The 70,676-nt window shown below is 51.5% G+C and overlaps 1 protein-coding gene and 2 long non-coding RNA genes across 3 annotated transcripts; 2 read left to right on the forward strand and 1 right to left on the reverse strand.

The window, feature by feature from the left end:
- Nucleotides 1-10,181: 10,181 nt before the first annotated feature.
- Nucleotides 10,182-16,845, forward strand: LOC101787648 (uncharacterized). The gene is made up of 8 exons (XR_010041935.1): nucleotides 10,182-10,296; nucleotides 10,903-10,924; nucleotides 11,584-11,672; nucleotides 13,001-13,072; nucleotides 14,130-14,252; nucleotides 14,352-14,466; nucleotides 15,864-15,927; nucleotides 16,044-16,845. It is a non-coding gene; the product is annotated as an uncharacterized LOC101787648 (long non-coding RNA).
- Nucleotides 16,846-23,447: 6,602 nt separating this feature from the next.
- On the reverse strand, nucleotides 23,448-53,341 carry LOC101787678 (uncharacterized). Its single transcript, XM_063233342.1, is given in 12 exon segments — nucleotides 23,448-23,745; nucleotides 23,831-23,931; nucleotides 24,029-24,096; nucleotides 24,186-24,221; nucleotides 24,340-24,400; nucleotides 25,045-25,191; nucleotides 25,881-25,962; nucleotides 25,965-26,018; nucleotides 26,135-26,225; nucleotides 30,187-30,359; nucleotides 30,519-30,660; nucleotides 53,039-53,341. Coding segments are annotated over 12 exon segments (1,521 nt in total). The 3' UTR covers nucleotides 23,448-23,482.
- A 12,272-nt stretch (nucleotides 53,342-65,613) lies between these two features.
- Nucleotides 65,614-67,483, forward strand: LOC134472097 (uncharacterized). The gene is made up of 3 exons (XR_010041936.1): nucleotides 65,614-66,924; nucleotides 67,040-67,103; nucleotides 67,220-67,483. It is a non-coding gene; the product is annotated as an uncharacterized LOC134472097 (long non-coding RNA).
- The last annotated feature ends 3,193 nt before the right edge of the window (nucleotides 67,484-70,676 follow it).

Raw genomic sequence — 70,676 nt, forward strand, 5'->3', positions numbered from 1 at the left:
GGCCGTGTCCCCGATCGGGTGTGGCAGGCAAGCCGCTCCCTTCCCGGCCCGCGATCCAGGCCGGGTTGTGGCCAGGGTTGCTTACATGAATGCTGTGTTCTGGGTAGGGAGGGAGGCAGGCCAGGTGGGCGCGAATAGAGCAGGTGGAGGGCGCGCGGCCCCGGGAGCCAGCCTGGTCAGGGGGCGGAGGGCGCGGGGCGGGGCGGGCGGTGCCAGCTGCAGCCTGAGTGGAGCACAGGGAGGTGAGCTGCGCTGGGCCGCAGCGCTGCAGCCACCCCGGGGTTGCCAAGCTATTCAGTGCCCTGCACGCCCGCGGGGGGCCGGGAGCGAGGCGCGGGGGGCACTGTGGCAGTGGCCGCGCCTTCCGGTGGCCGAGGGGTGGGGACAGTGGTGGCCCCCTGCCTCTCCCGCGCCCCCTTATCTGGCAGGCGCCAGTGCTCCAGACAGAGGATTCTCCCAAACTTTGAGGGGGTGGGGGTTGGCAGTCACCTCTCTGGAGGACCCTGCATGGGGAGCCCGGCCCTTCCATGCCCCTTCCCCGACCTTTCTGGCCGGATGCCCCGCTCGCGACTGTCCACTCCGTGACACACCCTCCTCCTGGCAGGTCTGCCTTGCACCCTGTCTCAGTCTGGCTTTGGCCACACTACCCTCTCTGGCCCTGTGCCTTCGGCCTGGCTCCCCTCACTCCATGTGCTAGGCCAGGCGGCCTTGCCAGGCGGTGGCACTTTGGGCATGGGGGGTTTCCAGGTGGGGGCCTGGACGGGGAGTTTGGCATGTGCAAACAATTTCAGAGGCAGCGTTTCCTTCCCTGCCTTGGAGTTTAGATCTGTGCCTTCCATTGTGGCTAATGGAGAGAGATCTAAAGGAGCCTACCTGCCAGGTGGTGGGCACCGCCACGCCTCCTGTTTGTTGGCAGCCCTGCCAGCCAGTTGTGGGACTCTGGAGACTCCCCAGGCTCTGGCAGTCCTGCAGTGTAGCTGGGCAGGCGCTGGGTATCTGCAGGCCCTCACTGCTTTCTTCACACCCTCTGTGCAGGAAAGTGTGACTGGGACAGTGTGCATCAACAGGTATTGGAGGTCTTGGGACACTTTCCCAGGGTGTTGTGTAAGCAGAGCCTGAGGAGCCTTGAGACAGAGTAGTTATGTTGGACTCCACAGGTCCTTCTGGGAGCTGCTGTGTTCTCAGCAGGACCCCCGGCTTCCTGGGAGATGTCAAGAGGTACCCAAGAAATCTAAGGCCCCAGGAAGCCTATTCTGCTAGGTGGAAATGACTTTAAGAGCTCAACTTCAGATGCATGAGCCATGGCTTCCCGAGTTGGTGAAGGCCAGGAGCCACAGCAGAGAGAGGAAAAGTCCGTGTTGGGGAAGGCGCACTACTTTTGGAGGAAGGTGTACCTATGGCAGAACTCAGAGTCCCCAGGAGTAGCAGGTAGAAAGGGCCAAGAAAGGAGGATCAGAGGAGCAGTTATGGAGGAGGGAGGATACAGAAGATAATGAAGCTGGCATGTAGCACAGCAGTGGTGCCATACATGCCTGGCATGTGCAAAGCCTGGGTTTGATCCTTGGCCTTGGGACTTGTCATCTTGTGCGAAGCATGGGAAGACAGGTAGGTGGGAAGTCAAACCTCCAGACAGGACACATGAACTGTGATTTGGGCAGGTGCAGACACAGGTGCTGTTGCAGGTCAGAGGAGGGCGCTCTCGGAGACCCTCGTGATGGCGACAGAGTGACCATGAGCATGGCCTTGGCCATCTTGCGTGTTTCCTGAAGATGGAGAGAACAGTGGTTGAGATTGCGCAAGTCCTAGAAAATCAAACTGGGGAATTGCTATTCTGTCTGTGTGTCCTGGCAGACATTAAAAGTATTAGGGTCAGGGAGGACTGCAAGGAAGGGGTGTTTGGAAAGGATTTTGAAAGTAACCTTAGGAGACAGGTCAGCTAGTAAGCTGCTGCACTCCAGGCGTGCCCAGGGTTTGCATTGGATTTAACTGGAAATGAAAAAAGGGTGAGACATTACCTTGACAGGGCCAGGGTGAAGGGAAGAGATGAATGGAAATTAATTCTTTGTGGAAACTGTTTATATGCCAGGGTCTTAGAGCCACTGTAGCTGGCAACTGGAGAAATCAGAATGTGTGTTTTGCGGAGAAGTCATTGACACTCAGGCTGTGTGGAAGTTTCTGTGTTTGCCAGGATATCCAAGTGTAAGTGGGCTGCCAGCAAGTGCTGCACCAGGCTTGTTGGGAAACCCCAGGGATAGAGTGTTAGAGAGAGCAGGCATTGGGTGGTCAGAGAGGTAGCTGAGGATGTCCGGCCTGGGAGGTCTGTTTGTGGGGGTTGGGATCCTGCAGTTCACGCTAGCCTGGAACTCACTGTTTATAGCCCAGGCTGGCCTTGAACTCATGGCAATCCTCCTGCCTCTGCCTTCCAAGTGCTGGGATTACAGGCATGTACCACCTGTCATTTTCACCTCTTTGTGTTGCTGCCATTTACATGACACTGCCTGGTCTTGACCTTGAAGTTGGAGAAACAAGTCTAAAGACTTGGGGCTTTTGGGAAACTGGGCCATTTATTCTTCTAGGCATGAGGGTGCATGCAGTTGGAGGTTGGAGAGAAGCAGCATAGGATTTGCTAAAGGTATATATTGTTGGACTTTGAAGTGTGTTGAACTTTGGACTCCACCAGGATCTTCAGTCTAGTCCCATGTTTCATTCCTGCAGGAGAGAGGGGGTGGGTGGAGATTTGTCACTGGGGGTATTGACTTCTCTAGGGCTTGGCTCTTCCTAGCCCGTGCAGTCACCCATTCCCAGGAGTCTGGGGACCTGCACATAGAAGGGATCGGTGCTTTTTTGCTGAGTACTGAATTCTGCTGTCTTGTTGCAGGGCTGACTTAGGGTGATTTGCTGAACAAATTCCCCAAACCTCGACTTGCAGCATCTGAATTTGGAGGATGGTTGCAGAAGGCTGCAGAATGAGCCGAGAATGTAACTAGTGACTTAGTCTCCTTGTTTCTCTGAGCTGCAGGATCGGTGCACTGGTAGGAGAACAGAACTTAGAGGAGGAGACCTGCAGGGGTGTGGATCAGAATTTTTTATGGAAAATATCTGACTGCATGAAAAATAATTGCATGTGAGTGAGCAGTGGTTGAGCTCACTCATTCTAGAGCAATGTTTTCTGTACTGTTCTGGCTGTGACCTACATTAAGAAATAAAATTTACATTATGACCCTGAACATACAGCATGTATGTTACAATCTAATTTCACTTCATGCATGACTACCTCCCTTTGCGTGGTCCCATCTTCTTTAACATTTTTTGGGGGGGTCTGTCTTATTGTTTTTCTTTAGAAGAGCAGTTGTTAGCTGGGCATGTAATACATGCTTGGGAGGGAGGTTGAGACAGGAGGATTGAAAGTTCAAGGCCATCCTGAGCAACTAAGGGAGACCCTGTCTAAAAATCAAAACAGCTGTTGTTCCTAAGTTCATGGAGTTATTCTCTGATGAAATAGTGGGTCACAATGCATGAACCGTTTGAAAAGCGAGGAATGTTCACATTCAGTAAACATTTATTAAGTCGTGCGTGTGGGAACATACTGTTCACAGTACTGAAGGTAGAAAGATACAAATGAGAGATAGAAACTGTTCAGTCTTTTTGGAGGTTTAAGGCGCGGCTTGGATTAAGGAGCAGGGCGAGATGATTAAATGCCAGCAATGAAAAACAAATGCCTGCAGTGCATGAAAACGGGGTTGTAGTCAGGGATTTAGTTCAGTAGCATAAGCGCCTGCCTGGCAAGTGCGAGGTTGTGAGTTCAATCCCTGGTACCAAAAAAAAAAAAAAAAAAGGAAAAAGGGATCATGATATGTGCAGTGTAGATAGACAAAACTCTTGGGATGATGGAATTCTGGGGTGAACAGTTTGGTGTCTCAGATGTCGCATGGGAGAAACTCTTGTGCAAGTCAGAGGAGTTAGGAGCGACATAGCATGTACTTGTGGGTGTGAAGAACATGGGACTCTTGTGATAGAGCAGGGGCAAATTAGATTGGAGAGGTAGGAAGTATATAGGTCTGTATTAAGGAGGGATTTGTAGAAATTTTCAAGCCTATATGCTGTTACAGTTTGGATAACATAAAGGCTTTTAAACATTAGGAATAATCCAGAAAACCTGTGGGCTTTATGAAAACAGTCAGATCTGACCTTCATTTCCAGCAGAGGGGTGGTCATTGCCTATGGAAAGGGTCAGGCCTGCTGCTCCCAAGCATCATGATTCCAGCGTCCTCTCTTGCCTGCCTGGGTCCAGTTGCTTGGCATTTCTCGCTGTGTCCCATCGGCATTTGGCTTTGTGACCTCAGTTTTCAAGTCTTGGATGCCATGCTGGAGAATGTGTGCTGCTGTCACAGGCCATGGGTGCCCCCCTCCCTGCCCCAAGGATTCTGGCAGGAGCCAGAGACTGTGGAATCCGAGGATTCCAGCGCCATGCTTTGCTTTAGGCCAGTGAGCAGCTCTTGCTGGGGAGCTGCTGGCTGGGCCTTGGAAATATTTTTATGATGAACAGCATGGGATTTACTAGAAAGGGCTTTGCCTTGTCACCTAGAAAGCGAGGCAGACTTCTAGTGATCTGAAGTTCTCTCCTGCCTCTACTTCTGGCTGGCGTGATTAGATCGTGGCTCCTGGCATGTGGCTCTGAAAGAGATGTTGGGGTTATGAGTTGGTGAGTTGTGAGTCACAGCTGTCACTTGCCTTGCGACATTAGATTCTGAGATGCTTTGGTTCTGTGGGCCCATAAAAGAAGACCAAGGAGAAGCGGGAGCCCCAGCGGGGAAGGGTGCATAGTCTAGAGAGGTTCATAGGGGCTGCAGAGTAGGTGGCTCAAGCCCAGGTATTAATGCATATGGCTACAGAAGACTAGGCGTGTTTGGGGCAGCTGGTGTGGGATGTCTTTATGGCTGAGGACACTCTGGCTTGTCCAGGAGGCCGTAACTACCCACCATTCAGAGCTCCTCCCAGGTGAGCTGCAGGTGACAGGGGCTGACCAATCGTTTCCCTGCTTTTTCCAGGTAGGACAAAATTTACCTAAAAGTATTGCCTTTTTTTTTTTTAAACACACAGATACAAGTTAGGAATTTTCTTAACAGCATATGGCCATAGGATGCAAGGGTACCTAGAAGTCAGCTGAATTACATCAAGTTGAATCTATTTCCTGTTTTATGTGATGTTTTGCTTACTAAACCAGAAGGGAATGATGCAGCAGCTTTAGTAAAGTAGTTCACAGTTTCTTAAGATACACTTGTCTGTATTAAATCATAAGTAGTATGATTTAATAGTAGGGGCTGGGTGGTGGTATTGGTTTAATTTAGGGATCCTATGCAAACGCTGTTAGTTACTGGTGCAGAGTCAGCCTGGGAGGAGGTCAGCAAGGGAGCACCACAGGGCTCTGATTTTGGCTTGGGTTGGGTTGAGTATAAGGAAGATGCGTTTATCTGATTTGGAGGCCCAGAGCTGGGAAGGACTGCTTAGTCTGTAGATAAATCAGAGTCATCTAGAATGAAGACCTCAAATTAAAAAGAAAAAGAGACGGTGTGGTGCACATGTGTGATTCCAGCTAATTGGGAGACTGAGGCAGGAGGATTGCAAGTTCCGGCCCTGCTTGGGTAACTGTGAGCGTCTTTCTCTAAATAAATAAACAAATGGGGCTAACTAGGGTTGTAGCTCACAGCCCCTTCCCTCATTTCTGTAAAGAATAAATATAAAGCGTGGTTCAGTTTTACAGATTTGAGCCGAAATCTCAAGATGGCCAAATAGTCTAATAAGATAAGTATTCTTCTGGGGATGTAGCTGAGACAAAACATGAAATATAGATGATATTTTTATGCACCCATCATTCAGATTTTTTAAAAACTCTAGTAAAAATTGGTAACAACCTATATTTCCACTGGTGTGGGCTGGAGATAGTGGATAGGTCAATTCCAGTGGATGTGTCTTTAAAATGGAGGTTTATGAAGTTATGCAAAATAATATTTAGGAGCAAATTAAAAGATAATCAGGGACTATGTTTCTGGTAAAAGTTACAGTGTGCCTACCATCTAACTCCAAAGGTTAAAAAAACATGCCTAGAAAATAACTGGAAGGAAGTGTCCTAATAATACCAAACCTCCTTGTTTCTAGATGGGTAGAGCTAAGTGACTTTCTCTTTTTCATGCTTTTAAATTTATTATTTGCCAGTGGGGGAAAAAACCGCTACTTTAAACACATCTTGTTGTTTGAGGACAGGATGGAGTAGATGATTCATGTGGAGATTATTGTTGAGTACCTACCTTCCCCGTGTCAAGTGTTGGCTTAGATACCACGCTCACAAAATAACACCCAGCACCTGACTCTGGCACAGGCCACTGTGGAAGGCCAGGCTGTCTGGTGGAAAGTCTTGTGTTTTTTTTTTTTTCTCTCTGTCATTTATGAGTTCAGTGTGGAGTCCTCAGTGGGTTGAGGCTTTCCAAATATCAAAGCCAGTGGAGAATCCCAGGATCCAGTCTTAATGACCTTGGTGATATGACCTTTGGACTCCTGGGGTGATTTTAAAGGAACCTGAGCATCAGGACTTGATCCACAAAGGGAGAATAGGGTGATGGAGACTCAGGAGTGACCTGTATGGGCTTGTGGAGGGGGTCTGCAGTAGTGCCTATAAAACGCTTTCATGGTTGTCAGGGGTAGACAGGACCATTAGTGTTCATTTTTTTGTTTTTGGTACCAGGAATTGAACTCATGACCTTGTACTTGCCAGGCAAGTGCTTGAGCCGCTGAGTCAAATCCCTGGTCCTAAGTTTGGCACCATAGGTAAATTCCCAGGGGTGGGGAAGATGACATCACGGTAAATTCCTAGGGGTGGGGGAGATAGGAGCTTCCTGGTTCCTGTTGAGGCTTTTCTGGCTAGAGTCCTGTCTGGGCCAAAACCCTTTCAAATTTAGTTTGACATAATCTCTTTAAATGGTTGGCAGCAGTCATTTAGGGCTCTTGTCATTCCATACAGTGAGGCATCTCTCCCCAGTGCTGTTCAGTTCAGGGCTCTGGCCAGCCACCTCAGCAAGCTTTTGTGCAGTTAGGAGCCATGCAGCCGTGTTCCCGTGGCACAGCTACTTACACATCTTTTCTGAGCCTCACTAGCTTATTTTCCCTGTGTTTTGTTTCTGTAGGCAGGGGCTGAACAAGCGTTGTGTGTTTTCACTTCAGTTACATTTATTGGTACATTTGGGACATACCTAATGATCATCATAGAGGATTTCTACCTCTACATGGTACTGTTTACTTTCCCATTCCCCTACCCTCCCTTCAACGTTCCTCCCCTTATCCATTTACAAACTTTCCTTTCCACGTTTTCTGTTTTGTGTTAAGTAATCAGATTTACAGTCTTTTCCCTTTTTGCTTCTTGATTTTTGAGACATAATCAGGAAAGACCTGTTGAGTACATAGAAAAAAATCACCCAATGCTTTTTTGATATAGTCGTTTGTTTCTGCCATCAGTAGCTGATCCTTTTAATCCACACTGTGAATAACGAGGGGAGGCTCCTTCACCTACAATGCCAGCCACCTGGGACTGGGCCATGGCTCTGAGGTGAGCCGCAGCGCCAGGGGTCTGCACCCTGAACTTTGACGCGTGGCCCCGCCCCACCCGGGTGAAGGTGCCAGCCAGGCCAGCAGCCATGTAGCGGCACTTGCAAGGCCTGGTGCCCAGGTCCAGCGGTGAAGGCGCCTGAGCTTGGTGCCCTAGCAAGGCTACTGGCCAGCCTTGCTCTGCTGCCACGGGACCCCACCCCCGGCCGCCCTCATTGGGCGCTCTGCCCGCCGGCCTCCTTCATTGGACGCTCCCGCCAAGCCCCCGCGCGGTGTCCAGCTTTGGCCCCGCCCTCTCTGTGAAGCCCTGCCCCTTTGTGGTCGTCCTGGAGACCCTCTGTTACCTGTGTTTATGGTTCATAGAGCAGCACGAAGCCGAAGGTGTAGCTGTGCAGTTCCGCCCTCTGCTGCCACTGCCACTGGGAAAGACTTCTTTGCCACTGCCGGGTCCGGCCCGGTCAAGCCAGGTCCTGCCCGGTCCTGCCCGGTCCGGCCGGGTCCGCAGCGAGCGGTCCTTCGCTATGGACAATGTATCAGCCACTGTAGCCGGGGTCTTCGTTTCCCCGGGCACCCCCGAGCTGCTGAAGCCCCTGTCGAAGCTGTACTCTGCCTTTGTCGACCTGCTACTGAAGGTGAGGCGGGGGAACCAGGGTTGGGCCAGGGGCACTGGTCGCCCACGGTGGGACGGTTTCTTCGGAAGGTACCCGACGGGCTGGAGCGTGGTGGGGACTGCAGAGGGCCGGGCTGTCCTGAGGGAGCAGCATGATGTGAAGCCAGCCATCGCCTTGGGAGCCACATTCATGCCCCACCTGTTTCCTTGCAAGGATTGTTTCCTGAGGGTGCACCGAATTGAGATGCAGCCTCCTGGAGGAGTGATGCCTGATTTGTGGCGATCATTGTCATAGTGCTTTTGCTTGCAGACCCACAAACCGATGGCTTCTATCATGTATTTACAATGTGGGGTGTGTGTTTCTGTGTGTTTGTGTGTGTGTGTGTGTGTGTGTGTGTGTGCGTGTGCGTGCACGCGTGTGCAGTAATAGAAAACAGCTCACTTAAGCCTGATCTGGGCCATGCGTGAGACACTGCGATGAAGAATGGCTGTTGGCCAACTGGGAAATAGGCTCAGCTCACTCCCTAAGTTCAGAGACTCCACATATGGGACAAGAACAGGAGCCTGACTGTATCCCCTTTCCGGAAGTTTCTACAGGGCACCTGGAAGTTGGTTTAGACTATGGAGAGTAGATCCAGAGTATCTGTGATGATCCTTCGTGATTGCTCCGCCAGTTCTGTTAACGGGTTTCCGTTATTTGTGCCCTTCCTTTTCAGCTGGTTGCAGTGTTACCTGAGAATCTCCAGCCCGGGCCTGGAGACTTTATGGGCTCCCCTGGGAGCCTTTATTGCTCACTACCTGTGTTCGAATCCTTATGCTTGCGATTTTCTTGTGGAGGAATGTTTTTCCAGTGAGTGAATTAACTTGTTCTTTGACTTCTGAATATATTGAGGATTCTATTATCATTGGCCTTTCAGTTATTAACATAAACAAATCAGTGGTTATAATTCAAGTTAGTTTTCTGAAATAATTTAATCTTGGTACTGTCAAAGACTTAAGAGCAAGCTAAGCATATCCACTTGTTAGTAGAGTTGGTGACTCGTACAGCCATCCTGAAAAGCAGTTTAATAATTCTATATATCATAAGCCTTTAAAATGGGATACAAAACAGGATAAGAAATATAAATTGCTTTTATATGGTATGATAACATCAGTAAGTGATCTTAAAGAAATAAATTACATGTTAAGATTTTATACAAAGGTATTAGATGTAGTATTTAATAGAGTAATAACTTGGTGAAACCTAAATGATCTATGTTAGGGAATATCATGTTTCATCTTATTTATATCCACACAACAGAATATTAGGCTGCTGTATGTATTTCAAAGGCAGGGGGCAAAGAAGGTGTTCACGATTTAATGTGAAGTGGGAAAAGGGGAAACAGACCGTGAGGTACTGATGAACTGTGCTGTAGAAACATACAGGGCAAGAAATACAGTAAGATGGTAGAAACGTCCAGGCAAGATCAGGCAGAGTGGTGTGTGCATTCCTGCAGCCCTGGAGGAGAGGGAGGCTGAGACAGGAGAAGTGCAAGTTTGAGCCCAGCCTGGGCAACTTGGTCACTTACCAAGAGCCTGTCTCAAGAAAAATGGGAAGGCTGTGTGAAAGCCCTGTCCCAGGTACCACCAAAAAACAAACCCAAAACACCACCCTATGAAAGATTCCTGTGAGGACTTCTGGAATCTCACTGAACAGCTTCTTGGATGAAAGCACGCCTGGAAGGGTAAGCAGAGTGTTTGGGGGTGAAAAGGTGCTGTTTCCCCTGCTCCTCTCCTTTGGTTCCCCTGCAGCTGCGACCCAGCAGGGCTCTCAGGCTCACCTGCAGCTTCACACCCTGCCCCTGGGCTCACTTCCTCCCACTCCCTGAGGTCACATGGCTCTGAGGCGCCACTCCTGATCCTGGAGAGGACAGTCCCTCCCCCCCACGCCCCTCAGCTGGCCACTGCGCTCTGCTGTCCTATACTGTTTATAGCACTCGGAAGGAGAAGACAGTCTGCGTTACAGAGAAGTGCAGTGATCGCTGCTGTGGTATTTAATTAGTTACAGTTTAGGATTTAGGACCCCAGAAGGCACCTGGAGGTAGAACTGGGTCTGTGCTCTTCCTGGAAGCCCTTAGCTGTCATTTCTCTGTGTTCTTCTGGTGTCTTCCCTTCTGCTTAGATTTATTACTGTTTTTGTGGTCTGGGGAAATCAGATGATGAGGTGTATTAGATTATTTCTTAATTGAGTCAATAGATCACTTGAAATAGGGTTTCTGAGGTATCTTCCAGTGGGTGAGAGAGGCGTATCTTAGTGTAAAGGTGATACTGGTAATCTCACTCGCCAGTCTTCCATATGGTTACCCATTTCTAGACTGCATGCTTGCTTTTGGGATTGTCAAGTAATTTTGAGTAAGTAAATCAATAATGTGTGTATTATAAAAACAAGCATTTCACTGTTGAAGCCAAATGCTCATCTCAGAAGCCTGGTGTTCACTTGGTCCTGGCGCATAAGCCTGTGTGTAGCTGTGAAGTAAGACACGCTCCTTACTCTTCCTCTGTATCAGAGGCTACTTATAATACATTTTTAATTGTATGGGTTTATTCTGAACTAAAGTTACTAAATTTTCACTTGCTTATGATTCTGACTTGTGTTAGGAACTATGCATTGCTTTAAATCAAATGTTTGACATCAAATTTCTCTCTTTTTCTTCTAGGTAAAGGAGAGAATATACCAAGGTAAATCTCTTCCTGTTGGTGTTTGGAAGGACTTTTAGGCAGGCTAGGAGCGACAGTGACTTTGGTGTCTGATTTGACTCACTAACTGCTCCACATTTTACTATTGCTACTAACCATGGTATAGTGGGGAGGGTGATGGTACCGGCTGAGCTAGGAGATGTGGGGGCAGGGGTGACTGCTTACTTGGAGCAGACAGAGCGTGGCTGGGTCACACAGGTGTGGAGAGAGGACAGTGTGTCTGTGCTAGGGACACCTCGGCCCCTTATAGGTTTATCAGGACAGGAGCTCGAGAGACAGCAGTGTAGATCTGTAGCCTAAACTTTCTTTTTCTCATAGCAAATGACATTCATTTGAAGTGATCCGTTTTCAGAGAACAAGTACCTTTTGTGAAAGGAGCCTCTCCAACTGTGTAACATTTTACTGTATCTCCTGCCTTTGCAGTAATTGATATCTCCTCAAAACAAGTATTACTATAGTTTTCTTAAAGTTTAACAGTGTCCTGTGCACTGCTGCTGTTAGCTTCGGGTCTCTCTGGAAAGGCAGGTAGCTGTGCTAAGCCCTGTCTCTCACAGAGCCTCACAGGTGTCCTTGCTGCTGAGACACTGTGCAGCTCAGTTCCATTTAATGCTCCTAATAACCTGGCTATTTCCTCTTTTTAGTCACCGAACAGCAGATTGCTGAAAAGGTGAAGACTACCACAAAGGACAATGCACAACTAGCAGAAAAATTGTCAAGTTATGAACAGAAGGTAGAACCTCTCACGGGCCTTCCTTTAGCGTGTCTGTGGTGTAGCTCAATTATTACGGTATTTTGAAGGCCTGTGTTCTCGCTTCATCATTTCCTCTGAGCCCTCCAGATCTTATGCTCCATCCTGTGTAAAGGGAACGCTCTGCTTGCTTCTTTGGAACAAGGTTTTACTAGCACAGTGACTTCTGTTACTTAGTTCTGAATGTGTTTCTTACATAGATCAATGCTGTTAACTCCATGAGACTAGGAATAACAGAACTGAACATGCCTGTACCCATTTTGTGGGATTTTTAGTACTGATTCAGTAGAATGTTTTTATAGGCACGGGAAGTGTTTTGATCCTGAATCTTGGATAATTTCATAGTTGTGTCCTCCAGAACACACAGTCACTAAAAAATGGGTCCAGTTGAGTAGTCTGTGTAAACTGGTTTTATTTCACAGTGAACTCTGTGCCTTTCGAATAGTCTGCAAATCCCCTAATCGGAAATGTAGTGAGGAGAGTTCTCATGCTTCCCACCTCCTGTGTGGCCTGGTCCTTTGCTCAGCACACACCTGGTGAATTGCCCATTTTCAGTCCTTTGTGCAGCATGCTGTTTGGCAGGAAGTTATGACATACAAACTGCAGTTAAAAGAACGGTGGGTTAGGGTCACCCCTTGAGCCAGTATTGTCATAAATATTGAGAAATTTGGCACATGAGATTTTTCTATTCCCCCAGAAACACTTTTTTTTCTATTGTTTTATTTTGGTTTTGTCTTTTTGAGACTGGGTTCTGTTATGCAGTTCAGGCTGGCTGTGAACTCACCTTGTAGCCTAGGCTGGCCTTAAACTCTCCTGCCTCAGCTTCCTGAGTGCTGGGATTACAGGCGTCCTCCACCATACCCAGCATTCTTACCATTTTTAATTCAGACAAGAACATGTTTAAAGTGATCTTGGAGCTTTTTTTTTTGGTGCCAGGGATCGAACTCATGACTCAGTGCTTGGCGGGCAGGCATTTAATGCTGCTGAGCTAAATCTCCAGACCTTTTGGGGCTTGTTTTCCTGACACCAGAAAAAGCTGTTCATTTTCCATGGTGTGCTTGGACATTTCTTTGTACTCTATGTAGTAACATAACCCCAAAGCTTGAGGGTGCCATGAAACTCTTGACTTCAGTTTTTCTCTCAGCTCTTTAAGCAGATTTTTTCCCCAGACCACATTTAATCCCGATTTTACCTAAAACATAGTGGATAGTTTGGGGTACCTTGTAGTAATGTTTTTGTTCTTTAGCATATGTATCAGTGTTTCTCCCACAGTCCTAATGCGTTCTGTGTGTTCCTTGCTTCCGTGGCAGGTCCTGGAAAATGAGAAATCTGTGGAGAAGCTAAAGGAGGTTATTTCAATGAATGCCTCAGAATTTTCCAAGGTAAGGCTGCCCACACTCTCTGCCGGTGTCAGTGTCGAGACTCAGCTGCATGGAGCAGTGGTGACCTGATGAGTGCTGAGAGCCATGGAAGGCAGAGGCCGTGCATGATTGAGGGGCAGGGCTGGGGGCCCCTCCCTGGCATGGCTCGTGAACAGTCCTGTTGTGCGTTAGGTTCAGGTCGCCCTGAATGAAGGCAAGTTGAGTGAGGAGAAGGTGAAGTCTGAGTGCCACCAGGTTCAGGAAGAAAACACAAGGCTGAAGAAGAAGAAGAAAGTGCAGATTTTGTAAATGTCTGGTCAGGGTGGGTGCAAAACCCAGCGACTTTAGCTCTGTCATCTTTTCTCATGAGGAGCTGCTTTTGCAGTCCCCTGCAGCAAGCTGGGGAGCATCGAGTCTGTCCTCCCCAGCTTGCACATTACTGAGGGCACAGGCTCCTTTTGTGTTTCTCGTGGATTTTCAATTCTGTAAATTGATGGCAGTTCTTGGCCCTTGTCTTGTTAGATACTAGTCATTCCTTTGGCCTCAGCAAGGCCAGGGGTTGGCTTTTTAAACCTCAGATTGAAGGCTTTGCTAAGCCTCCTCTAACAGTTACTGCCTCACATTGGCCATAGGAAGGTTAGATCAGGGATCTGTGATCAACACACACACACTGAGGCCAGAAATCCCACAGCTAGCTGCCGGCAGTTCCCATGTGAATGGGTTATGTTCCTGCTAGGGGGATACACAGGATAGTCCCATTAGGTGGTAAGGACAGTCCTGCATGCCCTGCAGCGGTTCATGCCTGTGGGAACATGTTAAGCCCCAGCAATACATGCCCACGGGTGCCACCTGGAAGTCAGGCATTTGAGTCAGCAGGCATTTTTCAGAAGGACTTGATGGATGGGGTCAGCTTCGTTGACAGCTCAGGGTGGAAGTCACACTCTGCAGTCCTGAACCAAGTCTTAGCCTCTGCGATGGGACAAGGAGGGACAGGAGTCCTGCTTCCCCATCCCACTTGCATGGTCCTGTGCCTCTGTGGAATCCCCAGTCCGCAGGGACCCTTCCATGTGACTTTCAGCTAGAGCAGGAAGTTGAAGACCAGAAGAAGCTGAACGCTAAACTCAGCCAGCGAATCAGGTCGTTGGAAAAGTCTCAGAGGGATCTGGAAGCCACTCTCCATGATAAGGATGATAGCATTGGTGTAAGTTACCCCAGCCGGCCCAGCCTGATCATGAACACTTGGAAAACAACCCACTGTGAGGATGGAGAGGCTCTTAACTGCTGCTCCCTTCTCTGCTAGGCTCTGAACAACTGCATCATGCAGCTGAACCGGTTGGAGGAGAGGGGATTGGAATCTGAAGGTCCAGGTCCACACAGATGTGAGCCAGGTGAATTAGCCAAAGGAGAAGTGGGAGGTAAGACCGGCCCTAGCCCAAGGGCCCTTTTTTTTTTTTTAACCAGGGATCTAACTCATGACCATGCACTCACCAGGCAGGTGCTTGTGCCACTGAGCTAAATCCCCAGCCCTTCAAGGGCCCTTTTTTGTCTTCTTCTCTTTATTGTTATTTTAGACAAGGTCTCTATGTAGTGGCTGGCCTTGATCTCACTGTGTAGCCCACACTGGCCTCAAACCCACAGCAAAATTTCTACCTCAGTCTCCTAAGCATTTTTGTCTTTAATTCCATACATGGATACTGCTTCTCAGCTGAGTTTCTTCTTGCCCCGACTGACCCATGAAGCTCTTTAGGTTCTTAGTGTGAAGGACCACAAGAGGATGAGAAAATAGACAGACCAATCTGGGGTCAGGTGGAGCCCTTACCCTCCTCATGGGAAGAAAGGAACTGGCCCCTCACTGCAGGGGCGTTTATAAGTTTTAGCAACTTAATGTCATGTGACACACTGTTGTCCTAGCAGCCCACTGTTCAGATTGTCTTGGGGCTTGGTGATCTCTGGGCTGAGGCAGCTTCTTCATATGGCAACCCCAGGGACTCTTTGTTCTTGGGCCAGCCATGCCCTGGCCCTGCACGTGTGGTCGGTTTCCAGCTTCAATGGCTCCCAACATCTGAATAATTCGTACTTATGTCTGGGTCACTGGGGTGCAGTAGCAGCAGGCAAGCAGGGAAAGCTGCTTTTCCACCCCTGAGAACTGGATGTGTACATGTGTACGCTGGAGCCTTTGTCTTTGTGTCGGCCTCTGTGCCAGAGAAGACACTCACTCAGCTTTCTGGAGATGACACATGGGTCCGTACTCACAGCCTCTGCTGTTCTGTGGTTCTCAGGCACTTGGCCAGGGTCACCTAGAGTGTGGGGATGGGGAGCCACAGTCCAGGCTGTGAGGGCAAAGGCTGGAGAGCAGCAGGGTCTGAGATGAGGAAAGTGGTCAGGGTGCCGCCCCAGCTGCAGAGGGTGCTCAGAGTGCGAGTCTGGACCCACGCCGGCCAGCTCCCACTAGACCATGTGGCATGCTGTCTTGGCAGGAGCTCACAAACTCTAAGGGTGCAGTTGTCATGAAAGTCAGTGTGTCAGTTCTGTTGGTGAATTGTTTTTCTTTACAGTGTTTCATGAGCATTAGTTTAGTTTTGTGGAAGTCAAGACCACAGTGTTAGAAAAGGCACAGGAAGACACAGCCACACTTGTTCTCTTTGTGGGTGGGGAAAATAAGAAGGCTCACATGCACCAGCTGATGGATGTCTCCCGGGTGAGTCCCTTCACAGAGACCCCCGGGGCCCTTGAGTCCTGACTGAGCCTTACTTTCAAGCCTGTGCCCCTCCCTCACAATTTTCAGACACATCCCGCAATATCTGTATTTCAGAAAGATCTCCAACTCCTGCAGTTGAAGCTGAGAGCCTCCCTGTCTGCCAGATGTGATCTGGAAGGTAGGTCCCTGACTGCATGGTGGTCAGGCTGAGTGCCGGCATGAATGAGGCAGGGATGCTGGGAGCCTGGTTCTGTGTCTTTGGCGGTGTCCTTGGTGACTTGTCTCACCTCCCAGACCAGATCGTGAAGCTAGGTGAGGACCTCGGCAGGCTGCAGGCAGACAAGGCCCGGATGAGGAGGAGTTTAGCATGCTGCAGCAGAAGGTGGAGGTCCTGAAGGAGCTGTCCCACCAGAAGGAGCTGGAGCTGCAGAAGTGAGTCCCAGACATTTTGCCCAGTGTCTCATGCTGGCCATTCCTGTCACTTCTGATTGCCTAGCAGCTTCGATGTGCAGTGATCATAGAGGAAACTTGGGGCCCAGGGTGCTGCTGGTTTCCTGTGATGGCGACCTGAGGCTGCTCCTGCCTGTCCGCCATCACCTTCATCCAGCTAGCAGTTTGGCCCTGCGTCCCTGCCTCTGTAGCCTCAGCTCCACTACTTGTTTCTTGAAGCCTAGGGATTTGTCTAGGGCTCAGTTCAGCATCTTTGGCATTGTCCTCCATGTGTGGGTTGAGGGAGGGCAGCACTGGCCTCTGGGCCCACATTTCGCTTTCTGGCTGGGGCCAAGGCTCCCGTCCACCCATTCGGCCTATCTTGTGTGCTTATCATGGCCTAGGTCTAGAGGAACAGCTCTTCCCTGACAGTATGGGGGAAGGGGTGGGTAGACTCCGCCTATTGCTTTCCCAGCAGCTCTGCTGGACAATCCTGGCTTCCCTCGGGGTACACTCATCTCCCACACAGGCAGCTAGAGCCTGGCGCATGCTGTGCTCTTAGCTTGTTCTGCCACAGCGCAGCTTTCCCAGCTCCCCATTTCCGAGAAGTGCTGAGCAGGTGGATCCCGCGCAGGCGGAGGCCTCCTTCGACCTCCCCACCCCCACTTGACGCCTGCTCAGTGAGCCTGGTACCTCTGGCTCCACTTGAGGGCTCCCTGGCCTCCTGCCTCCCACGGGCCTTGCAGCTGCCTGTCAGAGGCAGCCATGCCTCTGCTCCCTCCAGGACAGTCCTCGGGGCTCTGCAGTGTTCCTGAGGGCACTTCCCAGGGCGTGCCCGTGGCTTCTTCCGGTCCTTGTCCTCATCCTCGTCCTCGTCCTGGGAAAGTCCTCTGAGTGCCTTCTCTGCCCCCAGATCCAGGCCCTGGCCCTGTGGCCAACAGCAGCTCCCATGGCTCCTCCCCAGAGAAGGACATGGACAATGCCAAGGTGAGCCTAGAGCCTGTGCCTTGGCCCCTGCTGCTCCATGGGCCCTAGGTTTACCCTCTGTTCTCCAGCTGGCCTGGGCGTGGGGACGCCACAGACTAGGTCACCATCTGACTGGGGCCTTCACTAAGACTGGGGCCACGTGCTGAGTGCTGGAGCAAAGCACACCTCATGTCCCTGACTTGAGTGTTTGGTTTGGTACTTATTTTGAGTCAGGGTTTCCTTATGCAGCTCAAGCTGGACTTGACCTCACAGTACCCAGAGCCCACCTGCAGTTCCCTAGCAGTCCTCCCGCCTCAGCCTCCCGAGTGCGGGATGACCGGTGTGCATTGCCACACTCGCGTGCGCTTGATTTTTGGGAGCAGCTGTTGGGGTCCTCAGGGTCTGTGCTAGGCAGACCCCTTGCAATGATGGGGATGAGGTGGGCGTGGGCTCTTGTGGGAGTGGGAAGCCGGTTCCAGGGCCCCCTGAATCCGACCCCGGGCGGCCCAGGCTGCTGTGCCTCCTGGGTCCTGAGGCTGCTGCCTTGGCAGACTTCGCACCACATGGGGCTGCCTGCAATGGTCAGAGCTCCATGGACTGCCTTCCAAGCATCCCAGGCACAGGTGCCTCCGCCAGCCCCTCCCTGTGCAGTGTCAACTGGCCGAGGCAGCTTCCTGTTCTCCCCAGCTACTCCGGGACCCTGGGAGCCCTTGTGTCGCCCCTGTAGGGCCCAGGGCCACACTCATCCTGGCAAGAGTGCAGCGAGCTGGCGAAGCACGCTACTGGCACCTCTGGAGCTCATCTCCAAACGCGAGTGCAGTCAGCGTGGTGACCATGCTCGCTGCGTGGCATGCTGCTCACGAGGGCCCGGCAGGTTCTGGGGACCCCTTGACTCCTCTCGGGACGGGCACCCGGTGTCACTGCCGAGTTTGAAACTGGGCCTGCTTCTGTTCGCAGGTGAGCATGGCCGTGAAGGGGCCCCCAGCCCATCCAGGGCCCCGGTTCCTGGGAGGCCCCATGCTGCCCCACGTGGGCTATGGGTCGCCTCCGCCACCACTGCTCTGCAGGCCCTTCGGGCCTCCGCCGATGTCTCCTAGGCAACCACCAATATTCGGTACGGTAGGACACTTGGGTCAGCACCACCGCCTACCCTGTCCTCTCGCCTACCCTGTCCTCTCTCCTCACCTGTCCTGATTGGCAGCTGCAGCCCGCCTGACTCGAAGCACAAGGCCCAGCACTCTGAGCCCAGTGCAGCCTCCACAGCTGCTTGGACCAGAAGGGCCTTTTAGGCAGAGCGAAAGCCAGTCTCAGCGAGGTGGTCACCTGGGACGCCACAGGCCGCCGGCAGTGGGAGAAGGGAGGGTCAGGCTGTGGTTGAGCCTACTGAGCCTCAGTTTTCCTTATCTGTGATGTCCAGTGCATCACTCGACTTCCTGGCACAGGGGAAGGGAAACGCTTTCAGCAGACCTGGGCTGCTCCTCAGGACGTGTCCGCATGTCCCTCTTGCTTTCCAGTCGCACGCATGGGCCCACCACTGGGCTTAAGAGACTATGCGCCCGGCATGCTGCCGGACGCCGCGACCTGCCTCTACATCCCAGCGAGTTCTTGCCGGGACCTGTGCCATTCAGGCCTCCAGGCCCGCTCGGCGCCCGAGCGCATTTCATTTCGGATCCGCGAATGCCACCACCACCCACTGGACTCCAAGACTACCTACCACTGCCTGCCGGGCCCCAGAACAACCCACCTATGCCTGCCGGGCCCGAGGACAACCCACCGCTGCCTGCCGGGTGCCAGGAATACCCACCGCCGCCTGCCAGGCCCCAGGACTACCCACCTCCACCTGTCGGGTGCCAGGCCTACCCACCACCACGTGCCGGACCTCAGGACTATGCACCACCGCCTGCCAGGTCCCAGGAGTACAAATGCCACGAGTTGGGCCCCAGGACAACCCACAACCCCATACTGGGCCCCTAGAATACCCACCACTACGTGCCAGGCCCAGGACTACCCACTAACACGTGCCGGGCCCCAGGACTACCCACCACCACATTCCTGGCCCCAGGACTACCCACCACCACGTGCCGGGCCCCAGGACTACCCATCACCACCAGCTGGGCGCAGGAATGCCAACCACCATGTGCCGGGCTCCAGGACTACCTGCCTCCTCCTACCAGGCCCCAACATTAACCACCGCCACCTGCCGGGCCCCAGGACTACCCACCACCACATTCCTGGCCCCAGGACTACCGACCACCACGTGCCGGGCCCCAGGAATACCCATCACCACCAGCTGGGCCGCAAGAATGCTAACCACCATGTGCCGGGCTCCAGGACCACCTGCCTCCTCCTACCAGGCCCCAACATTAACCACCGCCACCTGCCGGGCCCCAGGACTACCCACCACTGCCTGCTGGGCCCCAAACTACCCACCGACACCTGCAGGGCCCCAGGACTGCCCACTGCCACCTGCTGGACCCCAGGACGACCCACCACCACCTGCCAGGCCCAAGGGCTACCCACGACCATCTGCCGGGGCCCATGACAACCCACCGCCACCTGCTGGGGCCAAAGACTAGCCACCACCGCCTGCCAGGCCCTAGGACTAGCCACAGCCACCTGCCGGGCCCCAACTGTCCAAAACTGCCTGCCCGGCCCCAGGACTACCCACCACTGCATGCCGGGCCCCAGGAATACCCACTGCCATCTGCCGGGCTCCAGGACTACCCACTGCCTTCTGCCTGGCTCCAGGCCTACCCACTGCCCCATGCTGGACCCCAGAACTACCCGCTGCCAACTGCCAGGCCCCAGGACAACACACCACCGCCTGCCAGTTCATAAGACAACCCACCGCCACCTGCAGGGCCGAAGACTAACCACCACCCCCTGCCAGGCCCTAGGACTAGCCACAGCCCCCTGCCAGGCTGCAGAACCGCCCACTGCCGCCTGCCGGGCACCAGGACTCCCCACCACCACCTGCCGGGGCCCAGGACTAGCCACTGTCACCTGCGGGACCAAAGGACTACCAACTGTCGCCTGCCAGGCCCCAAGACTAGCCACTGCCGCCTGCCGCCGCCACCTGCAGGGTCCCAGGACTAGCCACAGGCACCTGCCAGGCCCCAGGATTGTCCACAACCGCCTGCCTGGCCCCAGGACTAGTGCTGGGGCCCAGCATGCAGCAGTGGGTAGTCCTGGAGCCTGGCAGATGGTGGTGGGTATTCCTGGGGCCCGGCTTGCGGTGGTGGGTAGTCCTGGGGCTGGGCAGGCAGTTTTGGACAGTTGGGCTTGGCAGGTGGCTGTGGCTAGTCCTAGGGCCTGGCAGGCGGGGGTGGCTAGTTTTCGGCCCTGGCAGGTGGCGGTGGATTGTCTTGGGCCCGGCAGATGGTCATGGGTAGCCCTTGGGCCCGACAGGTGCTGGTGGGTAGCCCTTGGGCCCGGCAGGTGCTGGTGGGTCGACCTGGGGCCCAGCAGGTGGCAGTAGGCAGTCCTGGGGCCCTGCAGGTGTCGGTGGGTAGTTTGGGGCCCAGCAGGTGGTGGTGGGTAGTCCTGGGGCCCGGCAGGTGGCGGTGGTTAATGTTGGGGCCTGGTAGGAGGTGGCAGGTAGTCCTGGGGCCCGGCACATGGTGGTTGGCATTCCTGCAGCCCAGCTGGTGGTGATGGGTAGTCCTGGGGCCTGGCACGTGGTGGTCGGTAGTCCTGGGGCCCAGCACGTGTTGCTCGGTAGTCCTGGGGCCAGGCATGTGGTGGTGGGTAGTCCTGGGGCCTGGCACGTAGTGGTGGGTATTCTTGGGGTCCGGCACGGGGTTGTGGGTTGTCCTGGGGCCCAACTCGTGGCAGTTGGTACTCCAGGGACCTGGCAGGCGGCGGTGCATAGTCCTGAGGCCCGGCACATGGTGGTGGGTAGGCCTGGGGCCCGGCAGGCGGTGGTAGGTAGTCTTGGAGTCCAGCGGGTGGTGGTGGCATTCGCGGATTCGAAATGAAATGCGCTCGGGCGCCGAGCAGGCCTGGAGGCCTGAATGGCACAGGTCCCGGCAAGAACTCGCTGGGATGTAGAGGCAGGTCGCGGCGTCCGGGCAGCACGCCGGGCGCATAGTCTCTTAAGCCCAGTGGTGGGCCCATGCGTGCGACTGGAAAGCAAGAGGGACATGCGGACACGTCCTGAGGACAGCCCAGGTCTGCTGAAAGCGTTTCCCTTCCCCTGTGCCAGGAAGTGGAGTGATGCACTGGACTTCACAGATAAGGAAAACTGAGGCTCAGTAGGCTCAACCACAGCCTGACCCTCCCTTCTCCCACTGCCGGCGGCCTGTGGCGTCCCAGGTGACCACCCCGCTGAGACTGGCTTTCGCTCTGCCTAAAAGGCCCTTCTGGTCCAAGCAGCTGTGGAGGCTGCACTGGGCTCAGAGTGCTGGGCCTTGTGCTTCGAGTCAGGCGGGCTGCAGCTTCCGATCAGGACAGGAGAGGAGAGAGCACAGGGTAGGCGGTGGTGCTGACCCAAGTGTCCTACCGTACCGAATATTTGTGGTTGCCTAGGAGACATCGGCGGAGGCCTGAAGGGCCTGCAGAGCAGTGGTGGCGGCGGCCACCCATAGCCCACGTGGGGTGGCATGGGGCCTCCCAGGAACCGGGGCTCTGGATGGGCTGGGGGCCTCTTCACGGCCATGCTCACCTGTGAACAAAAGCAGGCCCAGTTTCGACCTGGGCAGTGACACCGGGTGCCCGTCCCGAGAGGAGTCAAGGGATCCCCGGACCCTGCTGGCCCCTCTTGAGCAGCATGCCAGGCAGCGAGCATGGTCACCACACTGTCCCCACTTGCATGCGGAGAGGAGCTCCAGAGGTGCCAGCGGGGCGCTGCACCAGCTCGCTGCACTCTTGCCAGCATGAGCGTGGCCCTGGGCACGACAGGGGCGACACAAGGGCTCCCAGGGTCCCGGGGTAGCTGGGGAGAACAGGAAGCTGCCTAGGCCAGTTGACACTGCACAGGGAGGGGCTGGCGGAGGTGCCTGGGCTTGGGCTGCTTGGAAGGCAGTCCATGGAGCTCTGACCATTGCAGGCAGCCCCATGCGGTGTGAAGGCTGCCAAGGCAGCAGCCTCAGGACCCAGGAGGCACAGCAGCCTGGGCCGCCCGGGGTAGGATTCAAGGGGCCCTGGAACCGGCTTCCCACTCCCACAAGAGCCCACGCCCACCTCATCCCGATCATTGCAAGGGGTCTGCCTAGCACAGACCCTGAGGACCCCAACAGCTGCTCCCAAAAATCAAGCGCACGCGAGTGTGGCAATGCACACCGGTCATCCCGCACTCGGGAGGCTGAGGCGGGAAGACGGCTAGGGAACTGCAGGTGGGCTCTGGGTACTGTGAGGTCAAGTCCAGCTTGACCAAACTCTCAAGGCAGGGGCGTGAGGTGTGCTGTGCTCCAGCACTCAGAACTCGGCCTGAGCCTTAGTGAAGGCCCAGTCAGATGGTGACCTAGTCAGCGGGGTCGTCACGTCAGGCCAGCTGGAGAACAGAGTGGAAACCAAAGGCACATGGAGCAGCTCGGGCCCAGGCACGGGCTCCAGGCTCACCTTGGCGTTGTCCATGTCCTTCGCTGGGGAGGAGCCATGGGAGCTGCTGTTGGCCATGGGGCCAGGGCCGGGATCTGGGGCAGAGAAGGCACTCAGAGGACTTTCCCAGGTTGAGGACTGGGATGGGGACGAGGATGAGGATGAGGACGAGGACCGGAATAGGCCATGGGCACGCCCTCGGAAGTGCCCTGGGGAACACTGCAGAGCCCCGAGCACTGTCCCTGGAGGGAGCAGAGGCATGGATGCCTCTGACAGGCAGCTGCAAGGCCCGTGGGAGGCAGGAGGCCAGGGAGCCCTTGCGTGGAGCCAGAGGTACCAGGCTCACTGAGCAGGCGTCAAGTGGGGGTGGGGGGGTCGAAGGAGGCCTCTGAGCCTGTGCGGGCTCCACCTGGTCAACACTTCTCGGACCTGGGGACCTGGGAAGCTGCACTGTGGCAGCCCAAGCCAGAGGCGGAGGCTGCTTTAGGTCTCAGGCTGTGGAGGAGGAAAACAGGGCCTTGGAAGACTGAGCCCGCACACAGCGGCCACGTGCTTTGGGAGCAGCACACAGAACCAGTAACATGCAGACCTGCCTAGCTCAGGAGCCGTTCCGGGTGGCCAGGAGGTGAGTGGTGACGAAAGTGCGCCCACTCATTGAACACTGTGCAGAGAGGGAGAGGGCGACACTGCAGCCTCTGCCATGCCACAGCCAGAGAGGTTTGGGAGTGACGGGGTGGGCGACTGTTCCCAGGACCCTGCTCCTGCACTGCAGTTCGGGTGGGCCTGCACAGGGCCCAGGGCTAAGTGGAAACCCAAGCCGGGAGTGCCCGGGCTCTGTACCAGAGCTCAGGGAACCATGCCCGGGGCAAGGCAGCATGGTGTCCCAGAGTCCAGGACTCGAGGCCCCGGAGAGGCTCACCAAAGTCAGCTCTGGGAATGTTGCAGCATGCAAAGTTCAGGCTCCCAGAGGGCAGCCATCCAGGAGGCTCTGCGCCTGGGGGCAGGGAGCACTCACCACCACTCACAGGGGCCAGGCCCAAGGAGCCCTTCTGGCTCAGGGGACCTGAGGAGACAACACACGCGCTGGTTAGCCGTTCTCTGCAGTGGCTAAGTTCCCCGAGTCCCACTCAGAAGGACAGAGTGCCCACCTCTGTGGGGCGCGTCCTGCACTCCATGACAGTCCGGCATCGGATTGATGATCCCAGGCTCCTCTTTAAGCATATCCAGCTTCTGGGTAATTTCCACCAGCCTGCACACAGACAAAGTAGGGCTGGGGGTGACCATAGCCACCCTGAGTGGTCTAAAACGTGGGCGCCACGCATCGCATCGCGCCACACGCTGCTAACCTCTGCCGCAGGTTGGCGGCCTGCCGCTTCTCATCTGCCACCAGGCGCTCTGCATGTCGGGCTTTGAGCTGTGGAGACAGACAGGCCCGCTCAGCACAGTGGCTGAATGAAGCTGGAGAGGGCGATGCGAGGCGAGGCGAGGCGAGGCGGCTCTTACCCAGTTCTCATGGGCTTTTTTCTTCTCAGTAGCAAGCTGCAAGAGAACACGGCAAGACACAGGTTGAGGGACTAGTCACCTGGGCTGCAGCCCTCCATGACTCCTGTGTGGGGGATTAACGGATGCTGTCACCACAGCGCACTCTATTCCTTGCCTGGTTTTTAAATGAGCGCTCCATTTTCTCTAATTCTGCTTCCACTTCACCGATTCGCCGCCTAAAAATAATACTTAGCAGTTAGAATCAAATAAATTCTGAAACAATCTGACAATTGTCTGACCTTTAAAGACTTCATCATACAGAAACATTTCATAACGTGATGAGTGCAGTGTGAACCCCAGTTTCCTGATTTTTCATTGAATGCCTAGAGATTATGAGTTGACAACTTGTCAATTTCCTTAACTGTCCTTGAATTATATTCTCAAAATAATCTGGCTAAGGCTACCTTCCCCATAAAGATTTTTCCCTCAGGGGCTGGGGATTTAGCTCAGAGGCATAAGCACCTGCCTTGCAAGCAGGCAGTCCTAAGTTTGATCCCCGGTACTGATAAAAAAAAAAAAGGTTTCCCCCTCAAATTATAGCCACAAGAAATGAGTCAAAATGCTGCCCCCGGTCTGTCGGAGCACTGAGACTCTGGTGGGTGTAGACGTGTGACAGAAGCAGGCTGATTTCCTAAAAATGGGCACAGGACACATCTGCAAAGGAGCTTCGCTTTTAACAAGCCTTGGTCTGTTAATGTAAAAGCCCTCCCCGTGTGAGTTAAATACATTCCATTCTTGGGCCTCTCATGTGCTTCTGTGCCCCTCTCTTCTATGTAACAAAGCAACTCAGCCCAGTTCCTGTCTCGGACGCCACACTTACTTGTAGATTTTCACCTCCTCTGTGGCCGGCACCACCTTCTCATCCACAGCCCACAGCGCCTGCTCTCGCTGCTGCTGTGCACATTCCGCCTGACTCAACATCCTAGGAGAAAGGCAGCTGCCAGGGCTGAACTCGGCCCACAGGCCACTTCCCCACCCGGCAGCAGGCACAGGGTTTCAGGAGGGCAGTCAAGCTCCAGGCTCTGGGCCATTTGCTTGTGTTCTTATATTCTCTCACCTCTCCTTGTAATTGTCTAATCGGCAAACAGAACAAGCTAAGAGCACAGCATGCGCCAGGCTCTAGCTGCCTGTGTGGGAGATGAGTGTACCCCGAGGGAAGCCAGGATTGTCCAGCAGAGCTGCTGGGAAAGCAATAGGCGGAGTCTACATCCCCCCCCCCCCACATACTGTCTGGGAAGAGCTGTTCCTCTAGACCTAGGCCATAATAAGCACACAAGACAGGCTGAATGGGTGGACGGGAGCCTTGGCCCCAGCCAGAAAGCGAAATGTGGGCCCCAGAGGCCAGTGCTGCCCTCCCTCAACCCACACATGGAGGACAATGCCAAAGATGCTGAACTGAGCCTTCCACAAATCCCTAGGCTTCAACAAACAAGCAGTGGAGCTGAGGCTACAGAGGCAGGGACGCTGGGCCCAACTGCTAGCTGGATGATGGTGATGACGGACAGGCAGGATCAGCCTCAGGTCGCCATCACAGGAAACCAGCAGCACCCTGGGCCCCAAGTTTCCTCTATGATCACTGCACATCGAAGCTGCTAGGCAATCAGAAGTGACAGGAATGGCCAGCATGAGACACTGGGCAAAATGTCTGGGACTCACTTCTGCAGCTCCAGCTCCTTCTGGTGGGACAGCTCCTTCAGGACCTCCACCTTCTGCTGCAGCATGCTAAACTCCTCCTCATCCGGGCCTTGTCTGCCTGCAGCCTGCCGAGGTCCTCACCTAGCTTCACGATCTGGTCTGGGAGGTGAGACACGTCACCAAGGGCACCGCCAAAGACACAGAACCAGGCTCCCAGCATCCCTGCCTCATTCATGCCGGCACTCAGCCTGACCACCATGCAGTCAGGGACCTACCTTCCAGATCACATCTGGCAGACAGGGAGGCTCTCAGCTTCAACTGCAGGAGTTGGAGATCTTTCTGAAATACGGATATTGCGGGATGTGTCTGAAAATTGTGAGGGAGGGGCACAGGCTTGAAAGTAAGGCTCAGTCAGGACTCAAGGGCCCCCGGGGGTCTCTGTGAAGGGACTCACCGGGAGACATCCATCAGCTGGTGCATGTGAGCCTTCTTATTTTCCCCACCCACAAAGAGAACAAGTGTGGCTGTGTCTTCCTGTGCCTTTTCTAACACTGTGGTCTTGACTTCCACAAAACTAAACTAATGCTCATGAAACACTGTAAAGAAAAACAATTCACCAACAGAACTGACACACTGACTTTCATGACAACTGCACCCTTAGAGTTTGTGAGCTCCTGCCAAGACAGCATGCCACATGGTCTAGTGGGAGCTGGCCAGCGTGGGTCCAGACTCGCACTCTGAGCACCCTCTGCAGCTGGGGCGGCACCCTGACCACTTTCCTCATCTCAGACCCTGCTGCTCTCCAGCCTCTGCCCTCACAGCCTGGACTGTGGCTCCCCATCCCCACACTCTAGGTGACCCTGGCCAAGTGCCTGAGAACCACAGAACAGCAGAGGCCGTGAGTACGGACCCGTGTGTCATCTCCAGAAAGCTGAGTGAGTGTCTTCTCTGGCACAGAGGCCGACACAAAGGCAAAGGCTCCAGCATACACATCCAGTTCTCAGGCGTGGAAAAGCAGCTTTCCCCGCTTGCCTGCTGTGACTGCACCCCAGTGACCCAGACATAAGTACGAATTATTCAGATGTTGGGAGCCATTGAAGCTGGAAACCGACCACACGTGCAGGGCCAGGGCATGGCTGGCCCAAGAACAAAGAGTCCCTGGGGTTGCCATGTGAAGAAGCTGCCTCAGCCCAGAGATCACCAAGCCCCAAGACAATCTGAACAGTGGGCTGCTAGGACAACAGGGTGTCACATGACATTAAGTTGGATCACTTCAAATGAATGTCATTTGCCACGAGAAAAAGAAACTTTAGGCTACAGATCTACACTGCTGTCTCTCGAGCTCCTGTGCCGATAAATCTATAGGGGCCGAGGTGTCCCTAGCACAGACACACTGGCCTCTCTCCACACCTGTGTGGCCCAGCCACGCTCTGTCTGCTCCAAGTAAGCAGTCACCCCTGCCCCCACATCTCCTAGCTCAGCCGGTACCATCACCCTCCCCACTATACCATGGTTAGTAGCAACAGTAAAATGTGGAGCAGTTAGTGAGTCAAATCAGACACCAAAGTCACTGTCGCTCCTAGCCTGCCTAAAAGTCCTTCCAAACACCCACAGGAAGAGATTTACCTTGGTATATTGTCTCCTTTACTTAGAAGAGAAAGAGAGAAATTTGATGTCAAACATTTGATTAAAAGGAATGCATAGTTCTTAACACAAGTCAGGATCATAAGCAAGTGAAAATTTAGTAACTTTAGTTCAGAATAAACCCATACAATTAAAAATGTATTATAAATAGCCTCTGATACAGAGGAACAGTAAGGAGCATATCTTACTTCACAGCTACACACAGGCTTATGCGCCAGGACCAAGTGAACACCAGGCTTCTGAGATGAGCATTTGGCTTCAACAGTGAAATGCTTGTTTTTATAATACACACATTATTGATTTACTTACTCAAAATTACTTGACAATCCCAAAAGCAAGCATGCAGTCTAGAAATGGGTAACCATATGGAAGACTGGCGAGTGAGATTACCAGTATCACCTTTACACTAAGATACGCCTCTCTCACCCACTGGAAGATACCTCAGAAACCCTATTTCAAGTGATCTATTGACTCAATTAAGAAATAATCTAATACACCTCATCATCTGATTTCCCCAGACCACAAAAACAGTAATAAATCTAAGCAGAAGGGAAGACACCAGAGGAACACAGAGAAATGACAGCTAAGGGCTTCCAGGAAGAGCACAGACCCAGTTCTTCCTCCAGGTGCCTTCTGGGGTCCTAAATCCTAAACTGTAACTAATTAAATACCACAGCAGGGGTCACTGCACTTCTCTGTAACGCAGACTCTGTCTTCTCCTTCCGAGTGCTATAAACAGTATAGGACAGCAGAGCGCAGTGGCCAGCTGAGGGGCGTGGGGGGGAGGGCGACTGAGCTCTCTAGGATCAGGAGTGTCCCCTCAGAGCCATGTGACCTCAGGGAGTGGGAGGAAGTGAGCCCAGGGGCAGGGTGTGAAGCTGCAGGTGAGCCTGAGAGCCCTGCTGGGTCGCAGCTGCAGGGGAACCAAAGGAGAGGAGCAGGGGAAACAGCACCTTTTCACCCCGAAACACTCTGCTAACCCTTCCAGGCGTGCTTTCATCCAAGAAGCTGTTCAGTGAGATTCCAGAAGTCCTCACAGGAATCTTTCATACGGTGCTGTTTTGGGTTTGTTTTTTGGTGGTACCTGGGACAGGGCTTTCACACAGCCTTCCCATTTTTCTTGAGACAGGCTCTTGGTAAGTGACCAAGTTGCCCAGGCTGGGCTCAAACTTGCACTTCTCCTGTCTCAGCCTCCCTCTCCTCCAGGGCTGCAGGAATGCACACACCACTCTGCCTGATCTTGCCTGGACGTTTCTACCATCTTACTGTATTTCTTGCCCTGTATGTTTCTACAGCACAGTTCATCACTACCTCATGGTCTGTTTCCCCTTTTCCCACTTCACATTAAATCGTGAACACCTTCTTTGCCCCCTGCCTTTGAAATACATACAGCAGCCTAATATTCTGTTGTGTGGATATAAATAAGATGAAACATGATATTCCCTAACATAGATCATTTAGGTTTCACCAAGTTATTACTCTATTAAATACTACATCTAATACCTTTGTATAAAATCTTAACATGTAATTTATTTCTTTAAGATCACTTACTGATGTTATCATACCATATAAAAGCAATTTATATTTCTTATCCTGTTTTGTATCCCATTTTAAAGGCTTATGATATATAGAATTATTAAACTGGTTTTCAGGATGGCTGTACGAGTCACCAACTCTACTAACACGTGGATATGCTTAGCTTGCTCTTAAGTCTTTGACAGTACCAAGATTAAATTATTTCAGAAAACTAACTTGAATTATAACCACTGATTTGTTTATGTTAATAACTGAAAGGCCAATGATAATAGAATCCTCAATATATTCAGAAGTCAAAGAACAAGTTAATTCACTCACTGGAAAAACATTCCTCCACAAGAAAATCGCAAGCATAAGGATTCCAACACAGGTATTAAGCAATACAGGCTCCCAGGGGAGCCCATAAAAGTCTCCAGGCCCGGGCTGGAGATTCTCAGGTAACACTGCAACCAGCTGAAAAGGAAGGGCACAAATAACGGAAACCCGTTAACAGAACTGGCGGAGCAATCACAAAGGATCATCACAGATACTCTTGATCTACTCTCCATAGTCTAAACCAACGTCCAGGTGCCCTGTAGAAACTTCCAGAAAGGGGATACAGTCAGGCTCACTTTCTTGTCCCATATGTGGAGTCTCTAAACTTAGGGAGTGAGTTGAGCCTATTTCCCAGTTGGCCAACAGCCCTTCTTCATTGCAGTGTCTCACGCAGGGCCCAGATCACGCTTAGGTGACCTGTTTTCTATTGCTGCACATGCGTGCACACACACACACTCACACACACACTCACACACAAACACACACACCCACACACACCCACCCCACATTGTAAATACATGATAGAAGCCATCGGTTTGTGCGTCTGCAAGCAAAAGCACTATGACAATGATCGCCACAAATCAGGCATCACTCCTCCAGGAGGCTGCATCTCAATTCGGTGCACCCTCAGGAAACAATCCTTGCAAGGAAACAGGTGGGGCGTGAATGTGGCTCATAAGGCGATGGCTGGCTTCAGACCATGCCGCTCCCTCAAGACAGCCGGCCCTCTGTGGTCCACACCACGATCCTGCCTGTCGGGTACCTTCCGAAGGGACAGTCCCACCAGCAGGCGACCAGTGCCCCTTGCCCAACCCTGGTTCCCCCGCCTCACCTTCAGTAGCAGGGCTACAAAGGCCAAGTACAGCTTCCACAGGGGCTTCAGCAGCTCGGGGGTGCCCGGGGATGCGAAGACCCAGGCTACAGTGGCTGATACCGTGTCCATAGCGAAGGACCGCTCGCTGGGGACCGGCCGGGCATGGCAGGACCGGGCAGGACCTGGCCCGACTGGGCCGGACCCGGCAGTGGCAAAGAAGTCTTTCCCAGTGGCAGTGGCAGCAGAGGGCGGAACTGCACAGCTACACCTTCGGCTTCCTGCTGCTCTATGAACCATAAACATAGGTAACAGAGGGTCTCCAGAACCACCACAAAGGGGCAGGGCTTCACAGAGGGGGCGGGACGAAAGCTGGACACCGCGCGGGGGCTTGGCGGGAGCGTCCAGTGAAGGAGGCTGGCGGGTGGCGCGCCCAATGAGGGCGGCCGGGGGCGGGGTCCCGTGGCAGCAGAGCAAGGCTGGCCAGTAGCCTTGCTAGGGCACCAAGCTCAGGCGCCTTCACCGCTGGAGCTGGGCACCGTGCCTTGCAAGTGCCTCTACCTGGCTGCTGGCCTGGCTGGCACCTTCGCCCGGGTGGGGCGGGGCCACGCGTCAAAGTTCAGGGTGCAGACCCCTCGCGCTGCGGCTCACCTCAGAGCCATGGCCCAGTCCCAGGTGGCTGGCATTGTAGATGACAGAGCCTCCCCTCGTTATTCACAGTGTGGATTAAAAGGATCATCAACTGATGGCAGAAACAAACGACTATATCAAAAAAGCGTTGGGTGATTTTTTTCTATGTACTCAACAGGTCTTTCCTGATTATGTCTCAAAAATCAAGAAGCAAAAAGGGAAAAGACTGTAAATCTGATTACTTAACACAAAACAGAAAGAAAACGTGGAAAGGAAAGTTTGTAAATGGATAAGGGGAGGAACGTTGAAGGGAGGGTAGGGGAATGGGAAAGTAAACAGTACCATGTAGAGGTACAAATCCTCTATGATGATCATTAGGTATGTCCCAAATGAACCAATAAATGTAACTGAAGTGAAAACACACAACGCTTGTTCAGCCCCTGCCTACAGAAACAAAACACACGGAGAATAAGCTAGTGAGGCTCAGAAAAGATGTGTAAGAAGCTGTGCCACGGGAACACGGCTGCATGGCTCCTAACTGCACAAAAGCTTGCTGAGGTAGCTGGCCAGAGCCCTAAACTGAATAGCACTGGGGAGAGATGGGGTGGGGCGCTCTCCCAAGGTGCCTCACTATATGGAATGACAAGAGCCCTAAATGACTGCTGCCAACCATTTAAAGAGATTATGTCAAACTAAATTTGAAAGGGTTTTGGTCCAGACAGGACTCTAGCCAGAAAAGCCTCAACAGGAACCAGGAAGCTCCTATCTCCCCCACCCCTAGGAATTTACCGTGATGTCATCTTCCCCACCCCTGGGAATTTACCTATGGCGCCAAACCTAGGATCAGGGATTTGGCTCAGGGGCTCAAGCACTTGCCTGGCAAGTACAAGGTCATGAGTTCAATTCCCGGTACCAAAAACAAAGAAATGAACACCCTGACAACCATGAAAGCCTTTTATAGGCACTACTGCTGACCCCCTCCACAAGCCCATACAGGTCACTCCTGAGTCTCTGTCACCCTATTCTCCTTTGTGGATCAAGTCCTGATGCTCAGGTTCCTTTAAAATCACCCCAGGAGTCCAAAGGTCATATGACCAAGGTCATTAAAACTGGATCCTGGGATTCTCCACTGACTTTGATATTTGGAAAGCCTCAACCCACTGAGGACTCCATGCTGAACTCATAAATGACAGGGAAAAAAAACACAAGACTTTCCACCAGACAGCCTGGCCTTCCACAGTGGCCTGTGCCAGAGTCAGGTGCTGGGTGTTATTTTGTGAGCGTGGTATCTAAGCCAACACTTGACACGGGGCAGGTAGGTACTCAACAATAATCTCCACATGAATCATCTACTCCATCCTGTCCTCAAACAACAAGAGGTGTTTAAAGGAGTGGTTTTTTCTCCCACTGGCAAATAATAAATTTAAAAGCATGAAAAAGAGAAATTCACTTAGCTCAACCCATCTAGAAACAAGGGAGGTTTGGTATTATTAGGAAACTTCCTTCCAGTTATTTTCTAGGCATGTTTTTTTAAACCTTTGGAATTAGATGGTAGGCACACTGTAACTTTTACCAGAAACATAGTCCCTGATTATCTTTTAATTTGCTCCTAAATATTATTTTGCATAACTTCATAAGCCTCCATTTTAAAGACACATCCACTGGAATTCACCTAAACACTATCTCCAGCCCACACCAGTGGAAATATAGGTTGCTACCAATTTTTTACTAGAGTTTTTAAAAAAATCTGATTGATGGGTGCATAAAAATATCATCTATATTTCATGTTTTGTCTCAGCTACATCCCCAGAAGAATAATTATCTGATTACACTATTTGGCCATCTTGAGATTTCAGCTCAAATGTGTAAAACTGAACCACGCTTTATATTTATTCTTTACAGAAATGAGGGAAGGGGCTGTGAGCTACAACCCTAGTTAGCCCCATTTGTTTATTTATTTAGAGAAAGACGCTCACAGTTACCCAAGCAGGGCTGGAACTTGCAATCCTCCTGCCTCAGTCTCCCAATTAGCTGGAATCACACACGTGCACCGCCACACCGTCTCTTTTTCTTTTTAATTTGAGGTCTTCATTCTAGATGACTCTGATTTATCTACAGACTAAGCAGTCCTTCCCAGCTCTGGGCCTTCAAATCAGACAAAGGCATCTTCCTTATACTCAACCCAACCCAAGCCAAAATCAGAGCCCTGTGGTGCTCCCTTGCTGACCTCCTCCCAGGCTGACTCTGCACCAGTAACTAACAGCATTTGCATAGGATCCCTAAATTAAACCAATACCACCACCCAGCCCCTGCTATTAAATCATACTACTTATGATTTAATACAGACAAGTATATCTTAAGAAACTGTGAACTACTTTACTAAAGCTGCTGCATCATTCCCTTCTGGTTTAGTAAGCAAAACATCACATAAAACAGGAAATAGATTCAACTTGATGTAATTCAGCTGACTTCTAGGTACCCTTGCATCCTATGGCCATATGCTTTTAAGAAAATTCCTAACTTGTATCTGTGTGTTTAAAAAAAAAAAGCAATACTTTTAGGTAAATTTTGTCCTACCTGTAAAAAGCAGGGAAACCATTGGTCAGCCCCTGTCACCTGCAGCTCACCTGGGAGGAGCTCTGAATGGTGGGTAGTTAGGACTCCTGGAAAAGCCAGAGTGTCCTCAGCCATAAAGACATCCCACACCAGCTGCCCCAAACACACCTACTCTTCTGTAGCCATATGCATTAATACCTGGGCTTGAGCCAGATACTCTGCAGCCAATATGAACCTCTCCAGACTATGCACCCTTTCCCACTGGGGCTCCCGCTTCTCCTTGGTCTTCTTTTATGGGCCCACAGAACCAAAGCATCTCAGAATCTAATGTCGCAAGGCAACTGACAGCTGTGACTCACAACTCACCAACTCATAACCCCAACATCCCTTTCAGAGCGACATGCCAGGAGCCAAGATCTAATCACACCAACCAGAAGTAGAGGCAGGAGAGAACTTCAGATTGCTAGAAGTTTCCCTCGCTTTCTAGATGACAAAGCAAAGCCCTCTCTAGTAAATCCCATGCTGTTCATCATGAAAATATTTCCAAGGCCCAGCCAGCAGCTCCCCAGCAAGAGCTGCTCACTGGCCTAAAGCAAAGCATGGCGCTGGAATCCTCGGATTCCATAGTCTCTGGCTCCTGCCAGAATCCTTGGGGCGGGGAGGGGGGCACCCATGGCCTGTGACAGCAGCACACATTCTCCAGCATGGCATCCAAGACTTGAAAACTGAGGTCACAAAGCCAAATGCTGATGGGACACAGCGAGAAATGCCAAGCAACTGGACCCAGGCAGGCAAGAGAGGATGCTGGAATCATGATGCTTGGGAGCAGCAGGCCTGACCCTTTCCATAGGCAATGACCACCCCTCTGCAGGAAATGACGGTCAGATCTGAGTCTTTTCAAAAAGCCCACAGGTTTTCTGGATTATTCCTAATGTTTAAAAGCCTTTATGCTATCCAAACTGTAACAGCATATAGGCTTGAAAATTTCTACAAATCCCTCCTTAATACAGACCTATATACTTCCTACCTCTCCAATCTAATTTCCCCCGCTCTATCACAACAGTCCCATGTTCTTCACACCCACACGCACATGCTATGTCGCTCCTAACTCCTCTAACTTGCACATGAGTTTCTCCCATGCGACATTTGAGACACCGAAACTGTTCACCCCAGACTTCTTTCATCCCAAGAGTTTTGTCTATCTACACTGCACATATCATGATCCCTTTTTCCTTTTTTTTTTTTTTTTTTTTTTGTACCAGGGATTGAACTCACAACCTGGCACTTGCCAGGCAGGCACTTATGCTACTGAACTAAATCCCTGACTACCACCCCTTTTTCATACACTGCAGACATTTGTTTTTCATTGCTGGAATTTAATCATCTCTCCCTGCTCCTTAATCCAAGCCACGCCTTAAACCTCCAAAAAGACTGAACAGTTTCTATCTCTCATTTGTATCTTTCTACCTTCAGTACTGTGAAGTATATGTTCACACACGCACAACTTAATAAATGTTTACTGAATGTGAACATTCCTCGCTTTTCAAACGGTTCATGCATTGTGACCCACTATTTCATCAGAGAATAACTCCATGAACTTAGGAACAACAGCTGTTTTGATATTTAGACAGGGTCTCCCATAGTTGCTAAGGATGACCTTGAACTTTCAATCCTCCTGTCTCAACCTCCCTCCCAAGCATGTATTACCATGCCCAGCTAACAACTGTTCTTCTAATGAAAAACAATAAGACCGACTCCCCCAAAAATGTTAAAGAAGATGGGACCATGCAAAGGGAGGTAGTCATGCATGAACTGAAATTAGACTGTAACATACATGCTGTATGTTCAGGGTCATAGTGTAAATTTTATTTCTTAATGTAGGTCACAGCCAGAACAGTACAGAAAACATTGCTCTAGAATGAGTGAGCTCACCCACTGCTCACTCACATGCAATTATTTTTCACGCAGTCAGATATTTGGCATAAAATAAAATTCTGATCCACACCCCTGCAGGTCTCCTCCCCTAAGTTCTGTTCCCCTAGCAGTGCACCGATCCTGCAGCTCAGAGAAACAAGGAGGCTAAGTCACTAGTTACATTCTCGGCTCATTCTGCAGCCTTCTGCAACCATCCTCCAAATTCAGATGTTGCAAGTTGAGGCTTGGGGAATTTGTTCAGCAAATCACCCTAAGTCAGCCCTGCAACAAGACAGCAGAATTCAGTACTCGGCAAAAAAGCACCGATCCCTTGCATGTGCAGGTCCCCAGACTCCTGGGAATGGGCGACTGCACGGGCTAGTAAGAGCCAAGCCCTAGAGAAGTCAATACCCCCAGTGACAAATCTCCACCCACCCCCTCTCTCCTGCAGGAATGAAACATGGGACTAGGCTGAAGATCCTGGTGGAGTCCAAAGTTCAACACACTTCAAAGTCCAACAATATATACATTTAGCAAATCCCATGCTGCTTCTCTCCAACCTCCAACTGCATGCACCCTCATGTCTAGAAGAATAAATGGCCCCAGTTTCCCAGAAGCACTGAGTCTTCAGACTTGTTTCTCCAACTTCAAGGTCAAGACCAGGCAGTGTCATGTAAATGGCAGCAGCACAAAGAGGTGAAAATGACAGGTGGTACATGCCTGTAATCCCAGCACTTGGAAGGCAGAGGCAGGAGGACTGCCATGAGTTCAAGGCCAGCCTGGGCTACACAGTGAGTTCCAGGCCAGCCTGAACTGCAGGATCCCAACCCCCACAAACAGACCTCCCAGGCCGGACATCCCCAGCTACCTCTCTGACCACCCAATGCCTGCTCTCTCGAACACTCTATCCCTGGGGTTCCCAACAAGCCCGGAGCAGCACTTGCTGGCAGCCCACTTACACTCGGATATCCTGGCAAACACAGAAACTTCCACACAGCCTGAGTGTCAATTACTTCTCTGCAAAACACACATTTCTGATTTCTCGAGTTGCCAGGTATAGTGGCTCTAAGACCCTGGCATATAATCAATTTCCACAAAGAATTTCCATTCATCTCTTCCCTTCACCCTGGCCCTGTCAAGGTAATGTCTCATCCTTTTTTCATTTCAGGTTAAGTCCAATGCAAACCCTGGGCACGCCTGGAGTGCAGCAGCTTACTAGCTGACCTGTCTCCTAAGGTTACTTTCAAAATCCTTTCCAAACACCCCTTCCTTGCAGTCCTCCCTGACCCTAAAACTTTTAATGTCTCCCAGGACACACAGACAGAACAGCAATTCCCCAGTCTGATTTTCTAGGACTTGTGCAATCTCAACCACTGTTCTCTCCATCTTCAGGAAACACGCAAGTTGGCCAAGGCCATGCTCATGGTCACTCTGTCGCCATCTCGAGGGTCTCCGAGAGCGCCCTCCTCTGACCTGCAACAGCACCTGTGTCTGCACCTGCCCACCACACCGTTCATGTGTCCTATCTGGAGGTCTTACTTTCCACCTACCTGTCTTCCCATGCTTCGCACAAGATGACAAGTCCCAAGGCCAAGGATCAAACCCAGGCTTTGAACATGCCAGGCAAGTATGGCACCACTGCTGTGCTACATGCCAGCTTCATTATCTTCTGCATCCTCCCTCCTCCATAACTGCTCCTCTGATCCTTCTTTCTTGGCCCTTTCTACCTGCTACTCCTGGGGACTCTGGGTTCTGCCATAGGCACACCTTCCTCCAAAAGTAGTGTGCCTTCCCCAACATGGACTTTTCCTCTCTCTGCTGTGGCTCCTGGCCTTCACCAACTCGGGAAGCCATGGCTCATGCATCTGCAGTTGAGCTCTTAAAGTCATTTCCACCTAGCAGAATAGGCTTCCTGGGGCCTTAGATTTCTTGGGTACCTCCTGACATCTCCCTGGAAGCCGGGGGTTCTGCTGAGAACACAGCAGCTCCCAGAAGGACCTGTGGAGTCCAACATAACTACTCTGTCTCAAGGCTCCTCAGGCTCTGTTTACACAACACAGTGGGAAAGGGTCCCAAGACCTCCAATACCTGTTGAAGCAAACTGTCCCAGTCACACTTTCCTGCACAGAGGGTGTGAAGAAAGCAGTGAGGGCCTGCACATATCCAGCGCCTGCCCAGCTGCACCGCAGGAGTGCCAGAGCCTGGGGAGTCTCCCGAGTGCCACAACTGGCAGGCAGGGCTGCCAACAAACAGGAGGCGTGGCGGTGCCCACCACCTGGCAGGTGGGCTCTTTTAGATCGCTCTCCTCTAGCCGCAATGGAAGGCACAGATCTAAACTCCGAGGCAGGGAAGGAAACGCTGCCTCTGAAATTGTTTGCAGATGCCAAATTCCCAGTCCAGGCCCCCACCCGGAAACCCCCGATGCCCAAAGTGCTACCGCCTGGCAAGGCCGACTGCCCTAGCACATGGGGTTAGGGGAGCCAAGCCGAAGGCACAGGGCCAGAGCGAGTAGTGGCCAAAGCCTGCTTGAGAGAGGGTGTGGGGCCAACCCGCCAGGAGGAGGGTGTGTCGCGGAGTGGACAGGCGCAAGGTGGGCATCCGGCCGGAAAGGGTCGGGGAAGGGGCATGGAAGGGCCGGGCTCGCTGTGCAGGGTCCTCAGGAGAGGTGACTGCGGACCCCCACTCAAAGTTGGGAGGGTCCTGGGTCGGGAGCTCAGGCGCCCAGGAGATAAGGCGGCGCGTGACAGGACAGGCGGCCACCAGGGTCCCCACCCCTTGGCCAACTGACCCGCGCAGCCACTGCCGCAGTGCCCCCCCGCGCCCCGCCCCAGGTCCCGGCCTTCGGACCCCGTGTGCGCGCAGGGCACTGGAAGCACTGGGCAACCTGCCACCCTCCAGCAGCTGGCTGCAGGCTGCGGCCCAGAGCAGCTCACTTCCCAGAGCTGGGCTCTGGCTGCAGCTGGCACCATCCTTCCTGTCCAGTGCCCTCCGCCCCCCGACAGGGTCCGCTGGCTCAGGCCGCGCGCCCTCCGCCGGCTCAGTTCGTGCCCACCTGGCCGGCCTCCCTCCCTCCACGGAAGACAGTGCTCAAGTATGGGGCTATAGCCACAACTGCCCCTGATTGCGGTCCCCAGAAAGGAGTCGCTTGCCCTCCAGCCCGGATCCTGAACAGGCCCCCTCCACTCCTCCATCTCTCTGTCCCTTTCCCCCACCTCTGCCCTCCCTGCACCTCCCCAGGCGCGTGCCCATCCTGACCCTGTACCCCACCTCTGCGCCCTGGAGAGGCAAACCCCGGGTAGACAGTTAGCGCTCAATAACTGCCCAGGCCCCTCCGTGCACATGCGCACTTGAACTTGACCCAGTGGTGACCCCCCCCTTTGCCCCCAAATCAGAAGAGGCAGCTGCAACCAGAACTAAACTTGAGGGTGTGCATTGCTTTCTTTCTTTCTTTCTTTTTTTTTTTTTTTTTTCCTACTGAGCTGCTGCAAACCCTGCAAAGTTTCTCTCTGTTGTTTTTCCAGGCCTGGCCCAGGAACAGGCTTCTCCAAGAGAGGCTGAGCTTGCCCCAGTGCTGGAGGGGAAGCCAGAAAACTTCGGGCAAGCAGGCAGGCATGGGGGACCAGAGCTTGGAGCAGGCCACAGGGACTAGAGGCCCTGGTAGCAGCACAGGAAAGCGCAGCGGGAGGGAGGAAAACCAACCTTTCCATTTGCTTCTGAGTGTTCTCCTCCCCACTTTATGACATCTCCCTGGTTTGCAGTTGTAAGGCAAGGCTTTATTTACCGATTCTGGAATTCAATGGGAGAAAGTTAACTGTTAGCATTCAACACTCATGTAAACAATACTGGCTGCTTTTGGTACCATCAGGCCCTGGCTTTTGTAGAATTTCTAACAAGTAGAATTGAAGCCTTTCCATTGCGTTGCTCTGTGTTTTTTTCTAGATAGGACCAGAGCCTCAAGTGTAGTACAGGGACCAGGGTGTCTATTTTGAGGCACACTGTATATATTTATATTGTGAATTTAATGCATACAAGAGGAATCATACCTCCCCACCCAAAAAAAGTTTAAAAATATTTTCCGACCTGATTTTTGAAACCACAGGACAATTTCAGGCCTGCTGCTTCTTCAGCAAAGGCAAACCTGCTCGAACTGCTAACCTGGCTGCGTGACCTTCAGCAGGGCCTTGAAGTTGGGACATCAGCCTCTTTACCTGGAAGATGAAATAAAATCCTGCGGAGATGCTGCCTGGCAAATCAGCACCAACAGTACTTCCCCTGTTGCCCACAATGTGCCAAATAAGAAAATTACCAGAACCAAAATTCCTAGAGGATGCGGGATTTAAACAGGCTGATTTTGCTCTCAGGGCTCACTTAGGGTTAGGTTTAGGGTTAGCAATGTTTGGGGACATTTTTAATTGTCACAACTGGGAGGAAGTGCCGCCTACTGGGTTTAGGGTGACAGAGCCTAGGATGCTACTAAACTTCCTTAGGGAACAAGGCAGCCCCCAAGGCCAAAGAGTGGCCTGGTCTAAAATGTCAATAGCGCCCCCCCCCACTTGTCCTGCCCAAGGAAGAAGCTGCTCTGGAGTCATTCCTGAAAACCTCCTGCTACCTTTCAACTGTCCTCCTAAAGGAAAGAGCTCTGTTTTTCATTAAGGGGAACGAGGTGTGGGACTGCACCAGTTCCATTAATACACAAAGCTCCTCCTTCCCAGAAATGGCAGGTTGGGATTCTAGATTTTATTATGAAAGGAACAAATCCAATCCATTCAGTTTCATGTCCATGTTTCCACTTGTTCTCAAACACTACTGCATAGCCCCTGTCCTGAGGGTCACACACCCACCCAGGAGGGGAATGACTGTCCTTGCAACAATTAAGGAACAATACAAATAACACAGAACTGAGCTTTAACTGCAGCACCCAGGTTAAGGTGGCTCAGAGGGAAGGGAACCGATTCCCTACAGCAAAGCCCAGGTCTTGCCTGTGGGCTGAGATGTTCAGGAAATGTTTGTTTGAATGAAACAGAATGGGGAAGTTTTAGACTTTGAAGTAGGGCTCTGGCTCAGCTCCATCACAGGATATAAACCCCTTGATTTTCTAAACGGATACTGGTGTCTGACTGTGAATTTATTTTTCTTAAAACGTCTAGTGCAAACTTTTAACCAAAGCTATAGGTTTCCTAAAATGATTAATAAAACCAAAATGTTTACATGCATGCCCGCCCTGTGCCGAATAAGCCCAGAACCTCTCCAATCCCCAGCAGAACCAGTAGCTTGTTCACTCTGAGATGCAGTCTGGGCAACCCCAGCCACGCAAGGCATATGCTCACAGCATAGGCTGGATGCAAATCCCTTTCCTGCAGGTAGGTACTTGCATGGTGTGCCTTCCAGAGCTCTGCACATCCACACCGAGTCGGGGAGAACATCGCATCACACACATCCTGCCACACAAGCACATTCAGCCAGCAATCAGCTCCGTGATGTGAACTCACACTGCTCAGCACAGGCCTTACACCATTTCTCTTGTCCCTCCAAAATCTGCTCCCTTTCTTCTAAGAAAATAAGAGCCTATTCTCCTACTTGCTCAGAAAAGAGGTTGAAATCATCTCTAGTTCTTTTTTCTTTCTCACACACCGCAATTCATCAAGAAATTCTGTTGGCTCACCTATGCACTACCTGAGTAATGCCCCAGCATTGCCTAATTCAGCCACCGTCTCGCCTACCCGGCCTCCTGCAGCAGGCTCCTGTTTCCTGCTGTTGCTGACACCCAGCTGTAAACTGTACAACCTTCAGCAGCCACAGCAATCTTTTTAAAACCTGCATTACACCACACACTCCTCTGCTCAAAAATTCCAGCAGCTTCCCACCTACTTGATCTTGGCTTAAACAACTCTCGGTCCCCCCACCTGACACTCCTCCCTGGAGCCTGCTGCTCCAGGCTGACGGGCCCCTGCCTGGCCCACAGATCCCCTCCCAACTCTGTCTTCCAAGACCACTGCTTGGGCCACAAGACCTGCTCCCGCACTCACTGCATCACTCGCTGCAGGTCCCTCCTCAAATGCACCTAGGCGAGACACAGTCCCTGTCCAATGTGTCCACGGTAGTGTCCCCCAACTGCACCTTCATCCACCTTTTCTTCCTTACACTTAGCACCAGACAATCTTTCCCTTGTCAGGAATTTTGATTCTTCCATGCTTATTTGGCTGTAAGTTCAATGAGAACAGGGATTTAGTTGTCCCTTACTGTTATATCGTCAGCTTCTAGAACATTGTCTAGGCCCGGGGATATACCTCAGTGGCACAGTTATCTGTCTGGCAAGCGCAAGGTTCTGAGCTCAATTCCCAGTACCAAGAAAGAAAGAAAGAAAGAAAGAAAAAAAGAAAGAGCATTGCCATTGTCTAGCTGCTAGCATACATATAGGATCACAGGCCCTATACAAACTCTTAGCCCCAATAGTCACACACCCTTCTCGAAAAGCTATCATTCTTAAGATTACTCACACCTGTGACCTCTGTGCCAGGACCTCTCCTCAGGGATGTATGGCAGCCCCTTCCTTTCCTACCCATCAGTTTCGAGGACAGACTCCTGGTCAGGACTGGCAGATAGGTTTTACACACATGCCCCGCCACAAGACTCTCAATTATCTTCTCACCTTTGTTTGTACCTTTTCAGGATGGATAGAAGACTTTCCCACAACCAGGGAAATTGCTGATGTAGTTACCAAAGTCATATTACAAGAAATCATTCCAAGGTTTGGTCTACCTCAGAGTATTCACTCAGATAATGGTCCCGCCTTTATTTCTCAGATCACTCCACAGGTATCCTCGAGCTTACACATCACCTGGCACCTACACATCCCATACCATCCACAATCCTCAGGAAAAGTAGAACAGGCAAGTGGCCTCATTAGACACACCTTATAAAACTCATTTAGAACTACACCAACCTTGGCCTCAACTTTTGCCCTTAGCCTTAGCCAAGCTCAGGGCACTTCCCCGGGCTCCTACTTTCCTAAGTCCTTTTGAACATAGGTACGGCAGGCCATTCTTACTCCACAATCTTCCTACTCCCCAAAATCTCCCTCCCCTGGCTGACTATGTCCCAGTCCTCTCCTTCCTCTGACACCTGTTGCGACAACATGCTGATCTCTGCCTTCCACAACCCTCTGGAGAAGCCAAACCAGATCCTCCCATATCCCCAGGAGATCTAATTTATGTCAAATGTTCTAAATCCACAGGACTACCACCAAGGTGGAGTGGCCCGTATCTGGTCTACTTGGCTACCCCTACAGCGGTCAAAGTTGCTGGACTCCCATCCTGGTTTCACATCACTCAGGCTAAGAGGCGCCCTCCGAGCCCTAAATGTGATCATTCTGAGTGGTCATCTCATCTTCTGTCACCCACCGGTCTCTGTTTCACGAAGGCCTCGCAGCCACAGTTAACAGGCTAAGTCATGTATTGTTATCCACTTTGGTTCCTAATTTCTTACATTCTATTCATGATCATTTCTACAGCAGGACTCTTGACAGTCTTTCCCAAAGACTCCCACCTCATGCATAAGATAATCTTCATGATGCTCCATGCGATGACTGTGGTATTTCTGTCTACCCTCAGCTGTCTGGTTAAGCGTGACATCCCTGAAAGCCTAAACTCTTACCTTCCCTATACTGCTACAGCCACCACCTTCCCTACTCCCCCTATTTTTTCCAGTTCATTCGTGGACCGGAAACAAGTTCTCCACACACCTACCCTCTTAAGTTTATGCTTTCAGATGGGGGAGTAATCACCTCTCATAACATCATTTCTCCTAACCTCACACTTAATTTTCAGAATTCTACCTCACTGTGACAATGATCCTAGCTCAACGTCATGCTGATATAATCACATGTCTAAAATCAAAGGCACGTTTCCCTCTACCTCACCTGGCTCCTTAAATATGACAGTGCCATGTCTCCTCATAACATCATGTCTCTTTGTTTTTCCAGTCTAACATACGTGCATTCACCAGTGATGTTGTCCTGGCTAAAACACCTGGCACCAGAATCTACCTGGTCATCCACCATCACCCCATCGACTCCCCAAGACTCCAGTACAGCGCCCCCTGCCAGCAGGAAATAGTTAAAAAATCTTCCCTCCTTTTCATAATAATAATCATAAGATGGCATATGAATGGGTTTTGGCCCAGACAGGACTCTGTAGCTAGAAAAGCCTCAAGGGAAACCAGGAAGCTCCTGTCTCTAACACCCCTTGGAATTTACCTGTGATGTCCTCTTCCCCGCCCCTGGGAACTTTCCTGTGGTGCCAAACCTACGACCAATGGGCTACCCGTGCATCCCTGATGCCCCCTTAGGTTCCACCCCAAACCGAGGCTACTTACATACCCCCGACGCCTCGTGTCCGCCAGACAGAAAGCCAGACTGCAGCAGTCGGGGGTGCTGGTTCTCTCTCTCCGTGTTCTCAGAATAAAGGCCTCTTTTGTTTTATACTTCTCATCATTTGGAAATAATCCTATCAGTTCTGCTGAGAGAAAACTCAGGTAATCTAGAAACACGTGCCTTGGGGCCTGGGTGGAAAAAGGGAGGGCTCCGAATGTCACCCCCTTGGTAAGCCTGTGGACATAGAGCTGCCATATTTTAGTCAGCAGATAACAGACCCAGGTTTGTACTTGGAACTTTCCAAGCATTTTTTTTAATGCTGAAAAAATAAGCTTCTACCTCTACTGCCTTAAAAAACTGATCACCACAGTCTTTTATTATCAGCATAAATGGAAAGGATCCTGTTTCCACAAGCAGTGGACCCTTGACTTACAAACTCGTTCATTCTGAGGGCTGGTTGTAACTCAAATTGTTTGTAAGTCAAGATTATTTTTCCCGTGAGAAAGAATGGAAATACCCATATTGCATTCTGAACCTCCCAAAGCACCCCTTAACAACCCTTTCATAATAAAAATGGTTGTATAATGTGCGTAATGTACCAGAAACACCAATTGTTTTCCCAGTGTATCCACCGGGAAGATATAAAATGTGCCTAGTTTACCAGAAACAACAGTTTCATACTGTACTCACTGAAAAATCTTTCCAAAAGATGAGAAGTATAAAACAAAAGGCGGCCTTTTTTCTGAGGATATGGAGAGAGATGACCGGCACCTCCCACCACTGGAGTCCTGCGATCTCTCCTGTGGAACACATGCAGTGAGGCACATAAGCAGCCTCAGTGTGGGGTGGAACCTAAGGGGGGCATTAGGGATGCACAGGTAGCTCTTTGGTCCTAGGATTGGCACCATAGGTAAATTTCCAGGGTCGGGAAGATGGCATCACAAGTAAATTCCTAGAGGTGGGGGAGATAGGGGCTCCTGCTTTAGGTTGAGGCTTTCCTGGCTACAGAGTCCTGTCTGGGCCACAACCCTTTCACTCACCTTCAAGTTGACATCTTTGGCTGGTGGAAAGGGAGGATGAAGTGGGAGGTGGGCATTGTTTGGAAGCAGAGTTCCTCCACAGCATCAGGAATCTGTTCTCGGGTGTCTTTTCTCTCTTGGGAGAGTCTGCAGCCCACTAGGCCTTGCTTCTGGCTCACTAGGTCTCAGCCTTTTCAGAGCTAAAAACTGGCCTGTGTCTTTCTTTTCTTTTTGGTCTGGAGTATGAAATGACCTTGTCATTAACAAGTAAATAAGCGATTGGCTTTTTCTCTGTCTGGTGGGCCTTCTCTACAAATGTTTAAACTCTGTGCATTTTTTCAGGATTTCCCTTATTTTAGAAGTAGAACTTTGCCGAACTGGTTGTTGATGCCTCCCACCCACCCGTTCAGAAAGCTCCTCACTGCCTTTCTCTGCTGGCAGCCAGAAGTTGGTGCAGTTCCTCCATAGGCAGTTCCCCTAGTGTTCCTCCACCAGTTCCTGGACGCGACCACTGTCCACCAGCAAGCCTGCGGGCTCTGCTGTCATGACAGAGTGGTCTATCACAGGGCCACTGGAAGGCTCAGGCTCCTCTGTGTACCCTTCAGAGTCTCTCCTGTGTAATTTTAGGCTACATGTGGTTCCAGGCGGATGTCAGGGTCCTTAGATAAACAGTGGCCCAGGATTTCTCAACTAAACCCACACCGGAAAGGATGTAATTTTCCTTCCAGAACTCTTTAAAGGTTACACCTGTATCTGAGACCACCTGCAAGCACTGCAGGAGCAGCTTCTTGGTGGATCGCTTCTGAAAGCTCACTATAACCTGCTACTCCTTAGGCTGCAGTGGAGGTGTTGTATTAGGTGGGAGGAACTTGACTGAGAGCCACGGGAATTCTTCAGCCAGTTCCTCTTCCAGATCTCATGGGTGAGCAGGAGCATGGTCATGATAAGGAGAGCCTTGAATGGTAAACCTCTGTCCTCTAGATATTGTTTAGCAGGACAGAAAGCCTCCCTGATCTGCTCAAGAGAATGTACTCCTGTTACCCAGGCTTTTGTGTTAGATCTCCACATGACCCCGAGCCAATTCCTCATGACTTTTTGTTTTCTGAACAGGCCTGGGGTCTCAGGGTAATCAACCAATAGAGGCTTTATCCTGAGGCACCTGCATTGGCATCTAGCAATAAGGCTAGCCTGTCCTTCACCGGCTTATGGCCTGGCATTTTTCTTCTCTTCCTGAATAATGTACTGTATGTTCTCCTGGGCATTCGCTTCCAGAAGAAGCCAGTTTCATCACAGTTGAAAACTTGATGAGAGCAACAGTCATTTTTCTGTGTTGTCGTTTTGAAGTGGTGCGTGTAGTTTTCAGCCGCCCTTGTATCAACACTGGCCACACAACCATGCCTAGTCATGCTCTAGACCCCAGTTCTCGTTTTAAAATTGTGAAAACACCCCTTACTGACACAAAAGGTTTCACCATTATCACTCATGAATGGATTATCCTTTGTGAAATCTGCATTTATAGCTAGCCCCAGCTTTTTCACAAATTATAGGCTCAGGCAATATAACTGGCCATCTGCCTTTCATTTATCCACACTGATAGCCTTCTGCCTTGTCTAACACTCTTGATTGTGACTTAATGTAACGCCTTTTTGGGGGTGGGTTGGGGTACGGGGAATTGAACTCAGGGCCTCACACTTGACAGGTAGGCGCTGCACCACTGAGCTAAGTCCCCAGCCGGAGTGACATTTTTAGCAACACTAGCTTCCTTATACAGATCTTTTCTCTGTAAGATGGTGGAGATGGCGAATTTTGACATTCTATGCATATTGGTGAAATTGTTTACACAAAAGCCACTCATATTTCTCCACAATTTCCTTCTTCTTCTCAATTGTGATTGCTTTTTGCCCCTTCCCTTCCTTCCTTAGCTTCTTTTCTTTTGCGGGCTATTTGACAGCAGTACTTGTAGTGATTATACAAAGCACAGACTGAAATCAGCCCCATGAGTCTCTGTCCTTCTGCAGAGTCACCCTCAGAAGGATCCCAGACCTGGTTAATCTCTTTCCGTAAGCCCCATGATGTGCCATGGGAAACTTCCAAAGATCCCAGAGACCTCACCATTAGCCTTAAGAAATGGAAACATTTGACCCGGAGGATCTGAGGAAAAAATAACTCACTTTCTATGGCAGTACTGTATGGCTTCCACATCAACTCAGAAATGGCGAGAGATGAGCATAGAACGGCAGTCTATAAGTTATAATGCTCTTCTTCAGTTAGATCTTCCTCATAAAAGTCAAGGAAAGTGGACTAAAGTCCTGTCTGTCCAGGCTTTCATGGTTCTATCTGGAAGCATCCTCTGCAAAGGCCCAAGAGACCCCTGAAGAAGAGGCTGAGATGGCTGATGATTCCTTAGGGCCTGCCTGTCTCTCAGGGAGACGTGGGTCTCCCCTTCATGTTTCATGAAAACAGCCACACTGGAGGAGGGGTCTCCTGAGCCACCTCCTTCCATCCTCAGGCCAGTAAATCTGGGCCACCCTTTCAAGTGACTCAGAAACTCCACCATCTGCCACTCCCTAGAAAGACCCAGGACTCCTCAGACCCCTCCTCCTGCTCCTCAGATGGCTCCGAGCTCCACAGGACACATGCGGAATAGAGTTTCCTGCCCTTGCAGCTCACATCCTGCTCCTAAGAGACACCCGGGACTACTCAAGTCCACGTTCCTCTTCCGTGGCAGGTTTCTAAAAACGCAAGGAAGAGTCAGGCCGATTTTCAGGAGATCCTAATAGGTTTGGACATGAGCTTCCATTTTTTTTTTAAACAAGCTGTAGCAAGTTATATCAATGAAGAATTTTGCATGGTTTATTTCTCCCCAATGTGTACTTGCATGCTTCAAGTGATATCGGAATGACCTGGATCAGTGATCGCCAGTGTGCGTGCTCTGTAGTATTTTTCACATGCTGTGCCCAGATCAATATTATGCCACTGTAGTGATGGATGCCAGCTTTGGCCAACATGGCCTAGTACTCTTCAGAGTCTGCTTTTACCCCACTGTGCACTTTCCACTTTTCATGACGAGTCGGAGCCTGGAGCTGATGGATTCCAGAGGCTCTTTCATCTTCTCTGCAGCCACCATCTTCCTGCTTTAGCTGGGTGACTGTCCCAAACAAAGAGCAGCCACCATGATGCCCGGGAAGCAAGAAAGTGGGGCTTCAGACTTCGACCCTTGTCTTTGACCTTGCATAGCAAGATGTCCAATTTGTCCACTTGATGCACCCTAAATAAAAACATCAGGACTCCTAGAGGCGGCTAAGACATACGCAGATTAGCAGTGTGCTGTGGAAAGAGCAGAGTCGCCCCAGAGAGGGCACTGTCCTCCCGGTAGAAGCAAACGGGAAGGACTGAAAATGAGGTCTAAAATAATTACTGCTCTTATGGGAATAAAAAGATGCATTAATAAACATGTTAATTATGAAAGGGTGAGAGAGGTCATGCAGGGCAAAGAGGACAGTCCAGCTGCCTCTCCTAGTTGATTAGTAGAAGCTTCCCATAAATCTATGAACTCAGTTCTGACTCCAGAGGAAGGTCAGGTACCAGTGGGACAGCATTTCTCACTATCAGTCAGCCCCAGCCAGCTATTTGGCACAAATTAAAAAACTTCAGATGAGTTCCTGGACCCTTTGGACCCCATTGTGAAACTCATCCTTGATCTAGAGGAGGATAAATAGGAGAGGAACCAAGAGCAAAGGCAGGCCAAAATTGTACTGTCATAAGTGGCAGTACCTTAAGCACACCCAGGTTGTCCAAGGGAACCCAGGGCCAATCAAGGAAAGAGTTCAGGTTTTAAACGCAAGGAATCTGGACACTGGGCATGCAACTATATTAGGCATCCACTGGGGCCCTGCTCCATGTAGCAGGTGGCTGGTGTGAATGAGTTATGGCACTGGAGGATTGACTGTGCCCACAGCTTACATGGGCACCGGTACTGGGACTCCTGCTTTTTACTGGGTAATCTTGCCAGGGCTGCATTCTCAGGCTCTTGGTAGCCTAATATCCCTTCGCAATGCTTTCCTGTCCACAGAAAAGTGGAAATAAAACTGCTAGAAAATGTCTCAAATAATAGCAAGGAAAAACATCGTCTTTTTGCTGGCTCAGTCATAGTACTCTTTTCAAGATAGAGACCAAGAATTATTCCGACCTGTTCCTTCTCATACTTGGCTGCTGGCTCTTAAACCTGGTAGTAAGATTTGTCCATTGAAGGCTTCAACAGATCCATCCTCAGATGATGACCCAGTCCATGACTCTCCTACAGCTTTCTCCCACTGGCCAGGCAGTTTGACAGTTCCTGACATGTGGGCTCTAATTCTTCTCTTCTCTCTCTCTCTCTCTCTCTCTCTCTCTCTCTCTCTCTCTCTCTCTCATTCTCTCACTCTGTGTGTGTGTGTGTGTGTGTGTGTGAGATTGAACTCACAACTTGCACTTGCCAGGCAAGCACTTATGCCACTGAGCTAAATCCTCAGCCCTTTCCTTGTCTTCTGGCAAATTCTTGCCAGCCCAGCCAGCGAGCCCAACATCCCAGGGTAGTCAGAGAGCACAGGTCCCCCAGCAGCAGATAGGGCCTGCAGGCCTTTTCAGCAGGAAGCAGCTGTCAGAAGAGGCCAGTGCTGCCTCAGCATCCCATGAAGAACTGGAGATTCTGTCCCTCAGAGGGAACTGAGGTAGATTAGGGCTGGGGAAAACCTGCTGGGAGGAAGCTGTCAAAGTCTTGGAGACTCAGGGCACATGCACAGAACACAGGCTCCAGGATGACCCTGAAGCACCTGCGTCCTGCACACTGAACCAATCAGAAAAGCCCTTTTGCAAGTCTTTATTTATATCTGCAGGAAACCAAGCAAGTCTTCCATAGGGCAGTTTAAACCTGGCTTCAGCCCCAGTGCATTTCTGATAGGACAATGTCCCAAAGGCTTATTTGCATGAGAAAGAAGTCAGTCCAGGAATTGCAGCTCCAAAAGTCCCCTTGCCCCTATGCTGGAGCTGCTAGGAGTCTGACCGGAACTATGCTGTCCCTGCAGAGCATGTGTCACCACCCTTCAGTGAATGTGTACCTCGCTACCTTTTCTTTGTCTCACTCAGTTCTCTGTTCCGGACCCCAAGATCCTGGCGAGTTTCCCCCGGGACGCACCTCCGGTACCAGTCAAATTCTACCTGCAATTTCACCACTTCCCTGACAACTTGTTTTCTTTCTGTTTTTATTGATCACAAACGTCCTGATAGGTGATAGGCTGGTGACTTTTTGTAATTCATGTTCCTTCATTAAAATGAGTTTTTTAAAAACTGACAACGGATTTGTTTGATTTCAAAAAAATGAGAAGCCCAAACTGAATAAATAAGTGTTTCCCTAACAGGATTGGGATATAGAGTCAAAATTCCCCAAAGTCCCTGCTCCAGAGAGGTGAAAACTTGAGTTCCCAGTAACCTGGCTGTTGCTGGGTTGAGTGCCCCAGGAGGCCTGAATGGACTCAAAAGGCACAGTGCCCGGGCTCAGAGGCGGGCAGGCGCGCCCTCTAGTGGCCATTCCTTGCTGGTGTCAGTGAATAAAAAAAGCCTGCCCAGGGCACATTTCAGTATTGCAGTCACTGTTAAAGGCCAATCCAGTGCATTGGGGGCTTGGACTGGCTCCCGGCGCGGCTCTGTCCTTTGATGTCGGTATGCACTCTGCCTTCCTTCCTTCCCAATCATGCCGTTTCCATCGCTGGCTTGCTGTTGTTCAACATTATTTTATTTATTTAAATTTTACATATTTATGGAGTACAGTATGTACTAATGCACAGTAAGAGCCTGGCATGGTGGTGTCTGTCTGTAATCTCAGCTACTGAGGAGGCTGAGGCAGGAAGGTCTTGAGTTCGAGGCCAGTACACATATACAATGTAGAGCCATCAAATTGAAATATTTAGCAGTTGTAGCCCCTTAGTCATTTGTTTGTGCAGGGAACCATCCAACTTCTCCCTTTTAGATGTTTATACAATATATGTGCTGTGAAAGACTAGAACTAGAACTTACTCTTCCTGTCCGTGTTATATGTGTTTAAGTGGAGGTCTTGTATGTTGCCAGTCTGCTTTGCAGACTATACCGCAGCGCGTGCAGCTGCAGCTGTATAAACTCCCACCTGCCTGGCCGTTTGCTTCCTTGCCGTAGCTCCATGGAACACGCAGCCCTTAGAGCAGCAGTGCTAAGTCATGAGACGCAGAGGTGTGCTCTGTATGTGGCTGGGGCTGCCGAGTTGAATTAAATCCACTGACTGTATAAAGTTAAATGCAAGTTCAGTTGAGATGTTTGTGCTCTGTATGGTATTTGCTGTTTCATTTTAGAGATACAAGAAGCTCATTGAACCCTTTTAGTGTGAATTTTTTCTCCTCTCAGAGTAAGAAAGAGAACGTGCCGTTTAATTGACTGTACTTGGTTTGGAACCATGCTGTCCTGGGCTGTAAGCCTCACTGGAAAAAAACTTGTAAAATTCTAGTCATTGAAAGTGTCATCAGGAGGGAGGGCAGGGAAGGCTGAAGAGGAATCAGCTTGTTTGGTATGTGTGCCAGCTCCCACGATGAGTGTACTGTGTACAGCATTGACGTACCTGTAAACATTGAAAAACAGAACAGAAATGACATCGAACAGCAAGAGAACACGTAACCTTTAGCTTAATCATATAGAGGAAAGGATTCTTTGTTTCTCTGAGGGAGGACCCAGGGTTTCAGTGATGACTAAGCTGTGCCCACATTATTATGCAGTTTGGTTCTAGGATAATGAATTTTTATTGCCTGTATTACCATGAGTTTGAGGCCACCCTGGACTACACAGTGAGACCTTGTCTTAAAAAGCAACAAAACGAAACAAAACTTGCTAATAATGTTTAAGACTTAATTGAAGACTTTTTTTGCATCTGTTGACAAGATTATAAAAATTTTTCTCCTCGTCTGCTAATGTGAACTACCTTGATACATGTGCTAAGCTAACCACATGTTCTGGAAAGTAGTCCCTGGTTTGTGGAGATTTTCCTGATCCAGTCTGTAATGTTGCTGGCATCCCAATTCGCCCAGCCATCCGAAGATCTCAAACACGCAAACTGCTTTTGTGGTGTCGTGTGACATTCTCTGTGGCAGGAACCTCTGTGAGCTTCGTCAGACAGAACAGGACAAAGAGAAGAGAAATGGGACGGAAAAGGCCTAACTAAGTATAACTGGTAAACTTCAAATGACGTTCTTTATCACGGCAACTAAAGGATGTGTTGATCTGACTGAATCTCTGAGACTTCAGGACAGCAAACTATTTAAAAAGCATCTTCCTCACCCTACCGAATGCTGAGATGTAAAACCTATCGCATGTCCCCAGGTACATGCAAGAGGACACCGTAGCTATTCTGCGGTTATTTATAACTGGCTTCCTTGACCTACTGGAAGTTTTCACCTGACTTTTCCTTGATTGAACTTGAATTGATGTCTGCCTTAGGGTGATGAGATGTGGACGTGTACGTCACTGTTGTGTATAAAATACATCTGCAAAGAAGAGCAGCGTGCAGAAGGCTTGCAGGCCAGACTGCATCGTGCTTGCCTGGTTACGGGTCGAGAGCGGGTAGAATATTTCCATGTTTGCTGACAGGATTTACTGTGAAACTGTTGGCAGAGCTGGCTTTTACTGGGGCTTCCTTGTTGCCAGGTACTTTAGTACCAGGGCTGCCCTCAGAGCCGGGCACGACACTGTTCACCATCACAATCGAGAAGAGTGGCCTGAAGGATGCCGGGCAGCGCATGGATCCTTACATTACAGTCAGCATACAGGGTAACAAGTTGGGTTTCCCCTCTCTCATTACTCCTAACTTACCGCACTGTTTTGAGGCATGTCTTGTATCTATGACAACTCATTTTAATCCACTTTACAATGAGGCAGAATTTCTGCAAGAAATGTTGCTCCATCACTAACCATTTCTGATGAGTTTTCTGAAAATAGTTTGCTTTTCCTTCTTTGTAACTTGCACCCTTGCTTGGGAGATTGTCTGTCTTTTGTTCTCTTCACATTTACTGTGACAGCCTTTTCTTTGGCATGCACGCTTTCATGAGCCCTGTGTGGGGTACGCGGCAGTTCCCTTCCTTGCCAGGAGTTGGTCTGTGTGTGTGTGTGTGTGTGTGTGTGTGTGTGTGTGTGTGTGTGTCTGTGTGTGACAAGGCCCTGTTCTCTCCCTGTGCCCCACCTGCTAGCCCCAGCCTCCAGCTCGTCTTGCTGTTCTTCTGACTCTGGGGTGCTGACCAGAACCACACAGTCTCCCTGCCAAGGGCTCCTGCCCTGTGCAGGTTGTCAAGCCCTTACTTCCTTGGCTGAGCCCTGTGCTCTGTCTTCCCACCCTCTGTCCCTGAGGATGCTGGCCGGTCAGGTGGGTGCCAAGGGAGCCCGCAGGGGGCGCGAGGCCGGGAAGCCGATGGCTTGCAGGGGTGGGGGTGCGGAGGGCGCGGGGCAGGGCAGGAAGGATGGTGTCAGCTGCAGCCAGAGCCCAGCGCGGGAAAGTGAGCTGTGCTGGGCCCCAGCGCTGCAGCCTGCTGGTAGAGGGTGGCGGGGTTGCCAAGCGCTTCCAGTGCCCTGCGTGCCCGCAGGGGCCGAAGGCCCAGGGCCGGGGGCTGGGCGGGGTGGGCACTGTGGCAGTGGCCATGCAGGCCGGGTGGCCAAGGGGTGGGGACCGTGGTGGCCGCCTGTCCTCTCCTGCGCCGCCTTATCTCGCAGGCGCCTGCGCTCCAGACCCAGGACCCTCCCAACTTTGAGTGGGGGTTGGCAGAGCTTTGTGTATTAATGGAACTGATGCGGTCCAACACCTTGTTCCCCTTAATGAAAAACAGAGCTCTTTCCTTTAGGTGGACAGTTGAAAGGTCGCAGGAGTTTTCAGGAATGACTCCAGAGCAGTGTCTTCCTTGGGCTGGACAAGTCAGAGGGAGGCGCTATTGACATTTTAGACAGGGCCACTCTTTGCCCTTGGGGGCTGCCTTGTTCCCTAAGGAAGTTTAGTAGCATCCTAGGCTCTGTCAACCTAAATCCAGTAGGCGGCACTTCCTCCCAGTTGTGACAATCAAAGAATGTTTTTTCAAGATAATTGCCTGTGCTCTGTGAGTTGACCTGGTTTACTATATAAGAGCCCTGGAATAAAGACTTGGTGTGCAGTTGCAATTGCTGTTTCTCTCTGCTGCTTCTTTTCTTCGCGCTGCACGCCCCCCCACCCCGTGTCCCGACTTGGTGTGTGTGTGTGCCTCTTCCCGGGGTTCAGAGTGCACTAGACACTCGCAACAGGGAGGTATGATTCCTCTTGTATTCATTAAATTCACAATATAAATATATACAGTGTGCCTCAAAATAGACACCCTGGTACCTGTACTACAGTTGAGGCTCTGGTCCTATCTAGAACACAATGGAAAGGCTTCAATTCTACTTGTTACAAATTCTACAAAAGCCAGGGCCTGATGGTACCAAAAGCAGCCAGTATTGTTTACATGAGGGTTGAATGCTAACAGTTAACTTTCTCCCATTGAATTCCAGAATCAGTAAATAACGCCTTGCCTTACAACTACAAACCAGGGAGATGTCAGAAAGTGGGGAAGAGAACACTCAGAAGCAAATGGAAAGGTTGGTTTTCCTCCCTCCCGCCACGCCATCCCATTCTGCGACTGCGGCCTTGGATCCCTGTGGGACTCTCCAAGCTCTGGTCCCCCACGCAGCCCACCCACCCACCCTGCAGTTTTCAGGCTTCCTCTCTCGCCCTGGGGCAGGCTGGGCCTCTCTCAGAGAAGCCTGTCCTGGAGCCAGGCCTGGAAAAACAGCATCGAGAAACTTTGGCAGGGTTTGCAGCAGCTCGGTGAAAAAAGAAAAAAAAAAAAGAAATGCACACCCTCAAGTTTGGTTCAGGGATGCAGCTGAGGGTTCTGATTTGGGGCAGAGGCGAGGTGGGGGTCACCACTCTGGCAGGTTCAAGTGCGCATGTGCAGGGAGGGGCCTGGGCACTTATAGAGCGCCAACTGTCTACCCGGGGTGCACTTCTCTGGCGCGCAGAGGTGGGGTGTGGGGTCAGCGTGGGCGCAAGCCTGGGGCGGTGGAAGGGAGGGAAGAGGTGGAAAGGGATGGAGGACGGAAGGAGGGAGGAGGAAGGGAGGGAAGGGCCTTGTCCCCGATCGGGTGTGGCAGGCAAGCCGCTCCCTTCCCAGCGGGTTGTGGCCTGGGTCCCTTACATGAGTGCTGTGTTCTGGGTAGGGAGGGAGGCCGGCCAGGTGGGCGTGAATAGAGCAGGTGGAGGTCACGTGGCCTGGGAGCCAGCCCGGTCAGGGCGGAGGGCGCGGGGTGCGGTGGGGCGGGGCGGGGCAGGACGGGCAGTGCCAGCTGCAGCCAGAGTGGAGCACAGGGAGGTTAGCTGCACAGGGCCACAGCACTGCAGCCACCCAGGGGGTGCCAAGCTCTTCAGAGCCCTGCACGCCCATGGGGGGCCGGCGGCAGGGGGGCCGGGGGCCAGGCGCGGGGGGCACTGTGGCAGTGGCCGCGCCATCCGGTGGCTGAGGGGTGGGGACCTTGGTGGCCGCCTGTCCTCTCCCGCGCCCCCTTATCTGGCAGGCACCAGTGCTCCAGACCAAGGATCCTCCCAAAATTTGAGTGGGGGGTGACGGGGGGGGGGGGTTTGGCAGTCACCTCTCTGGAGGACCCTGCATGGGGAGCCCGGCCCTTCCATGGCCCTTCCCTGACCCTTTCCGGCAGAACGCCCCACTCGCGCCTGTCCACTCCGCGACACACTCTCCTCCTGGGGGGTCTGCCTGGCACCCTGTCTCAGTCTGGCTTTGGCCACTACCCTCTCTAGCCCTGTGCCTTCGGCCTGGCTCCCTCACTCCATGTGCTAGGCCAGGCGGCCTTGCCAGGCGGTGGCACTTTGGGCATGGTGGGTTTCCAGGTGGGGGCCTGGACGGGGAGTTTGGCATGTGCAAACAATTTCAGAGGCAGCGTTTCCTTCCCTGCCTCGGAGTTTAGATCTGTGCCTTCCATTGTGGCTAGTGGAGAGAGATCTAAAGGAGCCCACCAGCCAGGTGGTGGGCACCGCCACGCCTCCTGTTTTTTGGCAGCCCTGTCGGCCAGTTGTGGGGCTCTGGAGACTCCCCAGGCTCTGGCACTCCTGCGGTGCAGCTGGGCAGGCGCTGGGTATCTGCAGGCCCTCACTGCTTTCTTCACACCCTCTGTGCAGGAAGGTGTGACTTGGGACAGTTTGCTTCAGCAGGTATTGGAGGTCTTGGGACCCTTTCCAGGGGTGTTGTGTAAACAGAGCCTGAGGAGCCTTGAGACAGAGTAGTTATGTTGGACTCCACAGGTCCTTCTGGGAGCTGCTGTGTTCTCAGCAGGACCCCCGGCTTCCTGGGAGATGTCAAGAGGTACCCAAGAAATCTAAGGCCCCATGAAGCCTATTCTGCTAGGTGGAAATGACTTTAAGAGCTCAACTGCAGATGCATGAGCCATGGCTTCCCGAGTTGGTGAAGGCCAGGAGCCACAGCAGAGAGAGGAAAAGTCCGTGTTGGGGAAGGCTCACTTCTTTTGGAGGAAGGTGTGCCTATGGCAGAACCCAGAGTCCAAAGGAGTAGCAGGTAGAAAGGGCCAAGAAAGGAGGATCAGAGGAGCAGTTATGGAGGAGGGAGATACAGAAGATAATGAAGCTGGCATGTAGCACAGCAGTGGTGCCATACTTGCCTGGCATGTGCAAAACCTGGGTTTGATCCTTGGCCTTGGGACTTGTCATCTTGTGCGAAGCATGGGAAGACAGGTAGGTGGAAAGTAAGACCTCCAGATAGGACACATGAACGGTGTGGTGGGCAGGTGCAGACACAGGTGCTGTTGCAGGTCAGAGGAGGGTCTCGGAGACCCTCGAGATGGCGACAGAGTGACCATGAGCATGGCCTTGGCCATCTTGCATGTTTCCTGAAGATGGAGAGAACAGTGGTTGAGATTGTGCAAGTCCTAGAAAATCAGACTGGGGAATTGCTGTTCTGTCTGTGTGTCCTGGCAGACATTAAAAGTTTTAGGGTCAGGGAGGACTGCAAGGAAGGGGTGTTTGGAAAGGATTTTGAAAGTAACGTTAGGAGACAGGTCAGCTAGTAAGCTGCTGCACTCCAGGAGTGCCCAGGGTTTGCATTGGATTTAACTGGAAATGAAAAACAGGTGAGACATTACCTTGAGAGGGCCAGGGTGAAGGGAAGAGATGAATGGAAAGTAATTCTTTGTGGAAATTGATTATATGCCAGGGTCTTAGAGCCTCTGTAGCTGGCAACTCGAGAAATCAGAAATGTGTGTTTTGCAGAGAAGTAATTGACACTCAGGCTGTGTGGAAGTTTCTGTGTTTGCCAGGATATCCGAGTGTAAGTGGGCTGCCAGCAAGTGCTGCTCCGGGGTTGTTGGGAACCTCAGGGATAGAGTGTTCCAGAGAGCAGGCATTGGGTGGTCAGAGAGGTAGCTGAGGATGTCTGGCCCGGGAGGTCTGTTTGTGGGGGTTGGGATCCTGCAGTTCAGGCTGGCCTGGAACTCACTGTGTAGCCCAGGCTGGCCTTGAACTCATGGCAATCCTCCCGCCTTTGCCTTCCAAGTGCTGGGATTACAGGCATGTACCACCTGTCATTTTCACCTCTTTGTGTTGCTGCCATTTACATGACACTGCCTGGTCTTGACCTTGAAGTTGGAGAAACAAGTCTGAAGACTCGGGGCTTTTGGGAAAGTGGGGCCATTTATTCTTCTAGGCATGAGGGTGCATGCAGTTGGAGGTTGGAGAGAAGCAGCATAGGATTTGCTAAAGGTATATATTGTTGGACTTTGAAGTGTGTTGAACTTTGGACTCCACCAGGATCTTCAGCCTAGTCCCATGTTTCATTCCTGCAGGAGAGAGGGGGTGGGTGGAGATTTGTCACTGGGGGTATTGACTTCTCTAGGGCTTGGCTCTTCCTAGCCCGTGCAGTCGCCCATTCCCAGGCGTCTGGGGACCTGCACACGGAAGGGATCTGTGCTTTTTTGCCGAGTACTGAATTCTGCTGTCTTGTTGCAGGGCTGACTTAGGGTGATTTGTGAATAAATTCCCCAAGCCTCAACTTGCAACATTTGAATTTGGAGGATGGTTGCAGAAGGCTGCAGAATGAGCCGAGAATGTAACTAGTGACTTAGCCTCCTTGTTTCTCTGAGCTGCAGGATCGGTGCACTGCTAGGGGAACAGAACTTAGGGGAGGAGACCTGCAGGGGTGTGGATCAGAATTTTTTTTTTTTTATGGCAAATATCTGACTGCATGAAAAATAATTGCATGTGAGTGAGCAGTGGTTGAGCTCACTCATTCTAGAGCAATGTTTTCTGTACTGTTCTGGCTGTGACCTACATTAAGAAATAAAATTTACACTATGACCCTGAACATACAGCATGTATGTTACAGTCTAATTTCAGTTCATGCAGGACTACCTCCCTTTGCGTGGTCCCATCTTCTTTAACATTTTTTTGGGGGGGTCTGTCTTATTGTTTTTCATTAGAAGAGCAATTGTTAGCTGGGCATGGTGATACATGCTTGGGAGGGAGGTTGAGACAGGAGGATTGACAGTTCAAGGCCATCCTGAGCAACTTAGGGAGACCCTGTCTAAAAATCAAAACAGCTGTTGTTCCTAAGTTCATGGAGTTATTCTCTGATGAAATAGAGGGTCACAATGCATGAACCATTTGAAAAGCGCAGAATGTTCACATTCAGTAAACATTTATTAAGTTGTGCTTGTGTGAACATACACTTCACAGTACTGAAGGCAGAAAGATACAAATGAGACATAGAAACTGTTCAGTCTTTTTGGAGGTTTAAGGCGTAGCCTGGATTAAGGAGCAGGGCGAGATGATTAAATGCCAAAAATGAAAAACAAATGCCTGCAGTGTATGAAAACGGGGTGGTAGCCAGGGATTTAGTTCACTAGCATAAGTGCCTGCCTGGCAAGTGCGAGGTTGTAAGTTCAATCCCTGGTACAAAAAACAAACAAACAAAAAAAAAAAAAAAAAAAAAAAAAAACGGAAAAAGGGATCATGATATGTGCAGTGTAGATAGACAAAACTCTTGGGATGAAGGAAGTCTGGGGTGAACAGTTTGGGTGTCTCAAATGTCGCATGGGAGAAACTCATGTGCAAGTTAGAGGAGTTAGGAGCGACATAGCATGTACTTGTGGGTGTGAAGAACATGGGACTCTTGTGATAGAGCAGGGGCAAATTAGATTGGAGAGGTAGGAAGTATATAGGTCTGTATTAAGGAGGGATTTGTAGAAATTTTCAAGCCTATATGCTGTTACAGTTTGGATAGCATAAAGGCTTTTAAACATTAGGAATAATCCAGAAAACCTGTGGGCTTTTTGAAAAGAATCAGATCTGACCGTCATTTCCAGTAGAGGGGTGGTCATTGCCTATGGAAAGGGTCAGGCCTGCTGCTCCCAAGCATCATGATTCCAGCGTCCTCTCTTGCCTGCCTGGGTCCAGTTGCTTGGCATTTCTCGCTGTGTCCCATCGGCATTTGGCTTTGTGACCTCAGTTTTCAAGTCTTGGATGCCATGCTGGAGAATGTGTGCTGCTGTCACAGGCCATGGGTGCCCCCCTCCCTGCCCCAAGGATTCTGGCAGGAGCCAGAGACTGTGGAATCCGAGGATTCCAGCGCCATGCTTTGCTTTAGGCCAGTGAGCAGCTCTTGCTGGGGAGCTGCTGGCTGGGCCTTGGAAATATTTTCATGATGAACAGCATGGGATTTACTAGAGAGGGCTTGCCTTGTCATCTAGAAAGCAAGGCAGACTTCTAGCAATCTGAAGTTCTCTCCTGCCTCTACTTCTGGCTGGCATGATTAGATCGTGGCTCCTGGCATGTCGCTCTGAAAGGGATGTTGGGGTTATGAGTTGGTGAGTTGTGAGTCACAGCTGTCACTTGCCTTGCGACATTAGATTCTGAGATGCTTTGGTTCTGTGGGCCCATAAAAGAAGACCAAGGAGAAGCGGGAGCCCCAGCGGGGAAGGGTGCATAGTCTGGAGAGGTTCATAGGGGCTGCAGAGTAGCTGGCTCAAGCCCAGGTATTAATGCATATGGCTACAGAAGAGTAGGTATGTTTGGGGCAGCTGGTGTGGGAAGTCTTTATGGCTGAGGACACTCTGGCTTTTCCAGGAGTCCTAACTACCCACCATTCAGAGCTCCTCCCAGGTGAGCTGCAGGTGACAGGGGCTGACCAATCATTTCCCTGCTTTTTACAGGTAGGACAAAATTTACCTAAAAGTCTTGCTTTTTTTTTTTTAAACACACAGATACAAGTTAGGAAGTTTCTTAAAAGCATATGGCCATAGGATGCAAGGGTACCTAGAAGTCAGCTGAATTACATCAAGTTGAATCTATTTCCTGTTTTATGTGATGTTTTGCTTACTAAAACAGAAGGGAATGATGCAGCAGCTCTAGTAAAGTAGTTCACAGTTTCTTAAGATACACTTGTCTGTATTAAATCATAAGTAGTATGATTTAATAGTAGGGGCTGGGTGGTGGTATTGGTTTAATTTAGGGATCCTATGCAAACGCTGTTAGTTACTGGTGCAGAGTCAGCCTGGGAGGAGGTCAGAAAGGGAGCAGCACAGGGCTCTGATTTTGGCTTGGGTTGGGTTGAGTATAAGGAAGATGCGTTTGTCTGATTTGGAGGCCCAGAGCTGGGAAGGACTGCTTAGTCTGTAGATAAATCAGAGTCATCTAGAATGAAGACCTCAAATTAAAAAGAAAAGGAGCTGGTGTGGCGGTGCACGTGTGTGATTCCAGCTAACTGGGAGACTGAGGCAGGAGGATTGCAAGTTCCGGCCCTGCTTGGGTAACTGTGAGCGTCTTTCTCTAAATAAATAAACAAATGGGGCTAACTAGGGTTGTAGCTCACAGTCCCTTCCCTCATTTCTGTAAAGAATAAATACAAAGCGTGGTTCAGTTTTACAGATTTGAGCCGAAATCTCAAGATGGCCAAATAGTCTAATAAGATAATTATTCTTCTGGGGATGTAGCTGAGACAAAACATGAAATATAGATGCTATTTTTATGCACCCATCATTCAGATTTTTTAAAAACTCTAGTAAAAAATTGGTAGCAACCTATATTTCCACTGATGTGGGCTGGAGATAGTGGATAGGTCAATTCCAGTGGATGTGTCTTTAAAATGGAGGTTTATGAAGTTATGCAAAATAATATTTAGGAGCAAATTAAAAGATAATCAGGGACTATGTTTCTGGTAAAAGTTACAGTGTGCCTACCATCTAATTCCAAAGGTTTAAAAAAACATGCCTAGAAAATAACTGGAAGGAAGTGTCCTAATAATACCAAACCTCCCTTGTTTCTAGATGGGTTGAGCTAAGTGACTTTCTCTTTTTCATGCTTTTAAAGTTATTATTTGCCAGTGGGGGAAAAAAAACACTCCTTTAAACACCTCTTGTTGTTTGACGACAGGATGGAGTAGATGATTCATGTGGAGATTATTGTTGAGTACCTACCTGCCCCGTGTCAAGTGTTGGCTTAGATACCACGCTCACAAAATAACACCCAGCACCTGACTCTGGCACAGGCCACTGTGGAAGGCCAGGCTGTCTGGTTGAAAGTCTTGTGTTTTTTTTCCCTGTCATTTATGAGTTCAGCATGGAGTCCTCAGTGGGTTGAGGCTTTCCAAATATCAAAGCCAGTGGAGAATCCCAGGATCCAGTTTTAATGACCTTGGTCATATGACCTTTGGACTCCTGGGGTGATTTTAAAGGAACCTGAGCATCAGAACTTGATCCACAAAGGGAGAATAGGGTGATGGAGACTCAGGAGTGACCTGTATGGGATTGTGGAGGGGGTCTGCAGTAGTGACTATAAAAGGCTTTCATGGTTGTCAGGGTGTTCATTTTTTTGTTTTTGGTACGGGGAATTGAACTCATGACCTTGTACTTGCCAGGCAAGTGCTTGAGCTGCTGAGCCAAATCCCTGGTCCTAGGTTTGGCGCCATAGGTAAATTCCCAGGGGTGGGGAAGATGACATCACGGTAAATTCCTAGGGGTGGGGGAGATAGGAGCTTCCTGGTTCCTGTTGAGGCTTTTCTGGCTAGAGTCCTGTCTGGGCCAAAACCCTTTCAAATTTAATTTGACATAATCTCTTTAAATGGTTGGCAGCAGTCATTTAGGGCTCTTGTCATTCCATACAGCAAGGCACCTTGGGAGAGCGCCCCACCCCATCTCTCCCCAGTGCTGTTCAGTTCAGGGCTCTGGCCAGCCACCTCAGCAAGCTTTTGTGCAGTTAGGAGCCATGCAGCCGTGTTCCCGTGGCACAGCTACTTACACATCTTTTCTGAGCCTCACTAGCTTATTCTCCGTGTGTTTTGTTTCTGTAGGCAGGGGCTGAACAAGCGTTGTGTGTTTTCACTTCAGTTACATTTATTGGTACATTTGGGAGATACCTAATGATCATCATAGAGGATTTGTACCTCTACATGGTACTGTTTACTTTCCCATTCCCCTACCCTCCCTTCAACGTTCCTCCCCTTATCCATTTACAAACTTTCCTTTCCACATTTTCTTTCTGTTTTGCGTTAAGTAATCAGATTTACACTCTTTTCCCTTTTTGCTTCTTGATTTTTAAGACATAATCAGGAAACACCTGTTGAGTACATAGAAAAAAATCACCCAAAGCTTTTTTGATATAGTCGTTTGTTTCTGCCATCAGTTGCTGATCCTTTTAATCCACAATGTGAATAACAAGGGGAGGCTCTGTCACCTACAATGCCAGCCACCTGGGACTCGGCCCTGACTCTGAGGTGAGCTGACACGCCAAGGGTCTGCACCCTGAACTTCGACGGGTGGCCCCGCCCCACCCGGGCGAAGGTGCCAGCCAGGCCAGCAGCCACGTAGCGGCACTTGCAAGGCCCGGTGCCCAGCTCCAGCGGTGAAGGCACCTGAGTTTGGTGCCCTAGCGGCTACTGTCCAGCCTTGCCCTGCTGCCACTGGACCCCGCCCCCGGCCGCCCTCCAGTTGGGCGCTCCACCCGCCGGCCTCCTTCACTGGATGCTCCCGCCCTGCCCCTGCAGCTTTGTGGTGGTCCTGGAGACCCTCTGTTACCTATGTTTATGGTTCATAGAGCAGCAGGAAGCCGAAGGTATAGCTGTGCAGTTCTGCCCTCTGCTGCCACTGCCACTGGGAAAGACTTCTTTGCCATTGCCGGGTCCGGCCGGGTCTGCAGAGAGCGGTCCTTCGCTATGGACACGGTATCAGCCACTGTAGCCGGGGTCTTCGTGTTCCCGGGCACCCCTCAGCTGCAGAAGCCCCTGTTGAAGCTGTACTTGGCCTTTGTAGCCCTGCTACTGAAGGTGAGGCGGGGGAACCAGGGTTGGGTAAGGGGCACTGGTCGCCTGCTGGTGGGATGGTCCCTTCGGAAGGTACCCGAAAGGCAGGATCCTGGTGTGGACTGCAGAGCGCCGGCTGTCTTGAGGGAGCCGCATGGTCTGAAGCCAGCCATCGCCTTGGGAGCCACATTCACGCCCCACCTGTTTCCTTGCAAGGATTGTTTCCTGAGGGTGCACCGAACTGAGATGCAGCCTCCTGGAGGAGTGATGCCTGATTTGTGGAGATCATTGTCATAGTGCTTTTGTTTGCAGATGCAAAAACTGATGGCTTCTATCATGTATTTACAATGTGGGGTGGGTGTGTGTGTTTGTGTGTGAGTGTGTGTGTATGAGTGTGTGTGTGTGAGTTTGTGTGCGTGCACGCGTGTGCAGCAATGGAAAACAGCTCACCTAAGCGTGATCTGGGCCATGCGTGAGACACTGCAATGAAGAAGGGCTGTTGGCCAACTGGGAAATAGGCTCAACTCACTCCCTAAGTTTAGAGACTCCACATATGGGACAAGAAAGTGAGCCTGACTGTATCCCCTTTCCGGAAGTTTCTACAGGGCACCTGGAAGTTGGTTTAGACTATGGAGAGTAGATCAAGAGTGTCTGTGATGATCCTTTGTGATTGCTCCGCCAGTTCTGTTAAGGGTTTCCGTTATTTGTGCCCTTCCTTTTCAGCTGGTTGCAGTGTTACCTGAGAATCTCCAGCCCGGGCCTGGAGACTTTTATGGGCTCCCCTGGGAGCCTGTATTGCTTAATACCTGTGTTGGAATCCTTATGCTTGCGATTTTCTTGTGGAGGAATGTTTTTCCAGTGAGTGAATTAACTTGTTCTTTGACTTCTGAATATATTGAGGATTCTATTATCATTGGCCCTTTCAGTTATTAACATAAACAAATCAGTGGTTATAATTCAAGTTAGTTTTCTGAAATAATTTAATCTTGGTACTGGCAAACACTTAAGAGCAAGCTAACCATATCCACGTGTTAGTAGAGTTGGTGACTCGTACAGCCATCCTGAAAACCAGTTTAATAATTCTATATATCATAAGCCTTTAAAATGGGATACAAAACAGGATAAGAAATATAAGTTGCTTTTATATGGTATGATAACATCAGTAAGTGATCTTAAAGAAATAAATTACATGTTAAGATTTTATACAAAGGTATTAGATGTAGTATTTAATAGAGTAATAACTTGGTGAAACCTAAATGATCTATATTAGGGAATATCATGTTTCATCTTATTTATATCCACAGAACAGAATATTAGGCTGCTGTATGTATTTCAAAGGCAGGGGGCAAAGAAGGTGTTCACGATTTAATGTGAAGTGGGAAAAGGGGAAACAGACCATGAGGTAGTGATGAACTGTGCTGTAGAAACATACAGGGCAAGAAATACAGTAAGATGGTAGAAACGTCCAGGCAAGATCAGGCAGAGTGGTGTGTGTATTCCTGCAGCCCTGGAGGAGAGGGAGGCTGAGACAGGAGAAGTGCAAGTTTGAGCCCAGCCTGGGCAACTTGGTCACTTACCAAGAGCCTGTCTCAAGGAAAATGGGAAGGCTATGTGAAAGCCCTGTCCCAGGTACCACCAAAAAACAAACCCAAAACACCACCCTATGAAAGATTCCTGTGAGGACTTCTGGAATCTCACTGAACAGCTTCTTGGATGAAAGCACGCCTGGAAGGGTTAGCAGAGTGTTTCGGGGTGAAAAGGTGCTGTTTCCCCTGCTCCTCTCCTTTGGTTTCCCTGCAGCTGCTACCCAGCAGGGCTCTCAGGCTCAGCCCTGCAGCTTCACACCCTGCCCCTGGGCTCACTGCCTCCCACTCCCTGAGGTCACATGGCTCTGAGGCCCACTCCTGATCCTGGAGAGGACAGTCCCCCCCCACACGCCCCTCAGCTGGCCACTGCACTCTGCTGTCCTATACTGTTTATAGCACTCGGAAGGAGAAGACAGTCTGCGTTACAGAGAAATGCAGTGACCGCTGCTGTGGTATTTAATTAGTTACAGTTTAGGATTTAGGACCCCAGAAGGCACTGGGAGGAAGAACTGGGTCTGTGCTCTTCCTGGAAGCCCTTAGCTGTCATTTCTCTGTGTTCTTCTGGTGTCTTCCCTTCTGCTTAGATTTATTACTGTTTTTGTGGTCTGGGGAAATCAGATGATGAGCTGTATTAGATTATTTCTTAATTGAGTCAATAGATCACTTGAAATAGGGTTTCTGAGGTATCTTCCAGTGGGTGAGAGAGGCGTATCTTAGTGCAAAGGTTATGCTGGTAATCTCGCTCGCCAGTCTTCCATATGGTCACCCATTTCTAGACTGCATGCTTGCCTTTGGGATTGTCAAGTAATTTTGAGTAAGTAAATCAATAATGTGTGTATTATAAAAACAAGCATTTCACTGTTGAAGCCAAATGCTCATCTCAGAAGCCTGGTGTTCACTTGGTCCTGGCACACAAGCCTGTGTGTAGCTGTGAAGTAAGACACGCTCCTTACTCTTCCTCTGTATCAGAGGCTACTTATAATACATTTTTAATTGTATGGGTTTATTCTGAACTAAAGTTACTAAATTTTCACTTGGTTATGATCCTGACTTGTGTTAGGAACTATGCATTCCTTTTAATCAAATGTTTGACATCAAATTTCTCTCTTTTTCTTCTAGGTAAAGGAGAGAATATACCAAGGTAAATCTCTTCCTGTTGGTGTTTGGGAGGACTTTTAGGCAGGCTAGGAGCGACAGTGACTTTGGTGTCTGATTTGACTCACTAACTGCTCCACATTTTACTGTTGCTACTAACCATGGTATAGTGGGGAGGGTGATGGTACCGGCTGAGCTAGGAGATGTGGGGGCAGGGGTGACTGCTTACTTGGAGCAGACAGAGCGTGGCTGGGTCACACAGGTGTGGAGAGAGGACAGTGTGTCTGTGCTAGGGACACCTCGGCCCCTATAGGTTTATCGGCACAGGAGCTCGAGAGACAGCAGTGTAGATGTGTAGCCTAAAGTTTCTTTTTCTCGTAGCAAATGACATTCATTTGAAGTGATCCAACTTAATGTCATGTGACACCCTGTTGTCCTAGCAGCCCACTGTTGAGATTGTCTTGGGGCTTGGTGATCTCTGGGCTGAGGCAGCTTCTTCACATGGCAACCCCAAGGACTCTTTGTTCTTGGGCCAGCCATGCCCTGGCCCTGCAGGTGTGGTCGGTTTCCAGCTTCAATGGCTCCCAACATCTGTAATTCATACTTATGTCTGGGTCACTGGGGTGCAGTAGCAGCAGGCAAGCGGGGAAAGCTGCTTTTCCACCCCTTGAAAACTGGATGTGTACGCTGGAGCCTTTGCCTTTGTGTCGGCCTCTGTGCCAGAGAAGAAACTCACTCAGCTTTCTGGAGATGACACACGGGTCCGTACTCACGGCCTCTGCTGTTCTGTGGTTCTCAGGCACTTGGCCAGGGTCACCTAGGGGTACTTGTGGGGATGGGGAGCCACAGTCCAGGCTGTGAGGGCAGAGGCTGGAGAGCAGCATGGTCTGAGATGAGGAAAGTGGTCAGGGTGCCACCCCAGCTGCAGAGGGTGCTCAGAGTGCGAGTCTGGACCCACGCCGGCCAGCTCCCCCTAGACCATGTGGCATGCTGTCTTGGCAGGAGCTCACAAACTCTAAGGGTGCAGTTGTCATGAAAGTCAGTGTGTCAGTTCTGTTGGTGAATTGTTTTTCTTTACAGTGTTTCATGAGCATTAGTTTAGTTTTGTGGAAGTCAAGACCACAGTTTTAGAAACGGCACAGGAAGACACAGCCACACTTGTTCTCTTTGTAGGTGGGGAAAATAAGAAGGCTCACATGCACCAGCTGATGGATGTCTCCCAGGTGAGTCCCTTCACAGAGACCCCCGGGGGCCCTTGAGTCCTGACTGAGCCTTACTTTCAAGCCTGTGCCCCTCCCTCACAATTTTCAGACACGTCCCGCAATATCCGTATTTCAGAAAGATCTCCAACTCCTGCAGTCGAAGCTGAGAGCCTCCCTGTCTGCCAGATGTGATCTGGAAGGTAGGTCCCTGACTGCATGGTGGTCAGGCTGAGTGCCGGCATGAATGAGGCAGGGATGCTGGGAGCCTGGTTCTGTGTCTTTGGCGGTGCCCTTGGTGACGTGTCTCACCTCCCAGACCAGATCGTGAAGCTAGGTGAGGACCTCGGCAGGCTGCAGGCAGACAAGGCCCGGATGAGGAGGAGTTTAGCATGCTGCAGCAGAAGGTGGAGGTCCTGAAGGAGCTGTCCCACCAGAAGGAGCTGGAGCTGCAGAAGTGAGTCCCAGACATTTTGCCCAGTGTCTCATGCTGGCCATTCCTGTCACTTCTGATTGCCTAGCAGCTTCGATGTGCAGTGATCATAGAGGAAACTTGGGGCCCAGGGTGCTGCTGGTTTCCTGTGATGGCGACCTGAGGCTGCTCCTGCCTGTCCGCCGTCACCTCATCCAGCTAGCAGTTTGGCCCAGCGTCCCTGCCTCTGTAGCCTCAGCTCCACTGCTTGTTTCTTAAAGCCTAGGGATTTGTGGAGGGCTCAGTTCAGCATCTTTGGCATTGTCCTCCATGTGTGGGTTGAGGGAGGGCAGCACTGGCCTCTGGGGCCCACATTTCGCTTTCTGGCTGGGGCCAAGGCTCCCGTCCACCCATTCGGCCTATCTTGTGTGCTTATCATGGCCTAAGTCTAGAGGAACAGCTCTTCCCAGACAGTGTGGGGGAAGGGGTGGGTAGACTCCGCCTATTGCTTTCCCAGCAGCTCTGCTGGACAATCCTGGCTTCCCTCGGGGTACACTCATCTCCCACACAGGCAGCTAGAGCCTGGCGCATGCTGTGCTCTTAGCTTGTTCTGCCACAGCGCAGCTTTCCCAGCTCCCCATTTCCGAGAAGTGCTGAGCAGGTGGATCCCGCGCAGGCGGAGGCCTCCTTCGACCTCCCCACCCCCACTTGACGCCTGCTCTGTGAGCCTGGTACCTCTGGCTCCACTCGAGGGCTCCCTGGCCTCCTTCCTCCTATGGGCCTTGCAGTTGCCTGTCAGAGGCAGCCATGCCTCTGCTCCCTCCAGGACAGTCCTCGGGGCTCTGCAGTGTTCCTGAGGGCACTTCCGAGGGCGTGCCCGTGGCTTCTTCCGGTCCTTGTCCTCATCCTCGTACTCGTCCTGGGAAAGTCCTCTGAGTGCCTTCTCTGCCCCCAGATCCAGGCCCTGGCCCTGTGGCCAACAGCAGCTCCCACGGCTCCTCCCCAGAGAAGAACATGGACAATGCCAAGGTGAGCCTAGAGCCCGTGCCTTGGCCCCTGCTGCTCCCTGGGCCCTAGGTTTACCCTCTGTTTTCCAGCTGGCCTGGGCGTGGCGACCCCACAGACTAGGTCACCATCTGACTGGGGCCTTCACTAAGACTGGGGCCACGTGCTGAGTGCTGGAGCAAAGCACACCTCATGTCCCTGACTTGAGTGTTTGGTTTGGTACTTATTTTGAGTCAGGGTTTCCTTATGCAGCTCAAGCTGGACTTGACCTCACAGTACCCAGAGCCCACCTGCAGTTCCCTAGCAGTCCTCCCCCCTCGGCCTCCCGAGTGCGGGATGACCGGTGTGCATTGCCACACTCGCGTGCCCTTGATTTTTGGGAGCAGCTGTTGGGGTCCTCAGGGTCTGTGCTAGGCAGACCCCTTGCAATGATGGGGATGAGGTGGGCGTGGGCTCTTGTGGGAGTGGGAAGCCGGTTCCAGGGCCCCCTGAATCCGACCCCGGGCGGCCCAGGCTGCTGTGCCTCCTGGGTCCTGAGGCTGCTGCCTTGGCAGACTTCACACCGCATGGGGCCGCCTGCAATGGTCAGAGCTCGATGGACTGCCTTCCAAGCATCCCAGGCACAAGCGCCTCCGCCAGCCCCTCCCTGTGCAGTGTCAACTGGCCGAGGCAGCTTCCTGTTCCCCCAGCTACCCCGGGACCCTGGGAGCCCTTGTGTCGCCCTGTCCTGCCCAGGGCCACACTCATGCTGGCAAGAGTACAGCGAGCTGGGGAAGCACCCTACTGGCACCTATGGAGCTCCTCTCTGCACGCGAGTGGGGACAGAGTGGTGACCATGCTCGCTGGGTGGCGTGCTGCTCACGAGGGCCTGGCAGGGTCCAGGGATCCCTTGACTCCTCTCGGGACGGGCACCCGGTGTCACTGCCGAGCTTGAAACTGGGCCTGCTTCTGTTCGCAGGTGAGCATGGCCGTGAAGGGGCCCCCAGCCCATCCAGGGCCCCGGTTCCTGGGAGGCCCCATGCCGCCCCACGTGGGCTATGGGTCGCCTCTGCCACCACTGCTCTGCAGGCCCTTCAGGCCTCGGCCGATGTCTCCTAGGCCACTGCCACATTTCGATACGGTAGGACACTTGGGCCAGTACCACCGCCTACCCTGTCCTCTCGCCTACCCTGTCCTCTCTCCTCACCTGTCCTGATTGGCAGCTGCAGCCCGCCTGACTCGAAGCACAAGGCCCAGCACTCTGAGCCCAGTGCAGCCTCCACAGCTGCTTGGACCAGAAGGGCCCTTTCGGCAGAGCGAAAGCCAGTCTCAGCGAGGTGGTCACCTGGGACGCCACAGGCCGCCGGCAGTGGGAGAAGGGAGGGTCAGGCTGTGGTTGAGCCTACTGAGCCTCAGTTTTCCTTATCTGTGATGTCCAGTGCATCACTCGACTTCCTGGCGCAGGGGAAGGGAAACGCTTTCAGCAGACCTGGGCTGTCCTCAGGACGTGTCCGCATGTCCCTCTTGCTTTCCAGTCGCACGCATGGGCCCACCACTGGGCTTAAGAGACTATGCGCCCGGCATGCTGCTGGACGCCGCGACCTGCCTCTACATCCCAGCGAGTTCTTGCCGGGACCTGTGCCATTCAGGCCTCCAGGCCCGCTCGGCGCCCGAGCGTATTTCATTTCGGATCCACGAATGCCACCACCACCCGCTGGACTCCAGGACTACCGACCATGAACTGCCGGGCCCCAGGACAACCCACCGCTGCCTGCCGGGCCCCAGGAATACCCACCGCCACTTGCCGGGCCCCAGAACAACCCACCTATGCCTGCCGGGCCCGAGGACAACCCACCGCTGCCTGCCGGGCCCCAGGAATACCCACTGCCACCTGCCGGGCCCCAGGAGTACCCACCGCCGCCTGCCGGGCCCCAGAAGTACACACCGCCACCTGCCGGGCCCAGAAATACCCACCACCACCTGCCGGGCCCCAGAGCAATCCACCGAGGACTGCGGGGCCCCAGGACAACCCACTGCAGCCTGCCGGGCCCCAGGAATACCCACCACCACGTGCCGGGCGCCAGCACTACCCACCATCGCCTGCCAGGCCCCAGGACTACCAACCACCACGTGCCGGGTGCCAGGACTACCCACCGCTGCCTGCCGGTGCCAGGCCTACCCACCACCACGTGCCGGGTACCAGCACTATGCACCAGCGCTTACCAGGCCCCAGGACTACCCACCACCGCCTGCTGGGCCCCAGGACTACCCACCATTGCCTGCCGGGCGCCAGGCCTACCCACCACCACGTGCCAGGCGCCAGCACTACCCACCATTGCCTGCCAGGCCCCAGGACTACCAACCACCATGTGCCGGGTGC

This window comes from Cavia porcellus, unplaced genomic scaffold (assembly GCF_034190915.1).
Source record: "Cavia porcellus strain 051 isolate PalLab524CR breed Dunkin Hartley unplaced genomic scaffold, mCavPor4.1 scaffold_22, whole genome shotgun sequence".
Taxonomy (NCBI): domain Eukaryota; kingdom Metazoa; phylum Chordata; class Mammalia; order Rodentia; family Caviidae; genus Cavia; species Cavia porcellus.